Source organism: Chelonia mydas, chromosome 3 (assembly GCF_015237465.2).
Source record: "Chelonia mydas isolate rCheMyd1 chromosome 3, rCheMyd1.pri.v2, whole genome shotgun sequence".
NCBI classification, from domain to species: domain Eukaryota; kingdom Metazoa; phylum Chordata; order Testudines; family Cheloniidae; genus Chelonia; species Chelonia mydas.
Genome location: NC_057851.1, coordinates 189,549,900 through 189,621,988, shown reverse-complemented (window position 1 = coordinate 189,621,988; position 72,089 = coordinate 189,549,900). Strand labels below are relative to the sequence as shown.

The following is a 72,089-nucleotide window of genomic DNA, read 5'->3' as shown; positions in this document are numbered from 1 at the left end:
TAGCAGCCTTTGACGGTTGGGGATAGCAGTACTGTGGTCAATAGAAGCTCTGAGCCAGTGCCTGCTGCCTGCAGCCTTGTGTGTGGCTTGGGGAGCACCACTTGTGCTTGCAGGGAAGCCACAGATTCTGGGCTGGTTCTGCTTTTGGGGCAGTCTTCTAGGACAGCGTATTGGCTAATGAGGGTGGCTTTACTGAATATTATATATGGGCAATAAGTCTGTCATTTTTCCAATGGCAACGTGAAAGGTCTAGGTGTCTGTGCAATTGGAGAGCTCTGTTTTAAGTCTGCTATACAAAGCAATAGAAAACATTGTGTACAATTTGGTGCAAATAATTTTCCTGAATTCTTAAAACCCAGTTGGCTAATACAATGCTTTTTAACTCACTCCTCTACTTACCATACTAAAGCACCAGTTCCTGCATCTACAAAGTCTTTGTGTATGCAGGGTCTAGATTAAGTAATGGACAATATCAGAGATTATAATTAAAATTTGGGATCTGGAAGGTGAATGTTGAAAGTATTTTGAACTCTTGAAAGAACAATGTTTTCTGAAGAGGATGGAAGCGTGAATGGACAGAAGGAAAGGACAGAAAGTTTTGTGATGATCACATTGGTCAAAGCGAAATGTCTGACCAAAGCATTATGTATGAGTAGAGCTCTGCGGCCCTAGATAAATTGTTAATCTTTTGGTTAGCATGTTATGTAATTTTTCTCCCATATTTTTGATCAGTCTGGCCTTTTGGCAACCCTGGCCACATGTTGTATTAATATGAGATTATCCAAGTCTGGTGCTGATAGTGACAGTTATCCTGCTAAATTATCCAGACTGTATTGTGCAAACTGCAAGACAAATCAGTTACTTTGAAAATGAGCAATAAGTGTCTCCTTAAGGAAATTTATTGGATAAAAATGTCTTGTCCACCTATGCCTATAATCTTCTGCAAACATCTCTAAATGTGAACACTTGCAAAATCCACAGCCACTCCCTACCAATTGCGTTCCAGGAAGATTGACCAGAGTTTCAGGGCAAATGCTGATCTACCCAAATGTGATGGGTGACTTCAGTTCCTTTGAAACATCTTTTTGAAAACCTCTTTTTATGTTATATATGAGGCTTATGCCAGTTCTACACTACAAATTTACATCAGAATAACTCCATCTCTCAGAGGTGTGAAAAATCCACACCCCTCAGAGATGTAGTTTCACCGACCTAGCCCCCAGTGTAGACAGAACTATGTCGATGGAAGAAGCTCTCCCGCCTCTGATGGACGTGGATTAACTGCGCCAATGGGAGAAACTCTTTCGCTGGTGTAGTAGTGTCTTCACTAAAGTGCTACAGTGACACAGCTGCAGCTTTTTAAGTGTAAACTTGTTCTTAGACTCTCTCCAGAGTTTTTTTTTTTCATCTATTTCAGGCGTGAGGAAGATGCAGTTGTCTCCCAAAGATTCAGCTCATCCAATCCTGACATATATGGCCAGTTTCTTGGCTCTGCTTCCAGGGATGGAAAGGATACTGAAAGCTGCCTTTAAGCCACCCATTCACCTATCTTTTCAGAGGGAGGGCGTGGGACTGGAGCACTGGGTAGGTATGCTAAATTTTCCACACACAAATCTGCCAATGTGTCTCTGTCCTGCCATGCCACAAGTCTCCATTCTAGACCCCTTTTTTGCAGGGACTGCTAGTCAGTCTCTTAGCCGTGGGGACATATCTTGACAAACTGCTTGAAAGAGACCACCAGACTCATTCTGATTGTGACCTAAGACATCATTTGAATCAAGGACTAGGGCGGTTAAAAGGGTAATATGGTGAGTGACAGCATCCAACATGGGCGGCAGGTATCACAGGCCAGGGGAGGCTGAGCCTCCCCAAATAGCCAGGTGTGGCCTCGCTCACACTCTGCCCCCAGGTTCCCTCCTGACTGCTTCCAGCTTCCACTCTTCTGCTGGGGCTAGGGCAAGCCGGCCTGCTGCCGGGACTTGGGGCAGCTGGAGCTGGTGATGGTGCCGCCCAGGGCTGGGGGCATTGGGGGACCAAGTCACCTGGCGCTCCAGGGCCGGGGGTGCTGGGGCCGTGCCGCCTGCCTGGCGCTCTGGGATTGGGCACGCTGGGGCTGGGGGCACTGGGGCCATGCCGCCCGCCCAGCGCTTCAGGGCAGGGGGCGCTGGGACCATGCTGCCTACCTAGCACTCTGGGGCTGCAGACACTTGGGAGGCCCGGGGCTGGGGCGGAGGGGCCTGTGGCTGCAGTGGGGAACCTCTGGGCTCCAGCGGGGGAGGAGCCTGCCCTCAGCAGAAGGGGTGGGGCCAGGGGCTAGCCTCTCCGAATGGGTGGTTCACGCCCATGCCGCCTATTGACTTCCATGGAAGTTGTGGGTGCTCAACACTCCGTAGCATCAGATCTTAAGTTGCCTACTGCACCATGAAAACCACCAAGGAGGGACAGATGTTGAGAAAGTCTCATGCTCCTGAAAAAGGGAAGAGGTGAGATATGGAATAAATCCATGTTTCCTGGCAACCAGGAAATAAATTATTAACCAATCTGCTTTGCTTGCTACCTGTTCAGGAACAAAAGCAGATCTGTAGTTTACATCATAGAGAACCTGTAATTCCAATATTGAATTTGTTTATCTATAATACTATAGGAAAACAGCTTCACATAGAGTATATGGTTCAAATTCCACCCTGGCACAAGTCCATTGTGGTCAGTGGACTGAAGAATTTGGCCCGGTGACTCATTATTTCAAGCCACAAAACTGACAATTAATAATAACCACACCTCTTCTTGAATAGATCTAGTTAGCTTTTTTAACAGGTGAGCTAGTTTCATTATGAGAACATTTCTTGGCCTTTATTAAGGATAGAGCTGAACCAAAAACTCAACTCAGAATAACTTTTGGGGAAGTTCATTGCTTAATCTGAACTGTGTGCCCTAGGCTTATCTCTAGTTATTTATAATTAATAACTGATATCATGCCACAAATGTACAGTCTGCTCTACAAACACAGATTTAGATATGTCATCCACCCTGAACAGTTTATAATCTGAGACAAGATAAACAAGACTCTGGGTAGGAAATCAAAGGTGTGATGAGGGGTGGAGGGTTTTAAAATCTTTGAGACAAATTAAAGAGAATATAGACCAAATCACTAAGTCTATTTTAAAACCAAAAGGTAATAAAACCAAATAATCTACTACAAATATAGGATACGATTTTGCATGGTCAAAGTGCACTTTATTATTGTTTGTACAGCTTTGTGACTATCAGGAAATTTTCATCACATCGCTCCTCCTTCTTCCGCCACATTTTCCAGGGAGTTTTCAAGAAGGGAAACTTATACAACACTATATTATTATCTGCGTTGTCATTGTGCCTCAGGGCTCCCAATAAAAGATATGGGACCCATTGTACTGGACACTGTAAAACACTTAATACAAAGATCATGCCTGCCCCAAAGAGCTAACTGTTGAACACCAGTTGCCTGGATATCTATTATTATTTATTTATATGTATTATGTTAGTGCCTCGGGGCCCCAGTTATGAATCACAGCCCATTGTGCTAGATGCTCTATAAACAGAACAAAAAAGATCGTCCTTGCCCCAAAGAACTGACGATCCAACTGCAATGAAAGTGTTGTTATGGAAATATGTGCATATTGAAATACATGCATGTGAAATATTTAACAAACCTATGCTAAAACAATCTTTTGCAAATTATATACTTACTGGTCATTGAGTCAGTCTCCTCAGTCACAGCAATGTAAACCTGGAGTAACTTTACCATGCTAAATCTGTATTTGATTTAGGCCCGATTCTACAGTCTCATTTTCATGGGTGGACAATTATGCCTGTGTGGAGTTCCACTGAAGTGAATGGGGCTTTACACAGGCAATCTGTCTGTCTGGGTGAGATTGCATTATTGGGGCAGAGAGACAAGATTTTAAAAACCAGAAGCCTAAATTTGGGTTACTAGATCCATATTTAGGCACCTAAATAAGGGACCCGATTTTTAAACATTAGTAACTAGTGATTTCACTGGAAGTATTCGATTGCTCAGCATTTCTAAACAAGGGGCCCAATTTATGGATTTAGGAGCCTAATTTAAGGCTCATATTTTGAAAATCTTGGCCTCAGTTTGTTTTTTAATTTTCGTAGACATAGATTTGGGGATTAGATGATATTGTCTTTCATTTGTCTCAAGGAATTAAAAAAAAAATCAGTGAAATAACTCCATAGCAACTTTAGGAGTTATTCCAATTTTACCCTGGTGTAAGAGGGAAGAGAACTTGGCCCACTCATTTTAGCCAGTGATTCCTCAATAAAAGTATAGTTTAAAAATAAGACAAATAATTTAAGCTAAAGAAATTCAGTTTTACCAGGAATAAAAACTCATTCAGCTCTAAGGTTTTGGTATAGACTTCAAACTGGGAAAGATCCTTTCATTCCTGAAGTTAATTAGGATTTGTCAGTTAGTTAGGTATGTAAACAAAATATGTTAGCTGGCTCTTCACACAATGATTTTTCTCTCCAAACCAATGTAATCAGAGCAAATGCTGCAAAATTGTTTCCTAGACTAGCTTGCTAATACAACTTCTTCAACTCTGCTTTGTCCAGTAGCATCAGAGTGAAGGTCAAAGTCTCACAGACTAACTTAATCGCTGTGGTAACGCCATTAAAGTCAAGGCAGTCAGTGTAGTCGTTCACTCAGGCTCAGTGGGGCTGGAACAATTTTTATAGTAGGGGTGCTGACCATAGGTGCTGACTCCGTGGGTGCTCCATGGCTGGAGCACCCAAGGGGAAAAATTAGTGGGTGCTGTGCACCCACAGGCAGCCAAGCTCCCCATACCACCCCCACCCCACCTCTTCCTCCTGCCCTTCCCCTGAGTGCACCACGTCTCTGCTCCTCCACCTACCTCCCAGCCTTTCCTGCCCAGCCGCCACCAAATAGCTGTTTGGCAGCATTAGCACACTTCAGGAGGTGGGGGGAGGAGTGGGAACATGGCGCACTCAGGGGAGAAGGCAGGGAGGGGATTTGGGGAATGAGTTGGAATATTGGCAGGGAGGGGGCAGAGTTAGGGGAAGGGGTTGGAATGGGGACGGGGCAGGGGCAGGGCCTGATGGAAGGGGTGGAGTAGGGGTGGGGCCAGAGGCAGATTGGGGGTCAAGCCCCCATGAGAAAGAGGGGAAGTCGGTGCCTATGGTGCGGATGGCGGAAACCATGTATTTGGGTTGTTATTACTACTTCAAGCCATAACGAATGCTTGAAGTAGCACCCCAAGTTCCAGCACATACGTCAGGGATGAAGTTTGCTCCTAATTTCTGAAGCATTAAGGATGGCAAAATGGGGCCATAGTGAACAGCAACCAAGGGACTGGAGGTAGAAAGAGACAGCCGAAGAGTGCAAGAGAAAGGGAGATACCTTTTCACGTGTGATTTTGATACCTGGCTGAACCCTTAGTTTATAGTAAGAGACTCAACCCTGCTGTCCGACTCAGGCTGGACTTCACAAGATGTAGGTGGACCTCGTTTGGGTTTTCATTGATTAGATGCCCTTAGGCTACCTAACTACTCCCTGAACTGGGTGGACCTGGATAATGTGTTTCCTACACTGACCCTGACTAGGCTTTCCTTGATCCAAAGCGACTTCCCCACCTGCCCTCACCAGGAGAAAGATACTGTAACTAATGTTTTTTCAGAAAGGGTCCTATTTACATGCAAATATAAAACCCAGCAGTGCTGGCAAGAGGACTGAATAAAATCCACTTGAAAAGTAACTGTTTCACAAGTAGACATAGGACAAGAATTCCTTTTTAAACAAAAAACATGCCTGTACATTATGAGGCCTGGTAAAGCTGTATTTGCTTCACTGTCAAGGCTCCTATTGAAGTGCTATTCTGTTCACCTCCATTCAGTGGTATCATATCACTCTACCAGCATTTTACAGCAAGGCTCTAAAAGCTACATCCTAGGAAAACGTTAGGCAATAGAATCTGTTGCTGGCTATCTTAGAAGGTGAGACAATAGTTCACTTTTAGGGAAAAAAATGTACTGGATCAAATTCAGGTTTGTTGGAGCACCAGCAAAAGCCTCCAACTCTCAACAATAACTTAGATTTTTAAAATATCCAATGTCAGGAATGTGTTGGATGCCACCATTGCCCTAGAATTCTCAAAATTCTCTTTTTTTGTTCGTTTTTTGTTATGGGACACCAAGGAAAATTAGTCATTTGTGCAGAATTATACAGAGATTCAAAATGGCAGCACTCTGGAAATTCTTGGACTGAGAACAGACATTTCTGTCAACAACAAAAATGAGCAATTGAAATGTGCAGAACACGCTTTTAGTTATGTTTAGAAGCTTCCAAAAGGCCTGGCAAGTGCTTAAGAGTGCAGCCTTCTCACTGGAGAAAGTGATATCTTACTAAGCCTTTGAGATTCCTGTGTAGCTTCAGTAAAGCAAAACACCACCAACATTTTGGCTTGTGAGTCAATCATTACAAATTGAAGTTCTGAACTGCAGTTGTCCCAGGCTGCCTCTCTCTGTCTCACTGACATATTGCACTGCCTCAAGGTGCTGACTCCTTCTTTGCTTAGGAACATGCTGTAGGAGTTACTATACCAGAGCAGACTATTGGTCCAACAAGTTCGGTGTCCTGCCTTCAGCTGTGGCCAATACCTGATGCTGCAAAGGAAGGCAGCTGATAGAGCACCTGTCTGATTTTTGCAGTGTTGTAACAAAGGGTTGGAAAATTCCTTCTCAGCCCTTGCAGACCATCAGCCTACACTCTAAAGCATAAAGCTTAATTGACTTCCCTTAGATCTTTTCGATCTATTATAGCAGGTGCAGGTGCAAATGTATTCATTTTCATGAAACTGCTTTGAATTCTGTCAAACTATTTGCCTTGATAATTTCCTGTTGTTTGAATTGCACAGATAGATTAGTAAGTGTGTGTGTGTGTGTATCCATGCACATACACAAATGAAACACATGCATACAGAGGTCCCGTGTGGTCCCTCTGATTTTGTCCTTTGTATGAAATGAATAGCTGACCAAACACAAATTAAAAACCTACACACACACTGACCCTCACTCTCATTCCCTTCCCCTCTGACTTTGTCCCATCCCTTCATTTACTTATTTCTTTTCCCTCTTCCCTCTTGACTGACTCACTCTTCCTCTTCATTCATTTTGTACCCCTGGTTCCTTATCACCTCCTCTCACTCATGGGTCCTGAGAACCAGTGGCAGGAACATTTCTCCTGCTGCAGTATTGAGTTAGAGTGGTATTAACAGGTATGGAAAGCTGCAGGCAGCTTGGGATGGGAACCACACTTTGGTCCCTCCTGGGCCCCTCTCCTGCTACCATTGGAATCAAAGCCAAAAGTCCTTCTGACTTGGTGCAAGATCAGTACCTTGGAATATGGTTTACAGGGTGAAATTTTACAGTTGAGCTAGACAATTGTAAATTTGCCTTTCAGTTAAAGCAGGAAGAATGTAGCCCTGTTGTACCAGGGTTCAAACCTCTCCCTGACATTTGTGCTTCTGTCTGCTAACCCTACCAGTGTTGGACATTAAACTATCAAGCTATTACACGACTTGTAAAAAAATTAGACTTTTGTTTTTACCATAAGTAATATAAATAAAAGAATAACAGAAAAATCTAATTTCTTTATGAAATAATCATGAAGTAAACTTTCACAGGAAAAAACAGGGCATAGGCAAATAAAATAATATACTGAACACCATGTTTTAATATTAACATTATATCATGGGTAACTGAATAATGAATTTGACTGAAGACTGATTTTATGTGCTTAGAGCTTAAGTTAAGAACTCTGGCATAATCAGAATAAGTAAATTATAGGTTTTCTTCAGGGTACTTTAGTGGAACAAGACCTCTAAGGAATGGATATGCTCATGGTGAATAAATAAATCACATTTTAGAAATTGACAAATTCTGCCAATGAGATTTAGCCTGGTAAATGCTGGTAAATCTACCAAATCACTGCATATTTGCATGTTTGTTTCCTGATCCTGCATATGCTTAACCCTATGCATCTGATAGTCTACTTTAGTTAACGGAGCTATGCTAATTTACACCAGCTAAGGATATGAGCCAACTCATTAAGTACATGCTTATGTTTTGCAGATTAAGGATCAAGTACTTTGTAATATCAAGGCTGTAGGTCAAATCTGAGACCTTACTGCAAAAGTAGGGGGAAATTAATATAAATGATATATAGCATAATCTTGAACTCATAGTAGTACAGTTATTCATACATTCAGAATGCCCACCCTTGGATAGGGTAAGTCTGTTACGTATAGAATCTATTGATCTATCAATCTATCGTATAGACATATTCTATTGAACTCTGCAGTGTAAAAGCAAATTCATGTTTCTTTTCCTGAATCTTAGTAGTCAAACTATAATCCAATTTTTTTTAATTTTGTTAAAAGCATTTTCATCGAAATCACCTTATAGATGCACCAAGGAAAACGGTTCCATCCACTGCCTGAATAATAACCCAAAATGAAAACATACTTAGGCTGCAAGACACTAGGACAAGCACTAATTGAAATTTATAAACTTACATAATATATTTATAAAAAGGAGTCTAATTGTCAAAGACCCTGACAGAGCTGGGACATTGGAATGTTTGTTCTCCCTACAAAGAAAAAATAATTATGTAAGTTTATAAATTCCAATTACTTTGCCCATTCTCGTCTTTTGATGTGCCTAATGACTGTTTTAATTGAAGTTATTTATGATTTTCAGTTAAAGTTTTTCCAGCAAGGTTTCTGCAACTTTGTGTTTCTACACAGATTTTCAGCTCAATGCCATATCACATAATATCTTGTGTTCTGTATTTCTGTGCTTTATTGAAATTGTCCTTGCTTCCAATAGTATTTTAGAAGTGTGTATATTTTAATGGACAGAAGATTATTCTTTATATTCATGAAATTAAGGTTGTTGAAACCAACTTCATTTTTCTTGCAATGTGCTGAAGCATCTGCTTCTGTCCATGACATACTATGCTTCCACATGTCCAGATATTTTCTCATTATGGGATAGTAATATACAGTCATGACTAAAATACTGTAGTTGTATACGTGTGTGCCAGTGCAAGATATTTGGGCTGAAAGTTTGTAACTACATCATGTAATAGCAGCTACAAGTAAACTAAGACCTAGAAACTAGAAAGCGATTAGACATTTTTACTGGCAAAAGTTTTGCTGGCATACAGCTGCTGACATAGCTCCTTTTGTCACAGTGCGTTCACATATGGCTCTCTTTGCTGTTGCAGTGTGTCCTCACAACATCAGGTTGCACTGACACAAGACAAATGGTGCTGTAGTAGGCATCCCCGCGTCCTCTGCGCTACCATCTGGAGCATTGCCTTGTGAGAAATTTCTGCAGTGTATTGTGGGACTGCTGCTATGTATTGCGGGATGCCATCACTCCTCTCGGTGACTTGTGGGAGTTTAGGGTCAAATTCCCAGAAATCCTTCTGTTCCATCACAAAAATTTACTCTTTAACATCATTTTTCCATCTCACCATCCAAAAACATGGATGCTGCACGAATGACTGGAACTCTTGCATAGCCTGTATGAAGGGCAACCAGAATTGCCAGCCCTGCATTTGGGAAGTACAGAGGCTGTCAACAGCCCTGAAAGGGGTGGGAAGTAGACAGAGCCTCTATGTGCATGGGATAGTATGCTGTATTCTTTTAAAGGGATGTGGGGTTGGAAGTGCTGTCTCTCCAGTGCAACTGGGGAGCTATGGACAGTCCCATATTGTCCCCTGTGGCAGGCTTTGGCTAAATGCCACAATGTAACCCCATGTCTTAAGGCGCTTAGATACCATGGTGATGAATGTGGTATAATAGCCTAGCTAAAATTCTGAAAGAGAGACTGTTAGAGCTGAGTAATCTGTATGAGATATTACAGTGATGAGAGGTATAGAAACCCCTAAAATAGACAGCGAGGGGCCTGTAATGTGGGTCATTCAAATTATATTAAAATCAGAAATATATTTCTCATAAGGGCTTATGATCATGGGACCATTAGTCATCAGACTGGCCTCTTCCAGCAACAGGAACTGAAATCTATAATCAGAGGCAGATTAAGATTTACTGAGCACAAAGAACATTTGAGACCCCCCACCACAGGGCCTTACCCCCTGTTCCTCCCCTTCCCCCAGGTCTGGCTGGAAGCCAGGCTATGGTAAGAGCTGTGCAGGGAGCCCGGGCTGCTGTGGGGATCCCTGGACCTTCCACCAGCCTGGATGGCACGCCATGGGGGGCAGGGACATTTGCCGGGGGCTGCTCTCAGGCCCCCTGACTCCCCACCCAGGACAGATGTAGAGTTCGGGGCTCCCCAAGCTGCTTGGGCTCCCTGGGCAGCTCTTACTACAGACTAGGGTGACCATATGTCCCATTTTGGCTGGGAAAGTCCCATTTTTAAGCCCTGCCCTGGACATGCTGACTTTTTTTGGCAAAACTGGGCACTTGTCCCATTTGCTCTTGCCAGGTGATCATCAGTTTTGCCAAAAAGGGGCTGGGGGGGGGGGGTGGGAAGGGGGAGAGCGAGCAACTGTGCTCGGGCCAGCCCTGTGTGGGGGAAGAGGGGAGAGAGGGGCTTTGCGCAGTGGGGAGGTGGGGGAAGAGCAGGGCTAGGGTGAGCGGCTCCGCGCAGGGCGGGGAGGAGAGTGGGGCTCTCCTCTGTGACCAAAAGATGTCATCCCTCAACATTACAATGATTAGTTCTACTGATTTTTTCTCTTGAGGGAAAAGATGTTATCTGAAAGTCTGATATAGAAAAAAACAAAGTAATATCTGGGGTGCTTTTGTTATTGCTAAAGAGCAGATTTGGGGGTTGATCTAGTTGTTAGGCTGTATAAGGAGTGGGGTGAGAGACAAGTTCAAGATCAGTGCCTTACTTGGGGATTGGTCCTGCTTTGAGCAGGGGGTTGGACTAGACGACCTCCTGACGTCCCTTCCAACCCTGACATTCTATGATACTTCCAGGCTAGCGGGATTCAGGAGCACTTATGGAGGAATCACAGTTAGTATAAGGTTTTCATTGCATTATAGAGAGACTCCAGACTATTGGGAACCAGTGTTGGGTAGGCACAGTTTTATTTAGGTCTGTTTTTTTCCTTCCCAATTTTTCTAACAACTCAAAATGATAAAAATGAAACCTGCAGTACAGCAAACCCTCACACTTGATTTCAGCTCGGTCTGGAGCTTCCCTTTTGAATTTAAATGTCAATGACACTCATTTGGCCAGAGGTATACCTCTGCATAGCCTAATCTTTTTACTCCCATTTGGAACTATCATTAAGAAGTAGAAATCAGGAAAACTTTACTCAAATGTGCACAAAGACTAAAAAACATACAGAAATGTTTCAATGGGGCTGCAATAGGTAATATCCTGAGGACACTACCTCTAGATTCCTAACCAGAATTTTGGAGCAACCGAAGAGAATGACCCCAGAGAATCCATTGCAAGTTTTAAGATGGAGTGCAATACCTACTGGAACAGGATTTGGGGAGTTGTAAGTGCATTACGGATCCTCTTGCAATGGGTTCTTAATTAATCATACTTATAGTCATGTACTTCAGTACCGATTCTTTTCTTAGTGCCTTGATTTAAGGAGCTTCTGGTAACTGAACATGCCACACAATAGAGGGTGTACAAGTGTGTACTTGCTATTTTTGTAGACCACTGGAGCATGCATGTTTCTTGGAAAATGTGAATGCATTTTAAAAATGATTGTGCCTAGTGACTCTGAGAAAGATGCTTGCGTTAAAAAAAAAAAAAAAAATCTGGGCTTCTGCTGTAGGCTGGATCAAGAATGCAACATTAAAATAAAATAAGATACACCCCCCCTCCGCAAACCCTGCATTCCCTTCCCTCCCTATGTAAGCAAACCAGCTGCCACACTGACGCTCCTTCAAAGCACTAAATGTATCTGCAGCTGACCAATATGAAAAAAATAATATATATACGTACGTATATATGCTGAAATTGGTCTTGCCATGTCATGCCTGTGAGAGCATTAGAATGAGCAGTGAGGCCTTACCAGCCTTTGCTACTCATGGACATTTTTGTATTTTATTACGGTCAGCAGCTTCAATCTGAAAGATTTCTTACTTTTTTGTATGGCCCACTGGTCAGTGTTTGTAGTCTCATCAGCATGGGAAATAAGAGAAAAGTTACAGTACACCAGAGATTTGCTTATTCTTGTGCTTAACAATCTGTTCCGCCTTGTATTTAGCTGTGACACTCTGAGTACCTTTCTCAGACCCGAAGAAGAGCTCTGAGAAGCTCGAAAGCTTGTCTCTTCACCAACAGAAATTGGTCCAGTAAAAGATTTTACCATGGGCACAATAGACCATGGGGGCCTGGCCTGCGTTCCACTCCCTACTCTGCCCTTTTCCCAAAGCCCCCACTGCAGCTGCTGCCTGGTGAGTGCCTCCTTTCCTCTTCCACTCCACCCACCCTCTCCAGAGGTCCCCACCGCTCGCCGCATCCCTCCTCACACCCCCCACCCCCCGCTCGGGTGGAGGAATCTCACAGGGGTGGAGGGTGACAAGGGATGCAGCAAGCAGCAGGCGGGGGGGACTTCAGGGGCGAAGGAGAAGAGAGATGCATCAGGCGGGGGGGTCTCACGGAGTGGGGCGTGAGGAAGGACATGGCAGGTGGGGGGACCTCAGGTGGAAGAGGGAGGAGAGGAGGGATGCGGTGACCTGGGGGGGTCTCATGGGAGAGGGGTGAGGAGGATGCGGTGAGCAGTGTGGTATTGCGGGTAGGGGGAGAGAAAGAGAAGGGATGCAACAGGCAGGGGAGTTTTGCCGGGAGGGGGGATGAGGAGGGATGCGGCGAGCGGCAGGGGTGAGGAGGGATAAGGCGAGTGGCCAGAGGTCTTGTGAGGGTGAGGGGCGAGGAGGGATGCGGTGAGCAGAGGGGTCTCGCAGGAGTGGGGGTGGAGGCGAGGAGGGATGCAGTGAGCGGCGGGGTCTCAGGAGAGTGGGGTGGAGAGGAGGGACGTGGCAGGTTGATGGGGGCCTCGCGGGTGATGGGGGAGAAGAGGAGGGACACAGAGGCAGGGGTGCCGAGCGGTGGCAGGGCTTGGGGCCAAGCAGGGGCAGATGGTGGGTGAGGCCACGGGCGGAATAGGCATGCTGGACAGAGAGCTAGCTTCCCCCACCGCCTATGGATTTTACCTCACCCACATTGTCTCTCTCAATACACTAGTGAGTCACATAGGATTTCCATTGGTTTATGATGGCAAGTCTCCAAAATCTGGAACTCTCAAATATTGCCCAATTGAAGGTGTCAATGGTAACTTACTGTGTCCCCACTCCTATTCCCATTGAAATCAGTAGCAAAAGTCCCATGGATTTCAGTGGTGCACGATCAGAACATGGGAGCCTGAGGACCATACCTAATTTGCATGAAATGGAGCCAATTGCATCCTCCCGCATCCTTATATGGAGGAGTGGCCTATGGAGATGACAGAAATCCCCTCACTTTCCATACAGAAGTTAGAGTCATGGAAATAACTGGAATATATTCAATAAGGAGTGAGATGACGGGAGCTAACAGAAGTGTTAATGGGGAGATACGTACTCAGGGAAACAATCGAAGCAGTCTTTGTCTTTAGGGAGATGCAGCCCAGGACGACAACAGGGATTACTCCCTTTAAAAAAAAAAAAAAGTGAATATTTGATTGTTATTGGGTGAATATTGTAAAGGGTGAATATTTGATTGTTATTGTTATATCTAAGTTTCATATAATATAGACAAAAATATTTTCCATCCAAAATATTGCAAAATTTCCAGTGCTGTAGCATTTCAGCATGACTACATAAGAACATAAGAATGGTCACACTGGGTCAGACCAAAGATCCATCTAGCCCAGTATCCTGTCTTCTGACAATGGCCAATGCCAGGTGCTTCAGAGGGAATGAACAGAATAGGTAATTATCAAGTGATTCACCCCCTATCGCCCATTCCCAGCTTCTGGCAATCAGAGGCTCAGGACATCATCTCTGCCCATCCTGGCTAGTAGCCATTGATGGACCTATCCTCCATGAACTTACCTAGTTCTTTTTTGAACCTCGTTATAGTCTTGGCCTTCACAACATCCTCTGGCAAGGAGTTCCACAGGTTGTGTGAAGAGCTACTTCCTTTTGTTTGTTTTAAACCTGTGGCCCATTAATTTCATTGGGTGACCCCTAGTTCTTGTGCTATGAGCAGGAGTAAATAATTCCTTATTTACTTTCTACACACCAGTCATGATTTTATAGACCTCTATTATACATATCCCCCCCTTAGGGGTCTCCTTTCCAAGATGAAAAATCCCAGTTTTACTAATCTCTCCTAATTTGGAAGCTGTTCCATACCCCCAAATCATTTTTGTTACCCTTTTCTGTACCTTTTCCAATTCCAATATATCTTTTTTGAGATGGGGCAACCACATCTGCATGCAGTATTGAAGATTTGGGCATACCATGAATTTATATAGAGGCATATGATACATACCCTTTTCCTAATGATTCCCAACATTGTTAGCTTTTTTGACTGCTGCTGCACATTGAGTGGATGTTTTCAGAGAACTATCCACAATGACTCCAAGATCTCTTTTCTGAGTGGTAACAGCTAATTTAGACCCAATCATTTTATATGTACAGTTGGGATTATGTTTTCCAGTGTGCATTACTTTGCATTTATCAACATTGAAGTTCATCTGCCATTTTGGTGCCCAGACATCTCAGTTTTGTGAGATCCCTTTGTAACTCTTCAGTTTGCTTTGAACTTAACTATCTTGAGTAGTTTTGTATCATCTGCAAATTTTGCCACCCCACTGTTTACCCCCTTTTCCAGGTCATTTATGAATATGTTGAACAGAACTGGTCCCAGTACAGACCCTTGGGGATACCACTATTTACCACTCTCCATTCTCAAAACTGACCATTTATTCCTACTTTTTCCCCCCTATCTTTTAACCAGTTACCGACTGATCCATCAGACTAAGTTTCTGACAATTATTTACAATATTAATTATAAGAAAAGCAACAAGAATGTAAGTAAACAAGACACAGTCTGTCATGAATTTTATCAACAAAAAAGTTGTCTGTGTATGTGTTATTTATAGGCAGCGCTGGCCGTGCCACCTATTATTAAGGGTACCTGATGTTTCCCATTATGAAACCCTTTTTTTCAGTTGTTTAAAACTTTAACTGTTGAGGCTGACATTTTTATACCTTCTGTACAAAACACAGGCCATAGAATTTCCTCAAAATAATTCCTTTTGAACTAGAGTGAGCTGATCTTTAAAAAAAAAAAAGAAAAAAAACACAATCTTGATTTAAAAATTGCCAATGATGGAGAATCTACCACATCCCTTGGTAAATTTTTTCAGTTGTTAATTGCCCTCACTGATAAAAATATATGCCTTATTTCTAGTCTGAATTTGTGTAGCTTCAACTTCCTGCCATTGGATCATGTATACCTTTGTCTTCTAGACTGAAGAACCCATTATGTGTTCACCATGCAGGTACTTATAGACTGTGATCAAGTCACCCCTTAACATTCTCTCTGTTAGACTAAATAGATTGAGCTCTTGGAGTCTATCACTATAAGGCCTATTTTCTAATCCTTTTGTCATTCTCATGGCTCTTTTCTGAACCCTCTCCATTTATCAATATCCTTCTTGAACTGTGGACACCAGAACTGGATGCAGTATTCCAGCAGAAGTTGCACCAATACCAAATACAGTGGTAAAATTTACCCCTCTTTACCCCGACTTGACCTTTCCCTGTTTATGCATCCAATGATCGCATTAGCCCTTTTGGCCAAAGCATTAACTGGGAACTCATGTTCAGCTGATTTTCCACCAGGACGGCTACATCTTTTTCAGTCACAGCCTCCCAGAATAGAGTATATATTTACATTTAGCTGTATGAAAACATATTATTTGCTTGTGCACAGTTTACCAAGCAATTCAGATCACTCCGTATCAGTTATCTGTCCATAGGGTGTCTGTTGGCTGCATAACAGAAGAAATGGATATGAAAGTCCATTAATGGCTATTCGGATGGGTAAGGAATAGTGGCCCTAGCCTCTGTTTGTCAGATGGTGGAGATGGATGGCAGGAGAGAGATCGCTGATCATTACCTGTTAGGTTCACTCCCTCTGGGGCACCTGCTATTGTCCGCTGTCAGTAGACAGGATACTGGGTTGGATGGACCTTTGGTCTAACCCAGTATGGCCCTTCTTATGTTCTTAAAGAAATTTATTTTATGTCCAAAAAACTAATAAATTTTCACCTACTTCATGGGATTCTGAGGAATGAGGGATGTCAAGAGATCAAGAATTATCTTCACTTCTGTCTGTCTGAACAGTATCCATCTCTCTGTCTTCCCCGCTCCCACTATTGTATTCCTGTAGCTACCACAGGGAAGGCCATGAGATTCTGGAGGCAGGTCTGAGAAGTGCAACAGGTAGGTACAGTCAGGGCCCTGAGACTGGTCTGAGGAGGGGCTGATGCGTGGTGCGGGGGATCCCGTTGGGTGTATTGTAGAGTCAGGCACACAGGGATGCTGAGCAGATACGCACCCCCCGTGGAAACGTCTGTGCTGTGATGTGATGACAGGAGTGTGAGGATGGGGAGGGTACTGCCATGATGCTGGGCCCCACACGTGGAGGTATTATTGGGCTGTGGAACAGGGTCAGAGAGATAAGGCCCTGTGTGTGCGGCAATGCCATCGTGCTGTGACATCAGACATAGGGGGGGTCCTCTGTATTGCCAAGCCCAGGTGATCAAAAATCAGGCGTCAGATCCCCCAAATCATGAGATTCAGTTAAAACCCCGGAGATTATTTGTAAATAACCACTGTTGGGTTATTTTTATCTGGTTTCCTAGCCTTTAAGGGGCACGCGGTTGGTGTGTTCAAACTTTTCTCTGCAACGGGGAGGGCTAGCAACTTGGGGGCGCGGGGGGGGGGGGGGAAGAGGTGACAGTCGCTTCATCCTAGCAGCTGAGGCTTTAAGAAAAACAACGATGAGCACAAGCCTTGCAATACAATTGCAAGAGTCAGGAACACTGGGTCCTACGGTGATGCGGGGCCCTGGGATGGAGACCGGTACCTGAGGAGCTGGGGGAGCGCACAGCCCGCCAGGCTCCAGGGAGGGAGGCGCGTGCCAGCGTGCTGAGACCCGGTGTCAGGGACATGAGGCGCTGGGAGGCTCCCCAATGATGCAGGGCTTTGCCCAAACACCCCAGCACCTTTGCTCAGGCCCCAGGAGCAGGACAGGTAGCGGTGTGCCCGCAGTTGTAGGGAGCAGAAGGAAATAGGGCCCCTGGCTCTGGCGTGAATGAACAACCCAGGCAGGGCATGGGCAAAGTCCAGGCCTCCCTCCTCCCTTCCGTTTCTCTGCACACCCAACCACCCGGCTTTTTCTTTGTCCGTAAAATACGTCAAACACAAAGACAATCGCGGCTGCCGGGCACGGAGCGAACTTTCCTCCCCCTCCCCAAAGTTCCCTTCATCCCCGCACCCCCCCCCCCCGCCCCCTCCTCCCACGACTTCAGAGCCTCCGCAACCCCCTCCCCATTGATGGAAGCTTTTCATTGGCTAGGAAGGCAGGCTGGAAGGCGGGGCTTAGAGAGCCGCGGTGCCGGCGCCTCTCTCCCCTCCCACCGAGCGCGCGGCCAGAGTGCCGGGTCCGGAGCCCGACCTCCCCGAGTCGTTCGCTCTCGCGCCGCCTGCCTCAGTGGCAGGCTGGAGGAGGGGGCCGCGCGCCGGGCAGCGCAGCGCGAGGAGGGGGCGCACGGGCGGCGCGGGGCGACTCTCCCCAGAGCGCGCGGCCAACAAGTGGGCAATTTTTCCCGCCAGCATGTCCCGGCGGCGGCTCCCGCCGGCGGCGAGGCTGGTGCCGCCGACCCCCCGCGCTCTTTGAGATCCGCTCTTGGGCAGCTCGACCCGGCCGGTGAGGAGAAGCGGCCGCCGCCGGGTCGAGGTGGCCGAGCCGCCAGGGAGTCTCCTGCGAGGGGCGGAGGCGCCTCCGCCCAGCCCTCCGTCCCTTTTCCTCGCCGCGACTGGGACCATCGCCCCCGGACCCAGCTCCCCTGAAGAGAGCGCTCCGCTCCCCCGGCGGTGAGATCCGGCCCGCAGGCGCCGCGGGGAAGCATCGCTGGCCGGCCGGAGCCGCCGCCCTGCCGCAGGGGCTGAGCGCGGCGGCAGGATGGGGCCCGGCTGCTGAGGCCGTGGTGAGAAGCATGGTGGAGCCGGAACGCGCCCCAGGAACAGCCGACGTGGAGCCCAGCTGTTGTCTGGCAAGGTGCGTACGAGGCTGTTTACACCGCAGGTCCCGACTCCGGCGCGTCCAGGAGCAAGGGAAATGGGGGTTGACAGGCCCCTGGGTCCGCAACGATTCGCCGCCCCCGAGCTGCCCCCGGACAGGTTGAGGCCCAAACGAGCTGCTTTGGGGCGGGGGAGCGGCTGACACGCAGCTGGCAAGGTGGGGTCTGGGGCTGGCAGGCCGGGGTGAGAGTGGAAGTGAAACCGCAGCCTCGGCTACGGCGGATGCTGTAACCCCCTCGCTGTGGAAAGTTACCTGAAATCTGCCGACAGGGATGACATCTGCACCAGCCAATCTAAGTTTTCGTGGTTTGCATGTTGGGGCGGGGGGATTCTCGGGCAGACCGAGCGCTTCTGGGGAAGGCGCCGGCACCAGGATGTGGCAGCGGTGGGCGTTGTGCAAGGAGCTACGGGGCCAGATAGACGCTGGGGTGCGGGGGGACCCCCTCCCACGCGGCGTTTCACTGGTTGTGGCCTTGGGGAGTTTCTCACTGCCATAGAAGTCAGCAAGTTGCAGGATGTTCGGTCTCCTCTATTTTTGTTACCCAAACTAGGTCCTTAAAACAGATTTCTGGTGAGTTGAAGTCTTTAGGGATATAAAGTATGCTTCTGTGTATATTGAAAGGAAGAGAAAATGCTACTTTTGGCAGAATTTGTCCCAAATGTATATGTTCCTTAATGAAATCACGCTATTTTGTCCCTCTTGAGACATACTGTACTCTGTCAGGAGACATCAGGTTACTTGCTCTGAATGTGGCAGTGCGGCACACAATTCCTTAGTCATCCAGGAAAAATGTATGATGAAAGTTATTCAAGAAACCCTTTAGCTTGACCTCCAGAAAATATTCCACACTGCTAGAGCTTAATAATTAACTCTGATGTTTGGCTGAGTGATATGGATTGAGGACTTGAGTTCATACACTGCTTTTAAACTTAAGGTCCATACCAGATTTTGACAAACTGAAAGTGATTACATTCAGGAAAACTAAAAATCTACATTTAAAAAGGCTGCATGTATTATAATGCTCTCTAAATAGCAATTCTAATATTGCAGTGAAAGAATGAATTTAAAACTCCTCTGAGAAAAACTCCTAGATTAGTTGTTCACAAATATATATTTTAAAGGGACACTGTCAGCTTGCATTCCAGTCAGTTTTTAAAAACTAAGCTAAAAGTAGTTTCAGGAACTACATTTTCTCCTTTCTCTCCCTGATAATTCTTGTGGTTTCACAATCCAGTTTTCCTGTTTTCAGATTTTTTTTCCTTCTCAGTTGAGAGAGGCCCCCAATAAACAAATGGAAAACTCTCTGTGTAGAGGGAAAACAATTAAACTGATTGTGACTTGATCCAAAGCCCGTTGATGTCAGTGAAAGGACATCAAAGTAGGTAGGTAAGGCAAATCCTACATTTGTACTTGTACTTGATTCTCTTTAAATATATTATGTTGTTACTACCTGCCTGTTCTTATCTCCTGTGATAAAGTTTCACAATGGAGATGAGTGGGTTTATGAAGCACTGAATATTGTTAATACTTTTGTATAGTGCCTTTCATCCATAGATCTCAAAGCTCTCTACAAAGGAGTGTAAATATTGTTATCCCCATTTCAGAAAGGGGAATCTGAGGTATAGAGAGGTGAAGTGACTTGCTGAAGGTTGCACAGCAGATCAGTGGTAGAGCAGGGAATAGGTTGGGTTTCCTGACACCTAGTCAAGTGCTCTGTCCAGCCAGTGATGCTCAGTTTCTCTTGTGTCCTTATTTGCCTTTAAGAAAGTAAAGGGACAGGCTGTCACAAAAAGATTTGATCATTTTTTACTTGCAAGAGAAGTAATAGTACCTGAAATGTGTTCTCTCCACTATTGGTGGCAAACTCACTGCGTATCCGTTGTTTTTTTTTTTTAAGGACTGATGGTATTCTCTGTGTTGGATAGGACTCAAATATAATGATAGTCTTTGTTATGGGAAGGTTACAACTAAAGGGATAAGGATAAGACAAGCACTAGGCGAACATATTTTTATGTCCTAATCCCACAAATACTTATGCACATGCTTAATTTTCCCATGTTGAGTAGGCCCCATTGATCATAAGCATTTTTGGGATTGGGGGTCTTAAGGTTTTTTGTCTGTTTATCAGAGGCTTGGAAGGAGTGCGTTTAGGAGGGATTTAACTTAGAGGATCTGACTACAGAGGTTGTTTTCATGGGGATTGTTCTTAAAATCACCTATCATTTACAACCTGCTGGTGCAGTTCTACTTGTGGTAGGACTAGTTTAGACTATTTGTCACTGACTTTACCACTGAGTCTAGACCTGTTCTGAACAGGGTTAGATGACACGTGGAGAAAACAGGCAACCTACCCTAGCACTCCCACTTATGGTGTGAGATCTTAGGAGAAGGAGCTTGTAAGGCCAGTGTTCTCAATACCATAGCAATGTTGTGGTGTCTTCTTTTGAGTAAAAATTATGTAGGTGGTTTTTGTTATGCAGACTGCTGAGTTCTCTACAGTCATGTTGTGTAGCTTCTCAGGTTAGGTTTGCATTACAGATTAAAAAATAAGAGAGCATTATCCCATAAAGTACTAGTGGTATAGCTGGACACTATAACACCGCTTTTTTTAGTCTCAATTTCATTTCAGATTTTCTGCTACTTTTTTTCTTAAAATCTAAAATCCTTTCTTAAATTTGTATTATTCTTCAGGATTCAATTTTGAACTGTCACCGAGTTTTCTCTGTATCTAGATTTAATTTTTGACGTCTGTATTTGTCCAGAGTGTGTTGAGAAATCTTTGCTGCTTTAGACGACAGGAGGAGCTTTTACTTCAGCTTTGTGGCTCATATCCCAAAGACTGCCGCATTCCATGTTTTGATGGCACATGACTGTTAATAACATTGTAAAACACAATCCGGGGTGGCTGAACTTGTTATTCTAGACCTGTATTTTGCATATTTCAACCCTGTCTTGTGTTATGCTAAGCTTTTGATACTGTTGACTACTATTCCTTTATCCTTTTTAGTCAAAATATTTAAGGCCAGGGGTTGGTTTTTCTTTACGTAACTTGAGAGAAACAAAAGACGTACTGTCAAAAATCTGCTTGAAAATTGGATTTTTCTTGAGGATGGACCTAACAAGAATGATTGCTGGCTTTCTTACGTGTTTATTTTTTTATATATTCTTTAATCAACTATGCAGAATGATGGTTTAACAGTTTTCATTTAATTCCATCAGAATATTTTTTTTCATAGTGGAAACAACATAAGAAACCAATTTAACCAGTGTCTGGTAGTTTCAGCCTTTTAAAATATGCAGTCAATATCTGCATTTTTATGTTTATATTTTTGGCTGGCTGTTACTTATAACCTAAAAATGTAAAGCTGACGTTTTTTGTTTTTCTCTCATGTATATGTGTTTTGTTCAGTTACTTGAGTGCTGGACTACTGACTTTGAAAAGGAAAAAAAAGCAAAATATCTTTGAAAAATCCATAAAATCTTTAATAAAAAAAAAAAAAAAGGCTCAGTTTTAATTTTTGTTTCAATCTTTAATACCTCTTTGAAAGAACCCTTGCATAAAAGCTTTCTAATTAATTTAACAAAATGTTAGGGTCCTTGTGCTTTGTACACAAGGAATCATTGGATGACTATTGGATATTTTGTACAATGTAACATATTTTCTAGCTCTACATTTAAATGAATGTTGACTACAAAATTAGGAAGCAGTGTGTATTTTCTGGGAAAGAATACAATTACAATCCACTATAACTTAGTTTACCTGTCAATATATATTTGTTATGTCATATTGTCACCTTATGGGGGATATGTGTTATATTTTATCTCTTTCTGCTGTCGCTCAGTGATTGCATGATGCAATTTCTATTTGCGAATGACAAAAGTAGTGGCAGTAAACTGGAATGGAGAAGAGTGACATTTGAGAACATATTAAGAACTATTTTTTTTTCTCGTTTTAACACAAATTTGAAGTCATTGACTGCAAATTGGAGTATACACATCTAAACAGATGTGAGATAGCAGTGTTTGGTTCCTCTACTCATAGATTTCAGAGTAACAGCCGTGTTAGTCTGTATTCGCAAAAAGAAAAGGAGTACTTGTGGCACCTTAGAGACTAACCAATTTATTTGAGCATAAGCTTTCGTGAGCTACAGCTCACTTCATCGGATGATGCTCAAATAAATTGGTTAATCTCTAAGGTGCCACAAGTACTCCTTTTCTTTCTACTCATAGAAATACTCTATGGGGATTTTGGGCCTGATGCTGCACCTGTCAAGTCATGGGAGCTTTTCCACTGATTTCAGTGGGTGGGGAATCAGGGACCTTGGGCTTAAAAGAGGCGCACAAACCTTCACAATTTTCCAGGACATGTATAATGCAGGACTGGATCACTAAAATGTACTGTGGTGAATTGTGCAAAAGAACGATTGAATAGAATCCTCATGAGAAGCAATTAGCATTTAAATAAGAGAGAGGAAAAAATCCCAGAGTGTGACGGGTGTGGTGTTTGGTTTATTTAACGCAAAGGGAAAATTGATGAAATAGTTTCATCAGATTGGTCAGCAAAAATATTTGTTTTGGAAAAATATATATATATTTTTTAGTCTTTTTGTAACTTTAATAGTCAGAACTTGTTGAATTGCTGTTCAGAAAAAAAAATGTTTTTTCTGTTAAGGTTTCGTATTGTGAATTGGTGTTTCACTCAAACTTAACTGAAAACTTGCTCAAAATAGCAAAACCCATGACTTTTATTGGTGATTCCTTCATGTTAGCAAAATAACTTATCTTTGGGCTTTGTCAAACCACACAAGTTATACCACTTAATTGTACAGGTATTGTTAAATTAGTACAACCCCTCTTAGTGTAGAAAGTTTTATATTAGCATAAAAGTGATTATACCAATACAGCTTATTGCTTTATGTGACTGAGAATAAACGATGCTTCTATAAGGTTCTTTTATACTTGAAAACTATGTCCACTCCTAACATACATATAATTATACTGGTACAAGATCTGTGTGTAGATCAGGCCTGAGTCTTACATGAATTATTCTCTAACTTCTCTCCCCCCCCACTACCACAGCCAAAAAGTCTATAATTCTAGCTGCAGCATATACTGTATTTAAAAATAAGAATACTCAAAACCTTTCAAAGTAGACATGTAAGCAATCTATTTGAGGAATAAGAAGATATGCCATAAGTTACTTACTATGAAAGACACATATATTAGACCAAAACTTGAATACACTTGGTGTGTTCTTAGTGGGTTATCGGTCACTGATTTTTGCTAATATATATTTCTGATTTTTAAATTGAGATTCTTTAATATGGCATATGCACTTTTTCTGCAGCTGAAGGCTTTGACATAGCCAGCCCGTGGTTTTGAAATACTAATGTCAGGAAGAAAACTTTCTCTGAGTTGCACACCAGAGGGGCTAACCATCAGTTTCTGCAAAATTTAAACAATGAAGGAAAAAAATATCTAACCCTTTATGGTTGTAAGGATAATCTTATGAATATGAATTGATGCATTGTTGCCTTTCTAAATCTACAGATACCTTTAGCGTGCTTGCTGCTGCTCATAAATTTCCTATGCAGCAAAGTGAAACTGACAAAACTCTACAGATTTACTATTGCTATTCAGAATCCTGTACACAGCAGTAAATCTGGTATTCATGTTAACTTCACTTTGCTGCTGTTCGGAGGGCTAGAGGACAGGAGAAGATAAGCAACTGGAGTTATTCACAAGTGAGGATCCAAAGAAATGGATGCCGAGGGGAAGGATAGTAGCAGTTAACTAACTTTTCCAAAATTAGGGGTAGAAGTATGGGAGGTGGAAAGCTCCTTCTTCCTTCCAATAGTCAGTGGATGGACACTTAATAGAGATCAGAAACCTACTGGTAAAAGGCTGATACTAGGATGCTGTAGGTCGGGGTAGCACCCAGATAGGAATCCTAGCACCCTTCCTTTCCAACAGCTTTATGGGTGGAGTAGGGCAGGGAGCCTGGATTTCTTACCATGGTGTTGCCCCTAAACCAGGGGTGGCCAACCTGAGCCTGAAAAGGAGCCAGAATTTACCAATGTACATTACCAAAGAGCGACAGTAATACGTCAGCAGCACCCCCCTCCGCTCCCAGAGCCTCCCAGCCCTGCTGATCAGTGCCTCTCACTCCCTCCCCGCACCTCCCAGTCAGCTGTTTTGTGGCGTGCAGGAGGCTCTGTGGGGGAGGAGCGAGGGCACGGCAGGCTCAGGGGAGGGGGCGAGAAGGGGTGGAGTGGGGACAGGGCCTGTGGCAGAGCCAGGGGTTGAGCAGTGAGCACGCACCCCCCCTCCTCCCGCGGCACATTGGAAAGTTGGCTCATGTAGTTCCAGCCCCAGAGTCGGTACCTATACAAGGAGGCACATATTAACTTCTGAAGAGCCACACGTGGTTCCGGAGCCACAGGTTGGCCACCCCACCCTAAACCATGTTGGTGCGGGGGGGGCCTCCCCAAATTTCATGGCAACTTCTGGCTTGTATGTATCAAGTTAATTTTTCAAGCATTGTCTTGGTGGTATTGCTCTGAACATTTGTATGGGACATACATGTGAAATACCTGATCCCCAGCATCTTGCTCCTCAGGTCAGCAAGGCGTGCTCAGGAGTAGAAGTAATCTCAAAGGAATCTGAAAATGTCCTGGATTGCTCAATGATACCTTCAGCCAGTTAAGCACCTTTCTACACTACGATTACAACGTTCAGAGGATCCAGTTACAACACAGTTATCCCCTGACCTGCTTACAACATGGTTCCAATTTGTAGTGAAAAATGGATCTTAATTCTGTTGGAAACATCCAAGGCTTTTAGCCTGGCTATGTAACAAAGATAAAGTCCTGTTTAGAGTGCATATCAGAATTACGTGGAAATGGGGACCTCACACTTGATTGTAATTGTAGCTTAGATTGGCTTTGAATGGCTCCAAGCAGATTCTTGTCCTGTTCTTTGCCACGAAGATGGTGGCCTCGATATTGAGGGCGGTGGATTGTGGAGGAGGGAAAGTACTGTGATATGATACAATAGTTTTATTTTAAATTTTACAAACACCTGCTTAAAATGCCGTAGTAGACTTGTGCCTTAGATTATTTCCAAGTATATAGAAACTGAGGAAAAACAATCTGGTTCTTTTAGATCTTGATTAAATTCAATACTCATAAACTTATCAAACAGATTATAATTTTATTTTAAATTGAAAGCAGGGAAGAAAGGGATTAATTTTTACATTTGCTTGTGAATCTAAGGTAATGCAGTACGGGCTGTGTTCTGTGTGTTTCCAATTTTGGATGTAAAGTACATGAACGGCATGCTGAGGAGTAGAAAATTTGCTTGCTCCATATTTAAAAATATAACTGACAATCAAATAGGTTTTGTTTGAATGTGGATTAATTTCTTTGTTAGCTTTTATATTGGAAATTATTCTAAAGTGCATTTTTGAAGTCTGCATTCTTTCCTACTTCCCTCCAGCTGTTTTATATAATACCATTAAGAGCTTGACCATTTTCCCCCTTTACCGAGTTTTATTTGGTAAATGTGGTTTTTCTTTGTTTTGAAGTTGGAGTTGACACTAATATTGCTGTTTTTATTTACTTATGTACCAGAATTCAGTATCAGCAGTACTTTGAGAATAGTGTTTAACTGCAACTGCAGACCACCAAAGGGAAGTGCATGATCAAAACAAAGTTTCTTTTAAAATGTCACTAGTAAAGTGATAGCTTTAGTTGTGGGATGGGTGAGGAGAGAATTATTTAGATGTGGGCTGCCTTTAACATTGTTTTAATATCTGATTAAAGTAGGTTAGAGCTTGGAACTAAAGAACTTGGTAGTGTATCTTTTAGACAAATAATGTGTTTCTACTTCAGTCTGGCAGTGGAATTTCTTCTTGACTGATGGCCAAAGTTAAGGTTGTTGCAAGAAATCTGTGTGCGTAATACGTATCTTTTTTTATGGTTAATGGCATACTTCACCATGTGTCTGAAAATGCACCTTTAAAAGGCTGTAAATAGTGAGCTTTAAACATTTCAAACTAATCATAACTATTCATAGTCTGATAGTTTGTTGACTTCATGACTTCCTTAAATATTTCATAATTTTTTTCTTTAAATATTTTAAAGTGAATGCAGAGTATACATGGTATTGGACTGAATGTGTAGGACACTGAGGCTATGCCTACACAGGAAAGTTGCAACAACTTAAATTGGTTTTTAAACCAGTGCCAACCTCTTTATTTCTGACAACAAAATTGATTTAAGTTAAACCAAAATAAGCCTGGTTTTAACTAAAGTAAGAGTGTCCCCACCATTTTTTTGCACTGTTTTAACCAAGTTGATCTAAACAATTTAAACCTTTAATTAAGCTGGTGCAACTTTATGATTTGTGTCACGCTCTATTTGGGTAGAAATTTGAATACCGTTAAAGCACAACTACAGCATTGTAAAATGGTTTTTATTAGTTAATTAAAAAAACAACTTTAAAAACAAAACATGTTTTATACGACTTATTATAGAAAGAAAGTACTACCTGTAGGTAGTGAATTAAACTGATTCTTTCTGGTCACCATGTCCTTCAAGATTTTAGTAGCGGTCATCCACTCACACCTACTTTTTTATTCATAGATTGGAAAAAGAAAACAAGCTTTTCCTGTTTTCTAAACTGCCAGTCATTTCTCGACTTTGAATGAACTAGTCACTGAACTGAATTAGTTGAATAAATTGAAATTAAGAAAATATTCTCCTTCGAGTGCTTGTCCATATGTACATTCCATTACTAGTGTTCAGGTGACTCATGCTCTCAAGTTTGGAGTGCTTTGGACATCTGGCCATGCACTTTGAGAATCTTCATGCTTCACGTTGAGGGCATATAATGGCGGAGTGCACTAGCCATTACTCGGTTCCTCTCCTCTTGGCTTTCAGATTTGAGTGCTCGCTGTCTATATGACTGCCAACAACTATTCTACCTGTGTAGTTACTCTAGTTTTTAGTAGTTAGTTTGCCCGTTGGCAAGTTTTTATTTTAGTGTTTTGGGGTGTTTTTAAGCGTTCTTATTTCTATTTTAAATGTATTTTTAGATCCAGAGTTGCCTCTTCCAGGTCCCCTAATTTCAAGTATTACTGTGTATATCACCGAACTGTGCCCCTGACTGACAGACACGTGTCTTGGCAGCCTCAGAGAATTGTGTGTCACTGGAAGATGTTCAGTTTGCCAGTTCTTTAACTCACATATGAGAGAGGATAGGGAATCATGCCTACGGATCTTAATGAATAGATCTTTGAGGTCAGCATCTGACCTGGGATCTTTGAAACACACTTCTCACTCCTCCCTCCCCTTCCCCCCTCCCCGTTGTGTGGCCCCTCAGAACGGAAGAGCCTGGGAACTGAGACTCAGCGATATGTCAGTAAAGTCTAAGGAAGTGGTAAGCCAGGGAAGCGTATTTTCTACTAAGAGCTTGAGCAAGGCCTCCCCTTGACACCATTCAGTCTGAGACTTCATGACTCTAAGCAGTTACCATTGAAGCTCAGCTTCATCTGGGCGCTGAAGCACCTCCGGCAGGGCTGAGGCTGCCAAAGCCTCCGTCATCGATAAGGAACTCAGCACCTATAGCAGCTCATACAGTAGCATCAACATCAGCACTTCCACAACCTGCTCTGGTACTGCTGCCTTCTGCACTGTGTGCTGTACCATCAGCCTCTGCATGGAAGCCTGAACTGGTGCTGCGGGAGTAATCAGAACTGAGACACTTGTGCATCCCAGAGGTTTATAGCACTGAAGGACCTCTTAATTCTTCTGGAGTCAGAATCACCTCTCTTACCAATATTGGCAGCTGTGTCAGCACCAAGACATCAAACTTCCTTGGCACTATTGATGCCCATAGCCCTATCCTCTACTTTGAAGGACCTGGCTCCTTCAGTGGAACCGGACTATGCTTCATTGAAAGTCTCTGATGATGATAGAGCCTCAAACATGCTCTCCTCAAAAGTGGCCACAACATCATCATTTTTGGAACTGAGACCTTCCTCTAGAGCTAGATATTGGGACATTCTATCATCAGAACAAGGGCATTGATCTTTTACACTCTAGGCACTGGGACCATATCAGCCAGTTCCAGCGTGGCCACTGGGGTCTGTGATAACTCCCAGAGCAGAACTGAGCAATACAAGAGACTGTCTACTTCACCTACAGTATCCAGAGCTGACCCTGTGCCACCACAACCCCTGTTCAAGACCTCTCCTCTTCAACACCAAGAGGAAGAACCTGAGAAGACAGCACCCATGGCTGAACTCCCATCTCCACAGGCCACATCCTTATCTTTCCCAGATGGGGCAGTCATCTCTTCAGGTGCCCTTTGGGTGATTTCAATGGCTTTTAGAAGCTTCTTAAGAGGGTGGTGAAAGCTCTCATAATATCCATGGAAGAAGTCCAGGAACAAACCATTAAGCTTGTAGATCTACTCCAATCCTCCACACAAGAGAAGATAAGGCTCCCTTAGTTGAATTGGTAAGCATTGCTAAGTTACTTTTTTAGTACTGCAGGAAGATCGGAATTTGAGAAATATTTGATTATATGGGGGTGGAATTAGAGATGAAGGATAGCCTAATGGTTAAGGCACTGGCCTGAGACTCAGGAGATTGGTGTATGAGAGACTTCTGTGTGACCTGCAAAGCATTTTTTAAAAATTGATATTTTGCCTTTTTGTTGCAGTGCATGAATGTCTGAAGTCATTTAGCTTTTGTTCAGGGTGGATAAAAATCAATGATTTTTTTTAAAAAAAATCATATTGGATTTTTTTATTTAAATTGGATTTTTTTGATTTTTTTCCCTCAAAAAGCATTTTATCTAAAGGTAGTTTTAATTAAGATACATTATATCTCAAAGATACCTCATCATGGAATAGGGATTATAAATTCTAATTCTGTAGTATGAGACAATATATTAATGTAAAGTTTTGTAAATGATTTCCAATAGTTCATGGATTAGGGACCCAATTTCATGGGGTACCAGGAGCTTCTGTATAGATTATTTAGGTTAATCTTTCTATCTACCCAATGGGACTCAGTGCTCAGTCTAGAAGATACCATCAGAGGTGCTTAGTTTTGCAGTTCTCAAACTGTGGATTTGCGTTGCCAGAGATAACATGCTTGTTAACAGCAAAAATGTTTTTAAATAAATAAATAATATACAGAAGTGAGAAATAACAGACCTCAACCCTATTGTCCCTCTGTAAATTTGTGTACGCTGAGTCAATCCCTTACCTCTCTCTAAAAGTGCAAAGTTTCAAAAAGTTCAATGAATGGAAGATTGTTGGGGGTGGGATAGATCTGGACAAGGAGAAGAAGTCTGGAGATAAATGTGAGCAGGGAGGGACAGGCAATAGAAACAAAAGTGAAACTGTTTGAGCAGCATTTTCCAGAAGTCTTGAGGTCTTTCTGAGTGTAGCCTTCATTGATTTGAGATCTACCATACCATTCACTCACTAGAAGGGAAAACCTATAATGGCAGCAGGTTGTAAAAGAGACCCAGTTTGGGAATAAGAACCATTCAAGAAGTATATGTTTTCTGATGATGTTTTAAAGAAAGTCACACTAGTGAACTGGTGGAAGTCACTTAAGCGCTTGGATTCAGAGACTGTTGAAATGATAATCTCTCTTTTAACAGCAGTAGCTTCTTCTGCCGGTGTAGAAAGAATATTTTCTTCCTTTGGATTAATTCATTCCAAATTGAGAAATCGTTTGGGACCTGAAAAAGCCAGAAAGCTTGTTTTTCTTTTCCAGATTATGAACAAACAGGAAAATGAAGGTGAAGATGACTGAGTTAGCTGCAGACGCCAATATTTTAAGTTTCTCGTGTTGACCTGGCTGACACAGTCGATTTAATTTTTGTTTTTTAAATATTTCATTTAACAATGTTAGTTAAAAACAATTTTAACAAAAACAAACCTGATTTTAAAAAACTTGAATATTTAACTAAATTCATACGCTTGTTTTGTTTAAAATATTATATGTTTGCTGTTGAAGAAAAAAATCCGGAATACATAACATTGTTGTTTTAGTTAAATAAAACAATTTAAATGTCTGTCTGGTGGTGATCTTCTCCTAATACAGCATGGCAAGAGAATCCTCCAAATATTAATGATTAACCTGTTTAATTCGAGGTAGTTCACCTCCCAATGACTTCAAAAATATCTGCTTCAGTTACCTTTGGTAAATGAAATAACCAAACAATCATTCATTTTCTGATATAGCTGTAAAACGAATCTGAAAAATTTTCAAAATAAATCACTTTAAAAATGTATAGTGTGTACCGTCTAAAAATGAAACCTACATCTATCTCTGAGTTGTGAAGAATACGTATTAAAGTTATAAGAGCCAACAAGAATGCACTTTTATGTAGAGGTCCGTGATTAAATCAAGTCTTCCTGACTAGTGATTTAAATCAAATCCTCCCTGTTTTTGTTTAAAGAAAAGTTTTATTTCTGTTTGTTTACTTTGGAAATCTCACAAATGTCAAGTATCTTTCTCCATACCTTTGCTGGAGAACTTCTGAGATGGCTCAAGGATGCTTATATTAACTTCTGATGCTTTATTTGAAAGAAGGAATGTGTTGAATCTCGAAGTATTCTTTTATCCAAAGTGATAATTAGGAATTAGTTATTTAGGTGTTAATATAAATCTTCCACTGTACACTGTATTACGATGTTCTCACACTCTCTGGTCCAGAGACTATGTAGGTATTTTATACAAAGTGGAATGGGTTTAATGGGAGGGCTTGAGAGAGAGGCCTACCCCAGAATAGCCTATATAGTTTGATGGTTAAGACACTCATCTTTGAGGGGGGAGACCTGCATTCAGTCCTTCCTCCAGAGAAGGGATTTTAACCTGGGTTTCCCATATCCCAGGTGAGTGCCCTAATGACTGGGCTATTTGGTATGAGGGGGGCACCTTCTCTTCCAGTTTTGTGAATCTAGCCCGGCATCTCCTTTGCTTTTATTAAGAAAGGTTAAAAATGCCTAGAAACAAAATGTTTAGTTTGATCCAAAATGTAACTTTTGTTGACTTTGTTTGATTACCAAAAAACTTTATTTTTGGTTCAGGTCAAACTGGATTCTTTTTGTTGTTTTTTCTAGCAACTGCCAGCGGACTTCAAGGTCAGTGATACTAGAGCTGGGCAATAAAACACTTCTTCTGTTAATATTACAGAAAGTATGCTGAGTGTAATTAAGTTAAACGTCCATATCTAAGTTACTCCATTACCTAATTATTTTTTGGAGGGGAATGGGCCAAATCTCCATTGTTATCCCTTCCTTGATGAAGTTGGTAGGTATAACTAAAATCCAAGTAATAGTTTCTTCCTTAAACATCTGGTTCGTTAATTTTACTCTGGATCTTTGACCCCACCATTCCTTTGGATTCTGTGCATCTGTGGGTTTTCCCTCTCTTTTACTTCTTAAGAGGGTCTTCTGGAATTGCCATCTCTCCATATATTATTCTCCAAACGAGCCACATCATGGTGACACCCCAGATGAAGTACCCAGGAGAGTTTTTTGCCTATAAAATGTCAGGAAAGATGAGTTATGATAAAATCAATTTTATAATCTTGGTCAGGATTTCCCTTTAAGATTTTAGTACAGGATGGACTGAGAATTTAAATACTAACAGTACAGGAAAGTGCTGGTATCAGAGTAAGACACTCCTTACATTGTCCTTTGGTGACCCTTCTCACTGATTTATGGAAGAGCATTGTGTTCCAAAAGGAGTAGTGTTTCATTCTCATCAGCGGAGGGATAAATGCATAAGCTGTTTTGTGCGGGAGAAGACAGCTGTTTCTGCAGATGTCTTCCTGTCTTTGGAGGAGAATTGGAGTGCCCCAAACCAAATCTGAGAAGGCTAAAATGAGTGTGGTGAGAAAGGAATGAGCACATGTGAGAATACTAAAAGAAGTGTGTTAGTCGATGAGAAATTAGTAAAACAAAGGTCCTGTCCACAATCAGAAGTTGAACTGATTTAACATAAGTCAGTTTTTAAATCCATTTTAGTTAAATCACAGTAGGTCCTTGAATGGACACTTAAATTGTTTTACATTTAGTTGTAGTGATTGAGCTCAATTAAGCTAAGTCAATGTAAGTCACATTTCTCATCTAATAACTCTCTTCTGTCAGTGGCTTGGACATAAATACCTATAAACTATATCCAGAATAGAGATCCACAGCAGAGGAATAAAAACAAATTTTTGTCATCAATATTTGTACTAGGTTACAACTGTAAAATACTTTCAAAAGAATATGCAATAGAAATATGACTTATTAAACTCATTTTGTGCCGAATACCTTGCTTGAGTATTGGGAAGTGAATAATATAAAAATAAATTACTTTTTTCCTGCTCAACCATGTACATCCCAGACAAGTAAAGAATGAATAAAGAATGAGTCCTCAGACATCTCACCATTTGCCCTAAGTTTTCCATGGGCACTGGTCAGGCTGAGTAATAAAGTTTAGGTGCTAAGAATATATGAATATACAATCCTTAATATATTTTCTAGCACCATGCTATGAGGTACTAAATAATCCAAAAAACATAATAGCATAGTAAAAATTGAAGGGACACTTTTCATCTTCAGTACTGGTTTTAATCTTGCTCGTCTGATTTCTAAAGGTAAAATAGTAATGGTGAGAAGGACAAGAAGGGTTAGAAACATTGGGAGCAGATTCTATGTAGGAAGGGATTCAGCTTTTGTGTCCTTTACATTGTAAAGGTGTGTCTGGGAAGGGTAAGATTAGTTGCCAACAGGAAGAACTTTCATTTTCGAGAAAAAAGAGGAACTCTGCTTTAATTTTGCTAGGTTGTACAAGAGTACCTATGAGTTAGGGTGTCCGTCCAGAGAGGTGAATCTACTAGGAGAAATGGAAATTACAGATGAACAAGTAGTTTTGCCTCCCTGACCCCCTTAAAATTCTGTCCATGGCATTTCCTTTTTACATTGTGTTCCCTCTGTGACTTCTAATTTCTGACTTCCGCTTTGGATGACACTACTTTGTATTGCACAAACTCTTTTTACGAATTTTGGCTTGCTTTTTTTAAAACTAAGATCCTGGCTAGATCACTGCTTCCTACTAAATATTTCAAAGGTGAGAACTATTGGCTAGGTAAGTGGTGTAATGTAGAACGTTTTATAGAGCATTGGGGTTTTTTCCACAGGGGAGAGGGGCTGCAGAGTTTGGATAGTCACCAATTTACTAGCAAGGTAACCAGTCATAGTGACAGACTTGCTAGAGCAGTCAAGTGTTTAATTTACAACAAAAGGGGAGTGTATTAAGGGATAAACACAGTTGAAATGTTAACCATATAACTCAGAATCAAGGTGTACTGAACTTAATGATTCAAGGTATTGAACAACTTATTGAAGAATGAGGCGGATTCTATATCACTTGAAATCTTCAAATCAAGCAGTCCTATAGGTTAAACTACAACATATTGGACTGCTGAAGTAATTACTTGGTGAAATGTTATGCCGTGAGTTAGGTAGGAGGTTAAACTAGTTGATCGCAATGGTCCGTTCTGGCCTTAAAATCTATAAAAAATTAAGTCCTTTTTGTCTCATTGCAAATTCCACAGTCACTCTCCCTAATTCAGATCTTAACTCTTCTTCCAAACTATTCCTTTTTTTTATACCTCCCTTGTCTACAAGTTTGCTTATCACCATTTTGAAATATTGCTGAAGTACGTCCTTACCTTGAACAAAACTTTGCTGAAAACCTTAATTCCTTCCTAGAGTACTGTGGTTTCTGTAGTTTCTTAAAATTTAGATTTCATATTGAATCTTTCTCTATGTTAAGTATCCTTACACCTTCTTGTTAACTGTCTAAATGGGCCGTCTTGATTATCACTACAAAAGTTTATTTTCTCCTGCTAATAATAGCTCATCTTAATTAGCCTCTTACAGTTTTTATGGCAACTTTCACCTTCTGTGTGTGTGTGTGTGTATATGTGTGTGTGTGTGTGTGTGTGTATATATATATATATATATATCTTCTTACTGTATGTTCCATTCTGTGCATCCTGTGATGTGGGCTGTAGCCCACAAAAGCTTATGGTCTAATAAATTTGTTAGTCTCTAGAGTGTCACAAGTACTCCTGTTCTTTTTTTAAAATTTAGAGACAGGCATTTAGGTAATCAAGAATGCTGTGGCCAGGTTTCTGACAATTGTCTCATTTTCCTCCTCTTTCTATTTTGAGGTTTTCAGAGCTTTGCCTCTGAATTGGGGTCATGGGTTATAGCTACCCTCCCATCAACTTAGGTTTAGATGCTTTTCATTTGTCTCACAGAAAAGTGTTAGTGCAGCCAGTATTCCTCTGTCTCAGCTCACCGCCTTCACATTGCTCCCAGCCCAAAGAGAGAGGAATATAGTTCAGTACCAAACTCAAGTGTACTGCCACTGAACTACTATGCTAACCATTTCTCTTCTGTATTCTCCTCTTCCCCCCACCCCCACTCCTTTTTTGCCTGCCTGCCTCATCCCTACTGAGCACCCTCAGCAGCAGATTGTATCTGTTTTTGCATGTAGTAACTTCCCTTCTTATTCAAAAAAAGAAGCATGAAATTGGTGATTCAGCCACAGCTCCTGTTGGGGTCATACAGGAACTCCAGAGTCCAGGCACAGACACAGACCTTATCAACCCATGGACTTGCACTGTTTAACTAAAGGTGTGTTTTCAAAACAGTTTAAACTTCAGCTAAACAGATGGAAATTTGTGTCTATACCAGTCCTTGACTACTGCTGAAGGTGTAGAATCTACTGGTTTTTCTCTTTCTTTGTTGCAGCTGGCAGCAGGGATCATTCTTCTTTCTTCTGAGGTACTAGCTACACTTTTCACTGGCAAAGGTACACTGGTGTAGATCTTTAGTGTATGTGTTTTTTTTATACCAGTGCAACAGGATTGGTGCATTTTTCCTTAATTTGAAACAGTGGTAGATGTGTCTATGCTGATGCAAGTATATCAGTGTAGCTACACTGATGTAAAAGTATCCAGTGTAGCCAAAGACTGGGTTAGAAGCACAGTGGCTTCCTCTGGGCTTACTACTACTTCAGTTCTTATAATACATAGATTCTAAAGACAGAAGAGACCATTATGGTCATCTAGTCTGAATGGCAAAGGTTTTCCATGATACTGACTCTAGTTAAAACCTCTTCAGTAAAGTCTGTCCACATGACCTGCTCAGATTGCTACTGCTAAAGTGTAAGTGGCAAAAAACACTGGTCTAGTACATTTTTATGCTGTTACTGCTGGTAAGCTACCTGAACTCAAAATTCACACCACTAGCATTTTGGTCAGTCAGTGCAGCACCAACAGACCAGATGGAAAACAAGACTGGTCTTAAGACACAGCTGTGTCTGTTTACACCACAGAAAAACATATGTGGCAGACTGTTACTGGTTTTGGAGTTGTAAATCCAGTTCCCCTGGTTGTCTGGCAACCTTACATCATCTTATGTCCTCAAGCATGAAGTTTTAAAATTGTAAAGTCTATCTAGTGCAACTGCAGTTGCTATCTTTTTTATGAAACTTACTGAGCTACTTGTCAAAATTATAATTCTTCAGCAATGAGTTCTACTGGCTTACCCTTTAAAAGAACATTTTCTTCTTCCATTTTAAACTTCTTGCCTTTTTAGTTTGTGACTCAGTATATAGTTGTTATACTGTATGGTAAATAATACAAATGTTCAAATGGCCCTCTTCCTTCTGCTTATTAAAACCACTTTTTTGAAGAAATATATTCAAGAGAGTTAATTGCTGTAGTTTAACAAAAATTGGTGATCTGTTTCTGTCTTGCAAGCCATTAACTTATTCATCGTACTATATGTAAATTATATAGTTAGAAACAACAAAAAATCAGTATGTTCATAAAATTTTAATTTAAAAAAATTCTAATTTCCCTTATTAGATCTTTATTTTTCAGCAACATATTCCACACAACTTGCATTGTTGCATGGAACTCTGCTTTTAAAAATGGCTTATACTTATCCCACAATGAACTATTTAATTACATGATGGCGTACTATTTTTTTCAACAGGACCCCTACCTCAATCAGTGCACAGGATGGACCTGCTCTAGAGATGAATCACGGTTGTGTAGTGAATAGAGCTGTGCAGGAACTGGAATTTCCATCCCATGGAAAACTTCACTTTTTATTAAATCGTTTTGAGTCTGATTTAGAATGAAATGTCAGAAATGAGAAATTTTCTACAGAACAGAAACTTTTTTGAAAAATTCAGTTTCAGAAAAAACAGAATTTTTAAAAAAATGTCTAGACCAGCTAACCACCCGCCTCCCTGGCACGCTGGCTGAAGAGCCAGGCAATCTGGGGAGCCAGCCACCTGGGGATGTGGTTGCCTTGCTTCCTGGGGAACGTAGGAAGCCAGACGGCTTGGAAAGTTGAGTAGCCTGGCATCCCGTTCACTGGGGAGCTTGTCAGATGGGCAGTCTGGGAAGCCTTGAACGTCTGCTGTGTGGACTGCCGGGAGGGTGGGGAGCTGCCTGGTTCGTATTGAAACTTTCAACAGAATCAGCACATTCCCATGGAACATTTAGGTTCTGTCTAGTCAGTGTTTCCAGTGGAAAACTTCCATCAGAAAATTTTCAGCCACCTCTGGTAGTGACGGAGGCTGGCTTTAGGATCCCTGTCTTATTTTTTTAAGAAGTTGAAAGATATGTAATGAATGAGGGAAAAGATTGCAGGAAGTGAAAGGATGGTCTCATAGTTAAGGGAGTGAAATGCCACCCTGGAAGTTGGGATTCTATGCCTGCTTCTGCCATAAAGTTCTTGTGTGGCACGGGGCAAGTCACTTAAACCAGACATTTTACATGTGGTCGCCAGTTGTGTGTGGCTCACTTTCTGGATGTCCAGCTTGAGATCATAGATTCTGATTTTCAGAAGTGCTGACCACTCACATGACTTGTCTACACTGGCAATTTAAAGCGCTGCAACTTTCTTGCTCATGGGGTGTGAAAAACCCCCCCCCCCGAGTGCAGCAAGTTTCAGCGCTGTAAAGTGCCAGTGTAAACAGTGCACTAGCACTGGGAACTATCCTTTTTGTGGGGTTGGTTTTTTTTAGAGTGCTGGAGAGCTCTCTCCCAGCAGTCTGCAGTGACTACGCAAGCCACGTTAAAGTAATATTCAGTAATATAATTCAAGACTGTATCATAATTTATGTACACAAGGGGTCGAATTAAAGTTGCACAGGCCCAGCCCTGAAAATTATTATGGTGGGCAGGTTTGGTTGTTGACTGGTAAACACTCTGAGCTTTCCCTTTGTTTCCAAGAGTGGTTTGACTTTCTGTGCTTGTCCTATTTTAATCCTATCATTTTTCACTTACATTTTATGTGCAGGAAGAATGCACTGTTCAAAGGAGAATATAAGTTGCTTACCACCCACTTTTAGATGGTTTTTACTTCTAATTTGGTTCTTAGTCTTCCAGTTTTTCAGCTATGTCTGATTTAGTTATCCAAAATGTAGTTACCCTTTCATCTCTGAAACACATTCTTGCACTTCCTTTTGGTACTCGTTTATTTCTAATGTGTCTGTTTTGGTTTCCATATTGTCAATCTTTGAGTCCCAAACAGTTATTATATTAGTGGTAACTTGTGCTACAACTCCCCAGGCCATATTGGAGGATAAATTATTTGTCCTCAGTGGTGTCAAGCACAGTTTTTGTTGTTGTTGGTTTTTTTATACCTAATCTCTTTTGAATTTTGTATGCATCAATGTAATCCAGCGGTTCTCAAACGTGGGTCAGGACTCCAAAGTGGGTCACGACCTCATTTTAATGGAGTCTCCTGGGCTGACATTAGACTGGCTGGGGCCAAGGGCTGAACCCCTCATCCTGCCTCTCAAGGCCAAAGCTGAAGTACAAGTCCCACTGCTTGGGGCTTTGGTTTCAGGCTTGGACAGGGCTCAGGTTACAGCCCCCCACCCCCGAGGATGAAGCCCTGGGGCTTCAGCTTTGGCTTTTTCGCCCAGGTTGGTGGGGCTTTGGCCCCCCTGCCTGGGGCGGCAGGGCTCAAGCAGGCTCAGGCTTCGGTTCTCCTTCCTGGGGTCATGTAGTAATTTTTGTTGTGAGAAGGGGGGTTGCGGTGCAATGAAGTTTGAGAATCCTTGATGTAATCTATTAACTGGTATTTTGTGTTACTTGTTTAATTTGATGTACTATCAGGCACAGCAAGAAGAAGATAGTAACGGGAGGAGAAAATTAGATTTCATATGATAGATGAAAGTATATGCTTGGAAACAATATTGTGTGATGCTAGACTATTGTTTTAAGACTCCTGCCAGAGGAGGAAAGAAAACTATTTAGTAGGTACTGTGTCTTTAAGAAAGAGGAAAAAAAATCCTCTTGACAACCTCAATAAGGTCTGTTCTATGGCTTCTTTTGTCTGACTCTGGTGGTCCCTCTGGGGAGGAGGATAGGAAGGGCTATGCAGGTCTCTCTCCCCTGTTACATTGGCTGCTGTTAGCTTGGGTGTCCTTGTTAGCTCTTTAGAAAATGAAAAACACTAGTTTTCTAAAAATTTGTGATGTATAGTTTGATATGGTCTTATGTTTTGGGTAATGTCCCACTTATATTGGTATCTCTTTAGAATTTTCATGTAGTTTGCATAATGTGGGTATTGTTGGGGGGGGGTGTGTGTGTTTGTGTATATTACACAAGTCCTTAAGAGTTGACAAGCTGTTGCTGCAAGGTTTATAATGTAAATTGTTCATTTTTTATTTAATTTTTTTTTATAGGACTATAGAAAAAACTTGAAGTTAGTTTGGGTTCACTTATAGAATCCACAGGGCTCTTACAATTTATCAGAGGCTAATATAAAAGATATGTTTGAGGGAAAGGAGGGAGTACTAGTGAGTTTGGGGACAACATCCTGATGAGAAGCTCAGCTTACAGCATAGGGAAGTCACAGGAATTCCAACCAGCCTTATGGATACTTCTCATCCTTCATCTCAGCCTCTCGTGTCTGATAAACTCAAAGCTTTCATTCCCCTTGTTGTCTAGCTGCTAGAAGGAAGAGGGATCAATTTCGCTTCTTCTCAAGAGCTTCCTGGGAGAGTGTGTTGGAGAAGAGTAGTAAATCCTCCCTGCAAGGGGGTTGAGGAGGGTCTTAGCTACTTTCCCTACCCTTCTGGTTGCCGCACTAAGAAAGTGGCTTCCTATACCCCTGCCCCTCCCCCCTTTATTCTTTTTGGTAGTCCTCTCCTACAGATTACTTTAGTGTTACCTTCTGGTACAACTCATTTTCTTCCCCAGCAGGAGAATGAAATTCAGAATTATAAACAAGGTTCACTGCTGCCTACATAGAGCTGAATAGCAGCTTTGAACCTGGCCAAGCTTGTCAATTTCACTTGGCTTCTGCTTGGGAAAGCTAGGGGCAGTGACAAACTGTAGACTCAAAAACTGAGTACTGCAGCGGTTCACATTTGGAAGGATGTCACAACCATAAGGGGTTGTCACAACCCCACCCCCACCCAACCTTATTGTCTCAACCCAACCCAGCCTTAGGCTCACTTTATTACGAAGGAAAAGCTTACCAACTGCTGAGGGCAAATGAGCTCTCAAGCCTTGATTATTGTATAGTCAAACATTTTATCTCATGTAAATCTTTTGGAAAGAGATCACTTGCTAATAATTTAGATGTATGGTCAAATGCTTTATTCTGCTTTAGAAATTCAAGCAAAACTTTCCATCGTTGCTTGTTCTCTTGATTGACAAACTTTTCCTTTCTAATGGAACCAAACCCCTATAGCTGCAAGAGAGAGCTTGTATATTAGAGGGTGACCAATTCATTTTTCATTTTCAGTATGTAAATGTCAACTCTTGGCTTGCTGACTTTTGTACACTGTGAGGTTTAGAAGTGGTCAAAAAAAACCTCTTGTAGTCCTATGAAATTAGAAACCTGTTTGAAAAAGATTGAATAAAATCTAACCATCATTTTTCTTTTCAGATATGAGAAATGAGTGTTGGACGCAGAAGACTAAGGCTGCTGGGAATTCTGATGATGGTAAACTTTTTTATTTATGTGATTGTGGAAGTCTCCAAAAGTGGTGGTCAAGAGAAGAATACAAAAGGACAGGTTATAATACCCAGCAGCAAATTCTGGAGGAAATACACTCCTCACAAGGCCTATTGGAACAAACAGCAACAGAAGCTGGAATTCTTGTACAACCCCATTTTGACCTTGCTTTCCAATATGACTGTGGAAGAAACCTTAATTTCTAATGCTAGTGTTCTGAATTCCTGTGACCCTGATCCATCAGTAACATCGGAGGTTAATGACTTTGCAACATTGCCAGACAGATTTAAAGACTTCCTGCTTTATTTAAGATGTAGAAATTATTCATTATTAGTGGATCAACCAAAAAAGTGCAAACACAAACCTTTCCTGCTACTGGCTATCAAGTCACTTATACCACATTTTGATAGAAGGCAAGCAATTAGGGAATCTTGGGGTAAAGAAATACAATCAGGGGATGTAACAGTTGTAAGGGTCTTTTTGTTGGGACAGACCCCTCCAGAAGATAACTTTCCTGATCTTTCAGACATGCTGAAATTTGAGAGTCAAACCCACCAAGACATTCTTCTTTGGAACTACAGAGACACTTTCTTCAACTTGACTCTGAAAGAGGTGCTGTTTCTTAAATGGGTCAGCAGCACGTGTCCAGAGGCCCAGTTTATTTTTAAGGGGGATGATGATGTTTTTGTGAATACCCACCAGATCCTGGATTACTTGAAGAATTTATCAAAGGACAAAGCCAAAGACTTATTTATAGGTGATGTGATCAAAGATGCTGGACCTCATCGAGAAAAAAAATTAAAGTACTACATTCCAGAAAGTGTTTTTGAAGGTTCTTATCCTCCGTATGCAGGAGGTGGTGGGTTTCTGTACTCTGGTGATCTGGCATTAAGACTGAACAATGCATCTGACCAGGTCCTCCTCTATCCTATTGATGACGTTTATACTGGAATGTGCCTTCAGAAACTTGGGCTTGCTCCGGAAAAACACAAAGGCTTCAAAACATTTGATATTGAAGAGAAACACAGGAATAACATATGTTCCTACACAAACTTAATGTTAGTACATAGCAGAAAACCTCAAGAAATGATTAAGATTTGGACACACTTGCAGGATCCACACTTAAATTGTTAAATGTTTAAAGTAACATGCGTAAATGTCTTCAATTTATTTTCCAAGATTGGGTCTAATTTCTTCACTGAATCATTAAAACTCCTCTTTGTTCTCACTTAATGGTTTTTAAAGTTACTTCTCTTAAAAATCATTAGCTAGAAACATTTGTTCAGTACTTCTAAAAGTAAAAATAATACTAGAATAACAAATTTTTGAGAGTATGGCATGAAGACTTAGTCCTAATCTTTCCACTGTCTTAGCAGTTATTATGTTTCAATATTTCATCTACAAATTTTAAAATAGACTTCAGAAGTTATAACTAAAAATTCTTCATTGATTCATGGTTAGCTATCACCATAATGTTGAAAGCATGGATTGCCCACTTTTCATTGCTAGTGCATCTTATTTTAATTGTGGTGGTAGAAGCTGGAAACACAGACTTTTTTTCCAGAGAAACTTGTCTGTTTGAAATAGCATTTGTAAAGTAAAAATTCAGAAATTGGGGAAGTCTAATTTTTACACAAAGTAAAAAAAAAAAATAAAAAAAAATAACTTTAAAAAATTACACTAATTATTGAAAGGTGTTTTGATTTTGCAACTCTTCCTCTATCATATGCTACTTCTGAACAGTATTCTCTCATTTAAATGTGATCTGCTGTGCAAAATGTGTCTGCCTGTATCTGAAAGGATACTAAATCTCTACCTTTTATGTAATGATACTTTATATCTTATAAAATCACAATATAATTTCAAATGGGATAAAATTTAAGAGCTGGACATGTAAGGAAGAGGATAGGTTTTATGTTGGACTTTGCTAATAGGCAGATTTTTGTCTTGAATTTCAGTTAAGCTTTACAAATCAAAGTTCTTCTGTCACTCATTTTATTTACATAAAAGGCTGCTCTGGCCAGTCCTTGTTTTCTGTATTGGTGTTAAAAACAATCATCAGGTAGCTTGATTTGATATGGATAACTGAAGTCTGAAATTGCACATCACTCAGGAAAGCTTGGTTTGGATCTCCTCTATAAACTGATGATGATAAACTCAGAACAGTATACATCTTAAACGTTTCAAGTTTTGAAAGTGAGATTTGGAAATTGCATGATGTGTCATACAGCATGTTTCCCAAAACTCCAGAAATCTTTTCTTGCCATATTTCCACATGTTGCTTATATGAGAATTTGTTCTAAGTAATGACCCCTTCTTTGTATATATAGGAGTGCCTGTCTATTTATTGTTCAGATTGAAGACCAAAATGTTTTCTTAAATGTATTTGCGTAACAATTTATTTGTATACATTGTTGTCAGTCAAATATTTAAATAGAGCATGATATTTTAAATCTGTTGATGTAACATGTTAAATACAGTTAATTGTTTATGAATTTGAAAAATAAAATTGTGATTTAAGTAGTTCTCATGTGCCTCTTGTATAGTCTGTATATAATACAAAGCTGTAAAACTATCAAACCCTTCACTACATAATCAGTAACAAGCTATATTAAAGAATTTTTTTAAGTCTATGATCAGTTAGGAGTTTATTATTCAGCATATTCCTGTTTTAATCTGAGAATGCAATAGAGACTGAAGAAAAACAGATGTTGAATGGTGATTATGTATTAACTTCCTATGCATTGTAATGCAGCTAAGTTAAGACAACACTAAATAGTAAGGAGCAGGAATAATTTTTTATGTCCTTAGGAAAACTATTATGGTGTTTAGAAACGGAACCTGTTCATGCTAACCTCCATGCTTTTCAGCAGAATAGAAAGGTGATATTGAAAAGACACTTGGGATGAATTTAAAGCGTGGCAATTGTGCCCAGCATTTTATATTTGTTTAAAGATTACCCCCCCCCCCCCAAAAAAAAAAAAAAGTCATAGCCACAATACTTCTTCACACGTTAGAACTCTCCTTCTTCCCCTCCCTGAAGGAAGTGGTGTTGCCTTTCATCCCCACCTCTGCCCCACATACACTTGAGACTCCCAGTCAATAGGCAGAACTCAGGCTGGGCCAAGAGTCCTAGCATGCCTTAAAGTATGGCTACAGCTGCATTGCCTCTGCCTGTTGCAAATCCTGCCTCCCTTCCAAAAGAGTCCCCAGGGATCCCCATTTCTCCTTCCAGCTCTGGACAAGCTAGTAGCACACATGTGCCCTACTAGCCCTCCCCATAAGGAACAGAAAGGAAAGTGAGGTTGGACAGAGGCCTGGAGGAGGCTAATATCAAATTGGACAAGGCAGGGGTTGGCAAAACTGGTGATTACAAAATGTGAGGTGAGCAGAGAACTGGTGTAGGCCAGAGGGGAGGAGAGAACTGGAGAGACTGGCAAAGATCTGGGGAAATATAGATGAGGGGGAGAATTGGGCAGAAGGAGAGTGGACAGTAAAGGAAACCTTGAGTACTGGGGCAGAAACTGAAGAGTGGGAACTTTGAGGAGGGACAGAAGTACAAATGAGAGGGGTGCAGAGACATAAGGTATGTTTGCGCTGCGATAAAAGAACCTTGGCTGGCCTGGGTCAGCTAACTCAGGCTCAGACTACAGGGTTATAAAATGGAAGTGTAGACATTTGGCGCCTGGGCTCTGCGACCCACCACCTCGCATGGTCTCAGTGCCTGGTCTCCAGCATGTGCCTGAATATCTACATTGCAATTCTATACCCCTGCAGCCTAAGGCACATGAGCTTCAGTCAGCTGAAGGGGGCCAGCTGCACAAGTCTTTTGTTGCAGTGTAGATGTATCCATAGAGTGGCGTGTGTGTAGAGAATGGAGCATGTTTGTGGGTGAGGATGCAGGTGCGCATGTGTGTGTGGTGTTAGCTAGTTTTTCTAGACACGGAAGGGCCAGCACCTAGAGAGAAAATGGGGAAGGTGCCTATCTCCATTAAGGAGATTGCATGCTTCCTCTTTTGTTCTGAGAGAATGTCCCATACTGGGATTTTTTTCCCCTGTGAAAAGTTTCCCTTCATATTTCTAGGAATTTTGCTTTCTGGAATGGAGTGCAACATTTAATGGATTTAAGTTATCACCTGATTTCAGCCTCAGGGTGGTGGGAAGGGAAGAAAGATAGGAACTTATAGATGGATCAGCTTGGGGGCTCAGGAAAGAATAGCAGTGCAAAGATTGGGGACCTTGTGGAAAGAGGGAGGTATGGAAGGAATTTGGAAGACCCAAAGTGATTAGGGAGGGGGGGAGAGAGAGGAAGAGACTGGGCACTTGGTGGTAGGGAAGTAATAGGGAAAAGATGTATTAGAGGTCAGAATAGAACAGGGATCGGGGGAAAACAATGCAAATTAAGTAGAACAGAAGAATGGTATGTTGGGGGGGGGCACCCAGGATATGGGGCGAGGGGCAACATGTACTGACAACAAAAGATCAGAGACAGAGGAGATGATAAAACAAAAGAACTTTACGGTTAGTGAATTTAAATTGTTCAGGCTCCTTATTTAATCGTAATAGCAGCATTGGTGTGCTGGGTATTTCAGAAACATAAAGCATGCAGTCTAGTATAAAAGTGAAGTGGTGATGCAGTTGAGTGGGCATGCAGTGTGTTGGAAGGCTAAGTTAAAGGGACATGAGATGAAGCAAGAACAAAGGTGAGTTACTGGTGGAATGGTATAAAAAAAAAACTTTGTAGCAGGGATTTGAAGGAGAGGAGTGAGATCATTGGGAGTAATGGAAGAGGGAGGCTATTGCCGCTATAGAGAGCTGCATGAGAAATGCAAAAATTTAAAAGTGCATTTTAATTAAAATAAGTAAACTAACTAGAATGTGTGTGGAGCGAGCCAAGGTGAAAGCACAGATTGCTCCATGTAGAGTGTGAGGAAGTTTAACCTTCCTGAGGGTTCAGAAGGAAATAAATGGTGGGAGCTGAGATCTGGAACCAGTGTGATACATTCAGCATGACAGACAAGGAAGGTAGCGTTTGGCTGCAGCTTAGTGAATAGAACAGAGACAGGAGAGAGGAGGAGGCAGCAGGAGCATTATTTCCCTGGTAGATGTATCAGTCTATGCCAGACTTAGCTTTTAGGGGCTACTTATTTACTTGTTTGCTGGGTCTTTATCCTTAACTGTATCAAGGTGAGGATTAGGGGATGGGAAGCATGGTGGTGGAGCTTCAGACCGAAGCTGACGTGCAGCTGGAGATTCCGGAGGCTCAGTCATGGTTAGCAAGGCCTAGGCTGTGAGAAGAAGCAGAAGTGTCCCTCCTCCCTTTTAGGAGGGAAGGGAGGAGGGACACGCTGTGTATGCGCAGCATGGGGGGAGAAGCTGCTACTCTTACTCCTAACAACCCAAAAGGGCTAGCAGCGTTTCCTCTGTTGTCTTGCTCTCCTGCAGCTGTGCATGATATTACAGCTGCTATGCAGCTTGACATCCAAAGGAGATTTGTAAGTGTCATGTGAGAGATGTGAGATTTGGCAAGTCTGTCTAAATCCTTTTGGTTTCAGGGTGGTAGCCGTGTTAGTCTGTATCGGCAAAAAAACTGAGGAGTACTTGTGGCAGCTTGGAGATTAAGGCCTGGTCTACACTACAAGTTTATGTCGAATTTAGCAGCATTAAATCGAATTAACCCTGCACCCGTCCACACAACGAAGCCACTCTGAACTTGGATGCACTGGCCAGGTGTACAGGAAAAGCCCCGGGAACTTTTGAATCTCATTTCCTGTTTGGTCAGGCGAGCTCATCAGCACAGGTGACCATGCAGAGCTCATCAGCACAGGTAACCATGCAGTCCCAGAATCGAAGAAGAGCTCCAGCATGGACTGAACGGGAGGTACGGGATCTGATCGCTGTATGGAGAGATGAATCCGTGCTATCAGAACTACGTTCCAAAAGACAAAATGCCAAAACATTTCAAAAAATCTCAGAGGCCATGAGGGACAGAGACTACAGCAGGGATGCAACACAGCACAGCATGAAACTTAAGGAGCTCAGACAAGCGTACCAGAAAACCAAAGAATCAAACGGACGCTCCGGGACAGAGCCCCAGACATGCCGCTTCTACACTGAGCTGCATGCAATTCTAGGGGGGGCCGTCACCACTACCCCACCCCTGTCTGTGGACTCCGATGATGGGGTACTCTCCACCATGCCTGAGGATTTTGCGGACGGGAGAGAGGAGGAGGAGGATGAGCTTGAGGAGAGCACACAGCACACCTTTCTCCCCGACAGCCAGGATCTTTTTATGCATTGAAATACTGAAATACCCTCCCAACCTAACCAAGCCGGAGAAGGGACCTCTGGTGAGTGTACCTTCTAAAACTGTTGTTATAAAAGCAAGCATTTTTTAATGATTAATTTGCCCTGAGGACTTGGGATGCATTCGTGGCCAGTACAGCTACTGGAAAAGTCTGTTAACGTGTCTGGGGATGGAGCGGAAATCCTCCAGGGTCATCTCCATGAAGCTCTCCTGGAGGTACTCTAAAAGCCTTTGCAGAAGGTTTCTGGGGAGAGCAGCCTTATTCCGCCCTCCATGATAGGACACTTTACCACGCCATGCTAGTAGCAAGTAATCTGGTATCATTGCATGACAAAGCCTGGCAGCTTATGGTCCTGGTGTTTGCTGGCATTCAAGCAACATCCGTTCTTTGTCTGTCTGTGTTATCCTCAGGAGAGTGATATCATTCATGGTAACCTGGTTGAAATACGGGAATTTAATAAAGGGGACATTCAGAGGTGGCTGTTCCTACTGGGCTCTTTGTCTGTGGCTGAAAAGAAATCCTTCCCGCAGTTAGCCAAGCGGGGTGGGAGCCCATTGGCGCTGAGCTGTTCGTGTTTGGCTAGCTGTGATCTTCCCTGATACTAGCCATGCGGTGCGGGGAGGGGTAAAGCGATCATCCCAGAGAATTGGAGTGGGAGGGGGTTAGTTTGGTTTCTGTTGCTGCACGTTAACACTAAAACCACAGCACTAAATGGCCAACTCAACAGGCTTTGCTTGGTATGAGAAAGGAGGGTGCTGCTGTTATGAAGGTTGCAGAAGCCTAAAGCGGAATTCTGTTGCCCGTGTGAGATCTCTAACACCAAAGCCGCAGGCACTCAATATAAGATGCAAAATACGACCTTGTACCGAAATCACATGTGCTATGTAATGTGAATAGTGTTCACTGTGAAAGACTATAGCCATTGTTCTGTAAAATGTATCTTCACTCCCTTTTTTTCTCCCGCACCTGCAAATGTTTCAAGCCTCCCTCCTCCATCCCAAAGACTAACTCAGATAAGGCAGCGAAAAAAACACACGCGTGATGAAATGTTCTCTGAGCTCATGCAGTCGTCCGGCATGGACAGAACTCAGCAGAATGTGTGGAGGGACACAGTAGCACAGTACAGGAAAGCAGCCAATGAACGTGAGGACAGGAGGGACGATCGAGATGAGAGGTCGTGTCAGGAAGATCAAAGGAGGCAGTATGCAATGGTGGGGCTACTGCGGGATCAAACGGACATGCTCCGGCGTCTGTTGGAGGTTCAGGAATGGCAGCAGGATCACAGACTGCCACTGCAGCCCCTGTTTCACCGCCCTCCCTCCTCCCAAAGTTCCATAGCCTCCTTACCCAGACGCCCAAGAACACAGGGGCAGGAGGCTCCGGGCCACAGAAGGCTGTCATTCAACAAGTTTTGAAGTGGCCTTTTCCTTCCCTCCTACCCTCCTCCCACACCCCACCCAGGCTACCTTGTGAGTTATCTCCCTATTTTTAGAATCAATTAATAAAGAATACATGGTTTTTAAATGATAGTGACTTTATTTCTTTTGCAAGCAAGCTGTGATCGAAGCGGGGAGGGCAGGTTGCTTACAGGGAATTAGTCAACCAAGGGGGTGGGTTTTCATCAAGGAGAAACCAAGAGAAGCGTCACACGGTACCCTGGCCAGTCATGAAACTGGTTTTCAAAGCTTCTCTGATGCGCAGCGCTTCCTGCTGTGCTCTTCTAATCGACCTGGTGTCTGGCTCCGCGTATTCAGCAGCCAGGCGATTTGCCTCAACCTCCCACCCCGCCATAAATGTCTCCCCCTTACTCTCACAGAGACTGTGGAGCACACAGCAAGCAGCAATAACAATGGGAATATTGGTTTCGCTGAGGTCTGAGCAAGTCAGTAAACTGCACCAGCGACCCTTTAAACGTCCAAATGCACATTCTACCACCATTCTGCACTTGCTCAGCCTGTAGTTGAACAGCTCCTTACAACTGTCCAGGGTGCCTGTGTACAGCTTCATGAGCCAGGGCATTAAGGGGTAGGCTGGGTCCCCAAGGATAACTATAGGCATTTCAACATCCCCAACAGTTACTTTCTGGTCTGGGAAGTAAATCCCTTCCTGCAGCTGGTTAAGCGTCATGAATCTTTCCCGGCCATCCCACGTTGATGTTGGTGAAACGTCCCTTGTGATCCACCAGTGCTTGCAGCACCACTGAATAGTACCCCTTGTGGTTTATGTACTGGCTGCCCTGGTGGTCCGGTTCCAAGATAGGGATATGCGTTCCATCAATAGCCTCACCACAGTTAGGGAATCCCATTGTAGCAAACCATCTACTATGACCTGCACATTTCCCAGAGTCACTACCTTTGATAGCAGCAGCTCAATGATTGCATTGGCTACTTGCATCACAGCAGCCCCCACAGTAGATTTGCCCACTCCAAATTGATTACCAACTGACCGGTAGCTGTCTGGCGTTGCAAACTTCCATAGGGCTATTGCCACTCACTTCTCAACTGTGAGGGCTGCTCTCATCTTGGTATTCTTGCGCTTCAGGGCAGGGGAAAGCAAGTCACAAAGTTCCATGAAAGTTTTCAGAGTAACAGCCGTGTTAGTCTGTATTCGCAAAAAGAAAAGGAGGACTTGTGGCACCTTAGAGACTAACCAATTTATTTGAGCATGAGCTTTCGTGAGCTACAGCTCACTTCATCGGATGCATACTGTGGAAATCGCAGAAGACATTATATACACAGACACCATGAAACAATACCTCCTCCCACCCCACTCTCCTGCTGGTAATAGCTTATCTAAAGTAATCATCAAGTTGGGGCCATTTCCAGCACAAATCCAGGTTTTCTCACCCTCCGCCCTCCCACAAACAAACTCACTCTCTTGCTGGTAATAGCAATTGTGAAGACAGTGGTCACTTTGGATGGGCTATTACCAGCAAGAGAGTGAGTTTGTTTGTGGGAGGGTGAGAAAACCTGGATTTGTGCTGGAAATGGCCCAACTTGATGATCACTTTAGATAAGCTATTACCAGCAGGAGAGTGGGGTGGGAGGAGGTATTGTTTCATGGTGTCTGTGTATATAATGTCTTCTGCGATTTCCACAGTATGCATCCGATGAAGTGAGCTGTAGCTCACGAAAGCTCATGCTCAAATAAATTGGTTAGTCTCTAAGGTGCCACAAGTCCTCCTTTTCTTTCCATGAAAGTGCCCTTACACATGCAAAAGTTTAGGTCCCACCAGTCTGTGCTTGTTTCCCAGGCCCAGAGTTGGTGTTCTACGGCATGAGCCTGCCCCATTAACACCATGATCTCCAAATTGCCAGGGACCACGGTTTTAGAGAAATCTGTGTACATGTCCTCATCACTTTCGTCACTGCACTGCCGTCACCTCCTCGCCTGGTTTTTCAGGTTCTGGTTCTGCATAAACCGCATGATGATGCGCGAGGTGTTTACAATGGTCATAACTGCTGCGGTGAGCTGAATGGGCTCCATGCTTGCCGTGCTATAGTGTCTGCTCAGACAATCCAGGGAAAAGGGCGTAAAATGATAGTCTGCCGTTGCTTTTACAGAGGGAGGGTTGACTGATGACATTTCCCCTTACCACCTGCAACAAATTTTTGGCCCCATCAGGCATTGGGAGCTCATCCCAGAATTCCAATGGGCAGCGGGGACTGCAGGAACTGTGGGATAGCTACCCACAGTGCACCGCTCGGAATGTCGACGCTTGCCACGGTACCGTGGATGCACTACACCAAATTAGTGTGGACGCATGCACTCAACTTTATACAATCTGTTCCCAAAAATTGACTTCTATAAAATCGGAGTAATTTCATAGTGTAGACAAGGCCTAACAAATTTATTTGGGCACAAGTTTTTGTGGGCTAAAACCCAGTGGGTTTTACAAAAGCTTATGCCCAAATAATTTTGTTAGTCTCTAAGGTGCCACTAGTACTCCTCGTTCTTTTTAAATCCTTTTGGTCAATCTCAATGTGTGATTTCAAAGCTGAAATCTAATTACATCTTTATATATATTTGCCTTGGCTAAGACATGTCTAAATAAGTTTTGAACCCTATTACTAATGAATTCAAGCTAAAGTCTAGCAGGATGAGAGTGCACTTCCTATGCCAAACTTCTCATCCACTCTGATTTGGCAGAGTTTTTCTTCTTTGCACTCTTTGCACCTTGTGTAATCATTTATACTGGCGTAAGATAAGAATCCGGCCTTAAACTTATGTCTCAAAAGATACCTACCTCAGCAATTCCCATTTTGGGGTCTGTGAACTAGGGCTGTTGATTAATCGCAGTTAACTCACGCGATTAACTCAAAAAAGTTAATCACAATTTAAAAAATTAGTTGCGATTAATCGCAGTTTTAATTGCACAGTTAAACAGAAGAATACCAATTGAGATGTATTAAACATTTTTGGATATTTTTCTACATTTTCAAATATATTGAGTTCAATTATAATGCAGAATACAAAGTATACAGTGCTCACTTTATTATTATTTTTATTACAAATATTTGCACTCTAAAAATGATAAACAAAAGAAATAGTATTTTTCAATTCACCTCATACAAGTACTGTAGTATAATTCCTCTATCGTGAAAGTGCAACATAAAAATGTAGATTTTATTTTTGTTACGTAACTGCATTAAAAAGCAAAACAATGTTAAACTTTAGAGCCTACAAGTCTACTCAGTCCTAATTCTTGTTCAGCCCTCACTAAGAGAAACAAGTTTGTTTACATTTACGGAAGATGATGCTGTCCGCTTCTTATTTACGATGTCACCTGAAAGTGAGAACAGGCATTCACGTGCCACTTTTGTAGCTGGCATTGCAAGGTATTTACATGGCAGATATGCTAAACATTCATATGCCTTTTCATGCTTTGGCCACCATTCCAGAGGACATGCTTCCATGCTGATGACGCTCGTTCAAAAAATAATGCATTAATTAAATTTATGAGAGAACTCCTTGGGGGAGAATTGTATGTTTCCTGTTGTTTTACCTGCATTCTGCCATATATTTCATGTCATAGCAGTCTCAGATGATGACCCAGCACATATTCATTTTAAGAACACTTTCACTGCAGATTTGACAAAATGCAAAGAAGGTACCAATGTGAAATTTCTAAAGATAACTATAGCACTAGACCCAAGGTTTAAGAATCTGAAGTGCTTTCCAAAATATGAGAGAGACAAAGTGCGGTGCATGCTTTCAGAAGTCTTAAAAGTGCAACACTGTGATGCGGAAACTACAGAACCCAAACCACCAAAAAGGAAAATCAACCTTCTGCTGGTTGCATCTGACTCAGATGATGAAAATGAACATGGGTCAGTCTGCACTGCTTTGGATTGTTATCTAGCAGAACCTGTCATCAGCATGGATGCACGTCCTTTGGAATAGTGGTTGAAGCACAAAGTGACATATGAATCTTTATTTGGCATGTAAATATCTTGATGGCCCTGTTCTCACTTTCAGATGCCATTGTAAGCATTATCTCCTGCAAATGTAAACAAACTTGTTTGTCTGAACAATTGGCTGTAAAAGAACTAGGACTGAGTGGACTTGTAGGCTCTAAAGTTTTACATTGTTTTATTTTTGAATGCAGTTATTTTTTGTACAGAATTCTACATTTGTAAGTTCAACTTTCATGATAGAGTTTGCACTACAGTACTTGTATTAGGTGAATGGAAAAATATTTTGTTTTTACAATGCAAATATTTGTAAATAAAAATAAATAAAGTGAACACTGTACACTTTGTATGCTGTGTTGTAATTGAAATCAAAATGTTTGAAAATGTAGAAAACATCCAAAATATTTAAATAAATGTTTTTTTATTATTAACAGTGCGATTAATCATAATTTTTTAATTGTGTGATTAATCACAATTAATTGTTTTAATCACTTGACAGCCCTACTGTGAATCTTTATGTGGGTCTGGAAGAAACCCACATGATTCTACTATTTTATACCTTTAGACCTCCTGGAAGCATTTGGTGTGACCAACATATCCCCAGTGATCAATTCCTTTTACTAATCTGCCAAGGAACTCCCCACAGATTGTAGCCTGCTGATCATCTCAGCATCATCTTTGGTTCTCCCAAAATTTCCTTTCCTAGAAGTCTCCATTGTGGCTCTGAATAAAAAAAAAAGTGATTTTTCACCAAGAAATCACATCCTAACAAAATCTGAAGCCCTTGGTCTTCTCCACATGAATAGGGCTTCATTTCCCCTGTTCCCACACTCATTAGGGTAGCTATAAGTAGCCTGCTTGTGTTGTAGTCATACTCAGGGACTTTAGACTCCAAACCATTATATATCATTCTGGATACCCTGCGGTATTGAGGCATTTGGCAGCTTTACCTCTTTTTTTCAGAGAATCATGGAGTCCCAAAATTCTCTGATGCAACTATGTTTCCAAAATGCAGAGGCTTCATGCCTAAAATCCTCTATTCAAGTTGAGAGCAATCTTGGTGCCAAACTTTGGTTTCAGAGCCAGGGGCGTTGCTATAGTGGGACCTTGGGAGGTGCTGCACACCTCCAGTCTTAAGTTTGTTGACACATCACTGACCGTGTTGAAACACACAAAAATCATCCAATCACAGAGAAAAACAAAAAAAACCTAAATGTATGTTTCAGAGTCTTGTATAGACCTGTATATGCAATAGGCTGCGGAATCACTGTCCTACAAATAAGAATCAGAACACTTTTTGTTTGGGCCCTGATCCTTTCACATAATAGATTCCTGCTGATATACACAGACTATCCAGTCAAGCGAGCAAAAATGAAGATTTTCTGTGATGTTAGAGCCTTATAAAGGAATTAAACTGTATAATTTAGAACTTCATACAGATAAAATTCCTACCAGACTCACTAGCCTCCTTTCTCCTTCACTTTCTCTCTTAGCTTAACTTGCAACCCTGGATCAGTTCTCCCACTCACTTTCCATTGCTGAATTCCCTATCTGACTACCACTATGTCTCTTTTAGCATTGTTCACCTGCCCTCTCTTCTTCGGCCCATTATCCAGCGCTTCATAAATTCTAATCTGTCAACATCTAAGCTACCACTTTGCTCTAAGTCCTCTACTCCTGTCCTCTCTTCCCTCTTCTCTGTTATCTGTCATTGACCTTCTCTACCTTCCTTGACTATGGTGACCCGCTCACCTTTTTCAAGGAAAACTTCCAGACTAAGGGGCTGAGTCAGAGTCAGACTCTAGTTTGCCAAACTGTCATCTTCTCTACCACCTATTAATAGACACCTGTATAAGCATTCAAGTGAATGGGATCTTCTAGGTAGAACAGATCCTAATCAAGTTTAAAATGGTACTCATTCTGCCTAAGCAACCTAGAGCCAGGAAACCTTCCATGTTTTCAGTAACATGTCCCAGGTTATGAGTAAAGTAATGATTTTAGACGAACATTATATTTCTGATGCTAGAAGTTTAGATTGGAAAAAAAGAAATCAACAAATTCTATAATAAAAAACAGGTCCCAGTTCTCATCTTACATTGGCCTAACTCAAAGGTAACTCCATTTCAGTCAGTGAAGTTACACTGGTGCAAAACTGGTGAGACACAAATGAGGTCTTGAGCCTTCTTATTCTGCATTTATTGTCAACTGCTAAAGCTATCATTGTCATTTGTTTCCTACAAACCATACTTCTGTTGGAAACTTTGGAGGCAGGAGTTATTTAAAGGTGTGGTCTGTCAGGGTTGTAATACCTATAGAAACTGTCAGGCTTCTGTAGCTGAAAAGCTACATGTTGTATAAGTAAGTTACTTTAACATTTGTTGGAATTAGATTATTTATTTATCATATGCATGTCTCTGCCGAGTTTTGTCTCCTTTCCTATTTTGGAATGTTAATGCTGTGCAGGGGATTGAGCATGTTGAATTCATTTAAACATTTCCCCTTGTGTTGAAGAAATGCTGCATTTCCCTTTTCTACCACCACCACCACCACTCAAAGGAGCCAATCATTGAGCTCAGAACACTCTGTCTTTTGTGGGGAAAGCACATATGATCTGTTATGCTGTCAGGCCAGTCAGAGTGCATGGAAGTTTAATAGCTGTAAAACCTGTGACTTCATTTTAAGAAAACAAGATTTTGACTTGAACGGTCAGTTTGAGTTAGAGTTTTATTAGCTTTGCACACAATTTAATTCTTCAGCAAACACACTTGACTTCACTTCTTTCCTGTATTTCTATTAGATTGTTCCTTTCCTTAACAGTTTAGTCGGTCTTTTTCCAGTACACATTAACGTTCTGTCATCCATTGTTGTGATAATGTTTGAGAGGACATGTGACTCATAATTCCATTAAAGTAGGCATGGAGGTGAAGACCAGCTTGTGAACTTCTTGCAGCATTGTTTACTAAAAGTTCACCTTGCAAGCAGAGACAAGAATGAAGAAACTGTCCAGCATTTTAAACTAACATTTTATTGATATTTAAACTATTGTACATATTAAATTACATAGTTCAGAAGTGAAGAGTAAACAAATTTCTTGAGCTCAGGGACTCATCTTTTTTTCCCTTTCTTTTACAAAATTCATGACCCCTTGCAAACACTTGGTAGTTATTAGTATTTGTTATTTTACAACACTCAAGTGTGCTAGGTGCCTCACAGTACTGATGAGAAGACATGTTCCTTACCTGAAGGGGCTTACATGGCAATTTCACGCATGAGGCAACAGGATGGGGAGGTAACAAGACAGGTGGAAGAAATGACATAGTCAGCATCAATAAGATTGTAGCTCTTCATTGAAGACTAGTGCACAATGTGATGGAATAAAGATGATTCACTTAAAAAAAAAAGATACGTATATAGATGACTTTGCCAAAATGTTACACTTCCCCTTCACTCTTCCTGGTGCTGATGTGAAGGAGCAGCCTTGGGATTTACACAAGGTTTTTTCTAGCAGTTGCCAGGTGGCCTGGGTGATAACCTCTGATCATCCAATAAGTTATTGACCGAATTGCTTAGAAGAGAAATCTCTTTGTAAGAGGGCCAATGGCATCCTCCCCATAGAATTTTTAAATAAATCTACCTGGTTTTGGCACAATCTAATGTGCTCTAAAGGAAAATCAATTACATTGAAATTAATATAAAATATCACTTTTCAAGAATATCTTAATGTGTAAGGAGTGGTTTAGCAATTTCTGGAAATCAAGATTAATTTAATCAGAAGTTGGCAAAACACACATTTGAAATTTTGGTGCACAGAGAGGGCAGTGTGAAACCGTGAAAGTTCTCATAGGCACTACTCAGGTCCAAGGCACTAGACTGAGAACCCCTGTTCTATGAAAAGAAATATAAAACCAATGGCAGCTCTAGGTTAACACTGTAGGTGGAGAATTCTAATTTGTCTTTATTCAGCACTGCCAGCCCCAAACATTCAAAAATCATAATTGGCATAAAAATAAAAAATTGAGTGCTTTTTATTTGCCTTCCAGTTTTTGAGACTTCAGGGCACGTAGGTCTGATTTTCAAGCTTTTGACCTCAACCATGAGGGCGAGAAATGTGTTTTGTTTTTAATGAAAAATGAGATTCTCAGAATGACATGAATCCAGAAGCTGGGGCTTTAAGAAAAGCACCAAATATCACAATATTTGCAATAAAATTGGAAGTGAAATTTGGAGAGTTGGCTACATTGCATATTACTGAAAATTTTGTATCATTCGGTGTTCTTCCCTGGCTTTTCAAAAAAGGCCTGCTGCTATGCTAAATTGCCCCATGGGGATCTTTCATCTGAAAGAGCTGTTCTGTTTAATTCAGAGCTGCAAATGGCACGAAGAATGGGCGTGAAGGTACATCTATTTTACTAGACTTTATTCTATTTTTTGGAGCGTTGCCCCAGGTGCTGCGGTAGATCAGTCCCCAAAGACTCTTAAGAGTACAACTTAAGACTGACAGGAATATGGTCTTTCATTAGACAAGCATTAAGCGGAAAACGTGAATGCTTAACTTTTATGAGTAACCTCATAAAAGGCCAGTTTGCAGGATTTAGTGAATGAAGTTTTTTTTCCCGTGCAGGTAGTCCCATTTTAATTATACTTTCCAGTAGAGCCCTGGTTAGATGTTGATATAGTAAGCGTGAAAGAAAATGCCTAGCCATTAGAAGAATGGAAAAATCAGAGCTACGTAGCAGTGCCAGGAAAGTCCTGCAATGCAGGTTTTGGGGAGGAAGAGTTTTGGGGAAATTTGAGTTGGTTTGGAACTTACATTAATCTAAAAATGTTCTTAAACGTTTTTCCAAGCTTCCCTTAAACTAACTTGGAAACTGATTCTTCATTACTTTTTTATGGCAAAATAGGTTCTTTGGGCCAAATTTTCAACCCCAGTTCAGTCCCCTTTGCATTGCTTGAGTGGTATGAATGTGCACAGCTGGCCAGTTGAGCATTCTCCTAGCAGGAGTAGGGGCAACTGTAGTGTATTGAAAACTGTTATAATTACAAGCTATTATAAATTCTCTGGGGTTTCCTGGTCCTGCTTGCAGGCTAAGGGACACTGAAGGAAGCGTGTGATCTGGGTCCTCAGATTTCAGTCCGCAAAAGAGTTGTCTGGAATAAGGTGGGTTGAGTTGGACCTGTCTGCCTTTGGTAGCAGATCTCCCTCTCTCTATTTGGATGTTGTGTGTTAGATTTCTGGATTCTGTGAAATAAAGTAATGTTACACTGCAGCCTTTCAGGGGGAGTGTTTGTTCTGTTTCTAACTGTGTGCGTGTGTGCGCACGCGCCATGAACAGAAGACAGCCCAGTGCTGCCTTAAGCAACTCTCAACTGGGGCATGGCCCCTTAAGGGTTTTCCGGATCATGTCCTAAAGTACTGTAGTAAGTAGTTGGTCTTTCATTGAACATAACACCTCAAATTACTAATATGTTGTGATATCTTACCATGTTAAAGTGAGTAAACTGAGAACTGTGGAAATCAATAGAGTGGTTAGAGTGTTGTAGACTCCACACAAAATGTATACATTGCAGAGATCTAGTTGGTAGGCCCCACACAAACTGTATACACTGGCCTGAGAGTCCGGAGACCTGTATTTCTATTGATGGTTCTGCCACTGATGTGCTGTGTGACTGTGCGCACGTCAATTCACCCCTCCAGGCATCTGTTTAACACACTCTGTTTTAGATTGTAAGCTCTTAAGGGCTGTCTCCCACTACATATACATACAGCAACTACCACAATAGAACCTTGCTGTCAGCTGCAGACTTTAGGTGCTACCTTAAGGTAAGTAGCGGTTTGAATTTGCTGAAGGTGCAGTGGCGTAAATGGTGACCGCATATTGTGGATCTATAGATACTGAACAATTTTAGACAATATTTTCTAGGCAACATCCGCTTTTGTTTAAATGATCTAATACAAAATATGAGCACCTAAGAGTTTTGGAAATAGTAAATATGTAGTTATCTGGCCACAGACTGATATTTTAAGACACTGAAATGTGGGTACTATCCAAAGAGATCATTTTAAGGTACTGAAAGTGGGAAGTTTGGGTTGTTTTCTAACAGTTACTGGTGTGTGCGTGGGGCGGGGGGGGGGGGGAACAACTGTAGAGAATGAAGGGTTGTATGACAGCTTCTCAATGAAGCAGTTGTAAGTTTGTGTGTGTGTGTGTTTTCACATGGGCTAAACAATTTATTTTCCCCCATGTCATTCTCAGAAATAGTTGAACCAATTTTGCTCAAGTTTTCCTAAAAAAAACTCAGCCAAAAGCAGACATCTGGCACATAAGTCCAAATGGTTAAAATTTGGTAAAGTTATAAGCAACTGGAAACAGGGTCTTGCAATGGGAGTGTCAGGCAACCTTAAGTATTAGCAGAGCTTCTGGCTCTGCATATAGTATATTTTATTATTTTGTGCCAAGAGAGGGCAAGGACACTGCCATGAAGACAAAAATCCAGCATGAGGGAAAAAAAACCATGAGGATAGAAACTTTTACTGCAGGCACCCCTTTCCTAAAAGGCATGTGGCTGCTCCCAAGCACAAAAACTCTTTATCTTACATTCCATTAAGTCTTCCAGTGGCTACTTAAATACACTAATATAGCTTGACTAACACTCCTTTTGAAAGTCCATCTCACCTTTTACTTGCAAAAATACCTCTTCAAATTTTTCTTACAACGTTCCTTTTTAGGTCTGGTTTGTCCAAAATCCTACATTGTATAGCCTTGTCTTTTGTATACGTATGATATATTATATGTTGTCAGTCCAGCTTGTACAATGGGGAATCTTTGTACATATAAAAATCTAAGTTATGTTAAACTCCTTGTAAACAAGACCTCAGATTAAGGATGGTCTTGTGTTTAAGGCACAGGGTTGAGAGTCAGAAGATGTGGGTTCTTTTATTGGCTGTATCACGTACGTACTTTTTGACTTTTGGCAAATCACTTAATCTCTGTAACTCAAATCCCTAGCTGAGAAATGGGGATAATATTTCCATTTAAAGGCACTCACTCTTGGGGTGTGAGGGGGATGAACATCATAGAAATGCCTTATGAATATATATACAATTCAATTAACAGCACTAACACTCCACACGTGTATGCAGAGTAAGTTTTAAGAAAAGATTTAATGGACCTAATTCTCAGGAAAACCTGATAGCTGAGTAATATGAATTGGAAATATGTGATTTTGACTTTGCAGGTTCTGGGCCTCAGCTGGTAAGCAAACACTTAATACAACATGTAATTTTACTTAGTGACTAGTCTCGCTGACTTTAATATAAATAAAGTTGTACATGTTCATAAGTGTTTACAGAATCAAATCTTGGCGGCTTTCAGTACGGGATGAAATATATGATAGGTATTTTCCTATCCACTACAATGGGAGGAAGATATGCAGGAAAGGGCTTTAGAATCAAGACCTTAATAAGTGCATAGAATATATTAACGATCAGCATTTTCGAAGTAAGTCATTCAATTTATACCTTTCTTATCAAACGTCACATTACTAAAAAAAGAGGTAAAGAAAAATAATTTACACTGATTTTTCCCAAAATATAATAATGTAAGCTACTGGGCAGTTTCACCAGTCAGACAATAGAAAAGTATCTCCAAGCCTCAGTCTCTTAAAAGCCCTTTCCTCAGGGCTTGCTTATTATCCATCAAACAATCACAAAAACAAAAAGCAAATCTAGGGGAAAACCCTGGGCAACAGCTTCATAAAAGCTTTCCCTGCTTTAACCAGAAAAGAAGATACACCCTACCCCTCTGACTCAGCTTCCTCTTCCTTTTTCATTCTGCCCCAAGTCTCATTGATGATATAGATCTGATGTACTACATTTACCGATTGTAATCACAACAAAAATTGAACAAAATCAGTCCCTTTTATGGTAAACCTCCCCAGACAATAATAACTAGATTAGTATTTAAAGATTAAGCATGTTCATGTAAAACATTAGGGTTGTTGGTGATTTTTATGAGAAAGTAGCTACTCCCTAAGTTTTTGGGGGGGAATGCTGTGGTGGGGTAGAGGGAAGGTCTGTGACCATTGTCTTGCAGGGCTTATCATCTTCTCCCCTAGCCATATCTGTCAGGGCTGGAGTGTGGAGACTTTGTTGCATGGACTCCAGAATGGCTGCCAATGGCTGAGTGGATGGAAGTGATAAACGTGAAACTTTCACCCGGTGGGAACTGCTTTCCAGCACTCCTAGGGTGCCTATGGAGTCGCTGGAGGGTTGTAGAGTCTTGCTTGCATACAACATGCACAGCCCCGACCTGCCAACTACTGCTGAAAAAGTCTGAGAGTCGGTTTGGCGAGGCACATGACTATTAGAGCATGGTTCGGCTGATACATGTTATGAAGAACAAAATAAAGACTGTATTATATGACCAGTGGAGCTGCTCCACATAGCACTAAAACTCGCAGGAAAATTATCTCCTTTAAAAACGATGCCTTTACTGCACTTTAAAAATCGTGGCTTTCCTTTCTTGTATGGATTGGCAGATGATCCTTAAAGCATGCCCAGGCCAGATGACTCTCACTCCTAAGATATAGGTTATGTCTACAGTACAGAGCTTACAGTGGCACAGCTGTACCACTCTAAGGTCTCCTGTGTAGCTGCCCTGTGCTAGCAGGAGAGAGCGCTCCTGCCCGCATAATTAAACCATCCCCGCGAGCGAGGTTAGCTATGTCTCCTGCCGACGTAGCGCTGTGCACACTACCACTTTTGCTGGTGAAACTTCTGTCCGGCAGGGGCGTTTTTTTCACACCCCTGACTGACAAAAGTTTCACCCACAAAAGTGGTAGTGTAGACAAAGCCATAGTTAATAAATGGTGTCTTTCTTTCCAGGACTGGTTCTCATGCATCGTGAAACTGACAGAGGCAGCAGTGCTCTGGGCTGGGAGTAGCCCCAACAGGAAGACAATGTTATCTGCATGGTCCTCACTTATCCAGACCACAGAGAGAGCAAAGGCCTAATCACGCTCCCACTAAAGGCCCATCTGCGACTGTTGTTAGCAAATACCTCCAATGGCTGGAGATGGGGACACTAGATGGGGAGGGCTCTGAGTTACTACAGAGAGTTCTTTCCCAGGTGTCTGGCTCCTGGGTCTTGCCCACACGCTCAGGGTCTAACTGATTGCCATATATGGGGTCAGGAAGGAATTTTCTCTCTGGTCAAACTGGCAGAGACTCTAGGGGGGTTGCCTTCTTGTGCAGCATGGGGCATGCATCTCTTGCTGATTTGAACTACAGTAGAATGGGAGGTGGATTCTCTGTAACTTCAAGTCTTTAAATCAAGATTTGGGGATATTAGTAACTCAGCCAGGGGTTATGGGCTATATAGGAGTGGGTGGGCAAGGTTCTGTGACCTGCGATATGCAGGAGGTGAGACTAGATAATCATGATGGGCTCTTCTGTCCCTGAAGCCTATGAGTACAGTCAATCGGACTTCAATAATAATAGGGTAGAGTGAGCGATCTGTACTGCACATTACCTTCTGACAGTGCTCCTGATGCTGGAATGCCAGCAAGGACTTTCTGCAGCTGTCCACGGGCCTGCATTTAAATTTGCCATCTGAGCCCTCCACTCTTTCCCTTACTCCTGTGTCTGCTTCTCTTGCCCCTTGATCTTGTCTTCTGTCTCCTTACCTGGCTAGCATCTATGCCTTGCCTCCTCTAGTGGGGTGCAAGAAACAGAATGATTGATTATAAGAAGTGGCAGACAATCAAATAGCCTAAATCGCAGCAGGACTGGGATCTGCCTGAATTGGTCCCATATACTTCTCACATAAATTTCAAATTCATTGAAGGGAAACGTATCAATGACCAGGGCTGCTGCACAGTCTCCATCTCTCAAATGCTATGGATGCTAGATAAACTTGGACAACTGAGGTTTCAGGTAATCAAAGCACCTGTAACAAAGTAACAGATGGGGGAGAGAAATATGACCTTTTAGGAAAAATGGGGATTGTGATGACAGATTTGGATAATTCAGGTTGTACTTTCCATCCTAATGATTAAGACGATAGGTCAGAGGTGTCAGACTGTAATGATACAGAAGACATAGATACTCATTTGTCTTCCTCAATTCTCTTACTATTAATTATAACCCACTTGGAGGATTCAAGGGTGGAGTGGAAGTACAGGATGTAAGAATTCCCAGCAGTTTATCAACTGAGTCCACATAATTAAATGTTATGCAGGTGCCACTGGTCTAAAAACTTTGGAAATTGTCCACTAAAATAGAGGTGAGAACCTGTTTTTTTGTTTGTTTTGTTTTACTAATAACATGAAAAAATGATCTGACCCAACCAAACCAACAATCTTCTTATTTTCTGAGTCAGACTGACTTTTTCAAAGAATATTGCTGTGCTTGGCAGAATTCATTTTTATTTTTTAGAATTTAGATGGATAATATTGATGCTTACTTTTAAGCATTTTTAAAATTTTTATTGATTTAACTTTTCACAGTTGAGCAAAATTCTGTGGTTTCAGCTTTTTTAAATTTTTATCCATTCAAATGTTCACAGTTATGGGACATTATGGGGAGGCTCAGACAATAATTATGTAATGACAGTGGACATTAAGATTCAAAAAGTTAAAGCTTTCTAACCCTTAAAACACAAATGGTCAACATTACATGTAAAAATATGCAAAGTAAAGATCCTTAAATCAGATTCTAAGAAGTTCTCGAGCATCATTTTCGTTACATTGCCTATCTGTAAATTTCAATGATCAGCGACAGAAATATATTTTTGTTGGTTGTGTGCATACTGCAAAATGGACATTTACCGACATTGACCAAAGATGTAAGACCACTGCTTACCACACCTATGAAGTTCCTTTACTTGTACATACATGTTTTCCCTTTTGAATTAACAGTGTCGATCATAGTCAACTGTATGGTTTTATTGCCTTATTCATTTTGCATTTTAAAGTGACATTCAATACATTGTCACAAGAGGGGGAAAATCAGATACAGACTAAATATTGACACATGGAAAAACACAGAAATCTGCCGTTGCTCCTGTGCGGTAGAAGGCTGGAATAAAAAGCCAATATGAGATTTAGTAAAGAAAACAAGAGTTAGAAAGAGACCTGTACCCATTGCCTGCCTTCATCTTGGATTTTCCATGTACCCCCTTGCTGTAGTTTTGTACATGTAAATAAAATAAGAAACAAATGTTTTCTATCCCTCTTCCTCTGGGAATTTTTCCATCCCTTGACACACAGTCCTTTTGATTGAGAGCATCCTGGGCAACTGTTAGCAAGTTGTTACTTAATGCAATTAATTAATTTTAATTGTTATTTAATGCAACTTTAATTTCATCCCTAAAGTACCTTCTGCTCCCCTTTAGCTCAGCCCTCCGGCTTACTGGTAGAAAGAGGTCTCTGTCATCAGTAGGTGTTGGGCCTGTGGCCATAGGCTGAAGGCCAGTTGCAAGAAGACAGGAGGCAGCCAAGTGTATTGTGGATACAGAGAGATGGAGAGACTGGCTAGGGTCTAAGGTATAATACTTTACACAGAGCCCCATCAATCCTCAGGACAGCCTGGGATAATTATACCAAACATACAAGGTACATGGAGACTTATCATTAAAAATAAATAGACCCATTGACTACTACCAACAGAGAGAAATAGAGACAACTCCCTAGAAAGAACTGATTATTCTAACTTGGAGAGAACCCTCTGTATACATGGACATTTGAGACTGAGGACCAGGGAGTCTTGTATTGGTGTCTCAGACAAATTAAAGACTTTTTCAATGAGAGCCAAGTCTGGCACAGCATTAATCCAATGTAAACATGCAGGAGGTTTGGCCAACTTCCACAGCAAAGAAATAAAATGCATGGAGATCAATAAAGAGAGATGAATGTGCTTGCATTTATGGTGGCTTTCAGTTGTCATTACCATATCTTGATGAAGATAGATGGTAGGTTAGCAGGAAAGGAGCCCCTTGCAATATTGTATACAACTTCTGAACTCTGCAAACTTTGTCTTCTTATAATCATGATTATTTATTATTTATACAGTTCCGTAGGTGCTTTGCAGAGAGAAAGTTGACAAAGGGCCAAATTCAGACACAAGTAAGTTTAGAAGTAATCTAAATTGTAGTTTACTCCAGACACACCAATGTAGGTGTTAGACCAGCTTGGTCCTTGTTTGCCTGAGAGAATTCTGCAAAACAATTTCCCCCTGCTGCTACCCCCAGTTCATTTATACCGGTGAGAGCCCTCACATTTGTGGCTCTGATGGCTTGAGGCTTAAACACTTTTCAGATTAATTAAAAGCACTGCAAACCACTGGAGCCCTGCCTACACTCGGGCCTGGATTAACCAATGTGCACTTGCTGGGGGGCCCTACCTCAGGAGGGAACCCAACCACTGGGAAAAAATGGATGAGGAACTGGCAGCCCTGGGGCCACCTGTGGCTGCCAGATCACTTTGTATGACTCGTCACCTCCGGAAGGGACAAATTCCCCTCTCTACCTCCCCCGTAATCCCTGCCCTCGCCCCCTCCTCCCCCCACCTTCCTGATCTCACTGTGTTGCTCCTGCATCCTCCATGTGGCGCTTGTGGCCTGCTGCTGGCCAGAGAAGGCATGCTACCTGCCCCGAGATCTGTTTCTTTAGAAGCAAAGCCTACTAAGGCTATTCCTGCTGCGTAAGTGCCGTGAGAGCTGGTGCTGCTTAGTGTTGTCCCATGGAAGAGTATGTAACCTCTGGAAAGAGGGGCGGGGAAAAAAGGGCGTATGGCTTGCCAAAGGGTTTTAGTGGATTTTGTGGCCCTCTACTACCACTATCATGTGATCTGTCTCGTTTAAGGAAGGCGTGGGGTGGGGGGCAATTTCCTTTGTGCCGCAGCTCCAAAATGCTTTAATCTGTCCCTGCCTACGCTGGGGAGTCTACTGATGCGTACATCCATTCAGCCGAACTGCTGGTAGCATCTGCCTGTAGACATGGCCGAGACCTACTTATTGTCTCATAGTCGCTTAAACTCTCACTCACTTATCGACATGAAACTTGTCCTTCCCCCAACTCAGCATCCTCTCTCCATTTTCTCCTCTATGTCTAAGGGAATCTAAATTGATATTACTGACATGCCAAAGGACCAGCAAAAAGGAGTGGAGCAAGAAAAGCATCTAACAGGAACAGGGAAGAATATATGAGTTAAAGCAGGTAAGTAATACCTTCTTATAGCTTCTCAGCCTGTGAGTGTAGACTCTTTCACACTCTCACATTGGTTAATGGTGCAAGCGAGACCCTATGTTCTGTGTATCATGGTAAACCTAATTTAGGTTTACCATGAATGCATCCGATGAAGTGAGCTGTAGCTCACGAAAGCTTGTGCTCAAATAAATTGGTTAGTCTCTAAGGTGCCACAAGTCCTCCTTTTCTTTTTGCGAATACAGACTAACACGGCTGCTACTCTGAAACCTAAATTAGGAAGCGGGAATACAGAATTATGGGACACTGTTCCTCTTTCCCCTCTGCGCCCAGCACATCAGCCCAATCAGTAGAGCTCGTCGGAGAAACTTTGACAGAAATATATTCTGTCAGAATGTGCCATTGAAATCGAAACGCTTTGCAAAATTGGGTCAGTTCACTGGAATTTTGTTTCAGAACTCAGAGGGGAAAAGTTCCAACAATGTTGACACGTTGGGAATGACACTTTTTGATTTGTTGTTTTGAAATGACTTTTTGTTTTGAATTCTTTATTTTAGAGTATTATAGATTATAATATAATCCAAAATAACAGAAGTCAAAAATGAAATGTTTCAATTGACCCAAAATGGTTTTTTCCTCTCCAGAATTTTTCTTCATGGAGAATTTCAATATTTTCAGGTTTTGTTCCAATTCAGAATGAAGCCAAATTTCATGAAACAGAACCACTCTACCAATCAGCACAGTGTCCATTTTCATGTTAAATGTATTTTATGCCACCCCCAAACTATCTGTTTTCAGTGTACTGCAGGTTTGTGTATTGAAAATGCATAACTGCATTGGCGATGATGTTGGGTAAGAACAGGAGGTGACTAAATTTGGGAAAGGGTTTTGAATTCTTTATCCCAGTGAACCTTAACATCAGGTCACTGCCCCACTGCACCCTGCCCCTGCCGCATCCAACAATGAGTAGTAAGCACCTTATCATAATGTTTCTGCTAAAATGATGGGCAATGAAATACTTTGAATTATATTATTGACTGTCGTCTTTAGTCTCCAGCATCAACATCCGAGTGAGCTTTAATGGGAGTAGAATTAGCAAACATCGTTTTATGTTCAATTTGTATTTTAAGGGTTATCTTTTTAATCATGAGAACTACAGACCTTTTTTTATAATTTTGTCAAATTCAAGAAGGTGGACTATTATGTGGCAATTTATGCAGCTGTATAACTGAATTGCCTTCGACTATAAATATATAAAAAGGAAAAAAGGAAATAAAATTAAAAAAATAAAGATTAATAATGAAAAACTAGATCTATTTAAAAAAAAAAACAAAAAGCATGTCAATGATAAAGGCATGTACCAGGCACGGTCATTATTCCATACTTATTATGCCAATAAACCCACAATAAGAAAGGAGAACTATGGAATACTTCCTAGAACAATATATCATTAGGAGACTGCTGAACAGTGTTTCCTCTAATTTTTTCCATCCATTTGCAGAATGAATTTTATGTGCACCATATCAAGATAATGCGCGGATGTGCACCACCAATAGAAACAAAAAACCTAGATATAAGTATTTTTAAAAAGTTACCGTAGGGATAATTACTCCAGCCAGGACAGGTTAGGCATTTTACTACTACTCAAAGAATTAAATTTAAGCGTAAGAGAGAAATAAAAATTATGAAATGCATATGTAAGCGGGGGAATGGTCCCGCTATTGTGGGGAACTTTCCTGGCTTATACACTAGCCCCAGTGAAAGGGGCTAGCAAAAGGATCTGAGTCATCACTCCCACTTCCTTTACCCAGAGGCCTGCCTAGGGTGACCAGATGTCCCAATAAAATCAGGACTGTCCCGATTTTTAGTTATTTGTCCCGCGTCCTGACCGATGCACCATCGGCATGCCATTTGTCCCAATATTGCGGCTTTGGCTGCTCCGGCCGCTCTTTCCCCTTCCCCCCCCCTCCCCTTCGGCAACTCCACTCCGGGTTTTTTTTGTTTTGTTTTGCTTCCCCCATGTGTCCCGATATTTTGTCCGTTTCATCTGGTCACCCTAGGCCTGCCTGACCTTGAGGGCTCCCCTTCCACTCTCCTGTGTGGCAGAGTCCGCATAACCCCAACAAGGCTGGGCCCAGGATTCCTGGAGGGCTCAACTCTCAACCTTGTCATGGTCACTTAGGGCGGGGGCTAGGGTGTCCCCACTCTAGGGTGCATTCTCTGCACTGGATGCTCCCCTGACCCACTGATCATTACATACAGTGCAAAGCAAATACAATTTATTAAACAGCAATCAATTAAAAAAAATAAGGAAAAAATGGGGAAGGTTAAAGGAAAACATGTAACCCCGCTCTGTGGCCCGGGGATGTCACAACCAGCGTCTCTGAAATGTAAGGGTAGTTCAGTCTGTTCCTCACAAGTCCCAGGTCTCCTTCTCAGACCCTGGCTTTGCTGCAGGGATGCTGTGGGTTGAACGCTTGCTCTGGCGGTGGCTACACACCCTCAGGCTCTAGGTGGCAGGACCCTTCTTCCCAGCATCACCCCCGCTCCAAGTTACGATCCCCCCCCAAATATGGCCTGCAAGGTCTCTTGGCTGGGGGTGTCTCCCTGCACTGGCCCACTGTCCAGGTTTGCTCTCCCCAGCTGCTCACCGCACCTGGCTCCAGACTACTCCTGCTCCAGCTCCACTCTGCCTCAGCACGGCTGCTGCTGCTGCTCTGCCTCCAGCTCCCTGGGCTGATTCTCTGGCCCCTCTGGCTCTGGTTGCTGCAGCTCTGCTCCCAGGACAGGTCTGCTCTCTGGGCCGCTTCTGTGACTCTGCTCCCAGCCCTGACCTGCTTCCTGAGCTGCTCCTCTGGCCCCTCTGGCTCGCACGGCTCTACTCCCCAGCTCAGCTCGGGCCCCTGCTTTCTCCTTAGCTTGGCCCCACTCTGTCTGACCCAGGCAATTCCAGCTCACACAGAGGATGGGACCTTCCTGGCCTCCTGACTCCCTGATCAGCCTGCCCACCCTGTGAATCAGGCTGACCTGGAGCATCGGCCTCTCCCCATTGTTCCTGGGCACTGTCAGTCTCAGGGTCCTGATTTCCCATCGACCCTTCCCCTTTCTCTTGGTACTGGGAGCTAGCCAACCAAAACGCCCCCACTGAGTTTTAGTCCCCTTACACAGAGACTAGTCAAAAAACTAAAACACCACACTTTGAAAGAAGCATCAAGTAACAACAATAATAGAAGTATATGCTGGGAGGTAGTGTGAAAGACAGAGAGTGGGTGGGTGGGTGAGAGAGAGAGACACTGCTTGTTCAAACACAGCAACAGCTGACAGCAAGCTCCCTCCATCCTGAGCCCTCTCATGTCCTTCACCCCCCACCCCACTCTGTGGAGATGGGGTACAGGGGCAGGGGAGTGGGACACCCTGGCATAACCCCGCCCCCCACTCCGCACACCCCAAACAGGAGGCTCCCGGGAGCTGCTGGCCAGGGGCTCCAAGGCAGAGGGCAGGAGCAGCGGGGCTGTGGCGGGAGGGACACCTGAAGTGCAGAGCTTAGAGGGAGCTTAGCTGAGTCATGCTAAATCATGAAATGATCCATCTTCGTGTACGGCTAACATCAGGTATTGGACAGTGACATTTAGAGGCCAGGCTGAGTCATTGGGCAGAGCAAAGGAGGAATCAGGAAAAGGGAGGGAGTGAAACCAGGTGGAGAAAGGCGGGAAGAGGAAGTGGGTGGAGATAATTAGGCCAAGGAAGGGAGGGAGAACCAGGAATGGAAGACAATCAGGCAGAGGCACAGGCAAGAGGAAACAGACCGAGTAGGGGAAAGTGGGGGAAGGTGAGAACCAAGCACAATGTGGAAACTAGGGAAGGAGGAAGCTAGACAAATGGAGTAGAATAGAACCAGCGATTGGGGTCAAGAACCGGTTAGGGGGAGACAGGTTTGTCGGGGAGGATAGGCTGAAATTCCTCCTATGCGGAGCCCGCACTCCACAGACCAGCGGCAGTGCTTGTGGGCTGGCCCAGGAGCCCTGACTGTGGTTGGGCCAAAAGGAAAAACTGGGTCTTCGCCACCTTCCTCACACATGAGCCCAGGATGGCTAGAGGGCTGGCAAAAAAAAAAAAAAAATCCCACCTCTCCTTTCATCTCTCCTATGAGTAGACAATGGTGCTGCCATTTAAAAAGGGACTGCATGGGCTGTGGGAGAGGCTGGCTGGGTGTCTGAGTTTAGGGCTGGGGGACAGGCCCGACAAGTCCCTATGAGCCTCCATTGCATTTAATAACTATAATAAATGGGAGGAGGTGCCTTAGTCCAGGATTAAAGAACCAAATCCAAATGTGTGGGCAAGGAGCCCTCTTACTAAATCGAAGAATCCGCCTATGCTGGCTTTGAGGCCTGTTGAGGCATACTTGAAAAATGAGGTAGAGAGACCTATTCTTCTCATTGTTTGGGTTGCTTTGAACGACACCAGATGAACTGCCTGGCAAAAAGATCCTAAATTACGTGAGTTTTTTTATGTGCGTCTTTTTAGTACTTTGCTAAATAGAACTTGACTGTGAGTGTTGGAAACTAGAGCTCGCTTTCTGCCAGACTTGGAAAGGAAACCTCTGGGTCTGGTAGAAATTGAGTTATACCTAGAAAGGTAATGTAAGGATAGGGTACCAAATTAAGGGCTTGTCTGCATCAATAGATGGTATAGTTAGTGGTACAACACCCCAAGTGGGGACACAGGTACATTGGTATGAAAGCGCTTGTACGGGTCTACCTTATTCTTCTTGCCGTACAGGGATAAGCTATAAGCACTTGTATATTGATATAACTGTATCCACACTATAGGTGGTAGTGCTATAAATATTTTAGTTAATAAAAAGAAATCATATCTTTAACCAAAATAGTTATACCAGTATTAATATTGTATGTAGACCCAGGCCTCAGTCTAATAGAAGCTGTAGATCTGAGTTAATGTTCATTCCAACAGAAAATGCTAAATACTTTAGATCTTAAGACTCAACAATAACAACATTAATTAAACAAAAAGTTAAAATGTAATAACTGTATACAGGGAAGATAAGCTTTAGTCCTGCCTCACAATGTCTATGCTACAGGACTTAAAGAAGGTTACAGAAACTAGGGATTTGTCAAACCAGCTGTGCACTAGCCTGTTTCAAATTAACTCTTCGTTCTGATGGAGTACTGAACAAGCTCTTCTCTTGGTTGCTCCACAAAAAAATTGAGATGAAATAGTTAAGTTTGTTATGCATCATGTACCTGATGTAAACCAAGAAAAGACAGGAAATGAAAAGTTAAGCCACCTAACAATACATAACCTTTACTTCTCCACCCATGAGCAAATACCCACAACTACTGTACACAACCACCCTCCAATACCTTAACTCTACGTACCTAGCCCTGCAGCACCTCCTTTACCAATCACATCAGGCTACCTCGGTCCTTATCTTTTGCACACCCCTTCCTCACACTGCCGCCTCCCCACATTATTACTTGTGAATGTTTGGTGTAGTAGTTTTGGTGTGTTTGTCCACTTTCCCTTTGTAACTTTTGGAGCATGGACCTTTATTACTGAGCCAGTGACGGAGTCCAACAAATTTCCATGGTTCACCACCAGGGGAATTCCTCTGACAAACTCCTGGAACCTTTTTTGCCCAAGACTCCCGCTGTGCTGTGGGGAATTCCAAGGGTAGTAGGGATTGCAGTGGATTGGGTGTGAGGGTGGGTGGTAGAAGCAGCCTCCTCCCTGTTCCATCCATTGGTTTGCCCCATTTGCATTCTCTCTCCATTCTCCTTTCACATGCCCTGAAATTCCCAGCTTCTCACGTTCTCCCTCCTGCCAGTCCTATGTTCTCCTGACCCCACAGTTGATTGCTCGTCCTGCCTTCCGTATTGATGCTGGAGCAAATGATTAAACAATCTATTTGTAAGTTGGAGGATAATAGCGTTCTAAGGAAAAGACAGCATGGATTTGTCAAGAATAAATCATGCCAATCCAACCTAATTTTGGTCTTTGATAGGGTTACTGGCCTAGTGGATGGGGGGGTAGGGGGAGGGAAGAAGTAGATGTGATCTATCTTGATTTTAGTAAGACTTTTGACACATTTTCATAAGCAAACTTGGGGAATGTGGTCTAGATGAAATTACTATAAGGTTGAACTGGTTGAACAACTGGTTGAAAGACCATACTCAAGAAGTAGGTATCAATGGTTCATTGTCAAACTAGGAGGACATAGCTAGTGGTTCCCCATAGGGGTCTGTCCTGGGTCTTGTATTGTTTAACATTTTCATTAATGAGTTGGATAATGGAGTGGACAGTATGCTTATAAAATTTGTGGATGACACCAAGCTGGGAGAGGTTGTAAGCACTTTGGAAGACAGGATTAGAATTAAAAATTACCTTGACAAATTGGAGAATTGGTAAGAAATCAACAAGATGAAACTCAACAAGCACAAATGCAAAGCACTACACTTGGGAAGAAAAAACATCAAATGCACAAATACAAAATGGGGAATAACTGGCTAAGCAGTAGTACTGCTAAAAGGGATCTGGGGGTTATAGTGGATCAGAAATTGAATATGAGTCAACAGTGTGATGCAGTTACAAAAAAGGTTAGTATCATTGTGAGGTGTATTAACAGGAGTCATAGGTAAGATCTGGTCATCAGAGACGACCATACCTGGTGATTGTGGGGGGGAACA

The 72,089-nt window shown here is 42.1% G+C and overlaps 1 protein-coding gene across 6 annotated transcripts; it reads left to right on the top strand.

Moving 5' to 3' along the window:
• Positions 1-17,523: 17,523 nt before the first annotated feature.
• Positions 17,524-42,989, top strand: B3GNT2 (UDP-GlcNAc:betaGal beta-1,3-N-acetylglucosaminyltransferase 2). 6 transcript variants are annotated; one of them, XM_037896098.2, is made up of 3 exons: positions 17,668-18,351; positions 19,625-19,757; positions 40,393-42,989. In XM_037896098.2, the coding sequence occupies exon 3, from the start codon at positions 40,402-40,404 to the stop codon at positions 41,593-41,595; it is 1,194 nt and encodes a 397-aa protein (XP_037752026.1). In that variant the 5' UTR covers positions 17,668-18,351; positions 19,625-19,757; positions 40,393-40,401; the 3' UTR covers positions 41,596-42,989. The 6 variants fall into 6 exon arrangements, with proteins under 6 accessions (XP_037752025.1, XP_037752026.1, XP_043399934.1 ...); XM_043543999.1 differs by lacking the exon at positions 19,625-19,757 and adding an exon at positions 27,473-28,898 and having other exon boundaries at positions 17,701-18,351; XM_043543997.1 differs by having other exon boundaries at positions 17,701-18,351; positions 19,625-19,761.
• The last annotated feature ends 29,100 nt before the right edge of the window (positions 42,990-72,089 follow it).

Coding starts and splice junctions, on each gene's coding strand:
- B3GNT2 (XM_037896097.2), top strand. CDS start 40,402: ATGAGTGTTGGACGCAGAAGACTAAGGCTGCTGGGAATTCTGATGATG.